At 40.2% G+C, this 72,089-nt stretch overlaps 1 protein-coding gene across 2 annotated transcripts; it reads left to right on the top strand.

Annotated features, from left to right (window-relative positions):
• The first annotated feature begins 14,873 nt into the window (after positions 1 to 14,873).
• Positions 14,874 to 51,970, top strand: FHIP2A (FHF complex subunit HOOK interacting protein 2A). 2 transcript variants are annotated; one of them, XM_043475349.1, is made up of 17 exons: positions 14,874 to 15,267; positions 21,482 to 21,560; positions 28,651 to 28,820; positions 30,492 to 30,596; positions 31,051 to 31,173; positions 35,235 to 35,528; positions 35,701 to 35,897; positions 37,088 to 37,202; positions 37,766 to 37,842; positions 38,148 to 38,340; positions 38,514 to 38,683; positions 39,076 to 39,219; positions 40,381 to 40,471; positions 42,669 to 42,812; positions 47,767 to 47,907; positions 48,488 to 48,591; positions 48,692 to 51,970. In XM_043475349.1, the coding sequence occupies exons 1-17, from the start codon at positions 15,223 to 15,225 to the stop codon at positions 48,795 to 48,797; spliced, it is 2,298 nt and encodes a 765-aa protein (XP_043331284.1). In that variant the 5' UTR covers positions 14,874 to 15,222; the 3' UTR covers positions 48,798 to 51,970. The 2 variants fall into 2 exon arrangements, with proteins under 2 accessions (XP_043331284.1, XP_043331285.1); XM_043475350.1 differs by lacking the exons at positions 14,874 to 15,267; positions 21,482 to 21,560 and adding an exon at positions 21,616 to 22,174.
• Positions 51,971 to 72,089: the final 20,119 nt, after the last annotated feature.

Genomic DNA, 72,089 nt, shown 5'->3' with positions numbered 1-72,089 from the left:
CTATTCTTTGGAACTCTGCATTCAAATGGGCACAGGCGGCACAGGAGTGGCGGGCGGTGGAGAGGAGAGACCCCACATCCAAGTTCAGGAACAGTGGCCGGGAGGAGCTGCTGGAGCAGCCATAAAGAGATAACCGCATGTCCAAGGAGCGGCTAGTGGCAGAGGAGACACCCCAAGGTCATGTCCAAGGTCAGTGGCCCTAAGGACACGCACCACGTCCAAGGTAAGGAGCAGCGGCTGCGCTTTGCCAGAGCAGCCGTGAAGAGATACCCCACGTCCAAGGTATGAGAAACCCAAGTAGGACAGTAGGCACTGAGAGAGGGCATCAGAGGGCAAATAGACTGAAATCACAATCACAGAAAACTAGCCAATCTCATCACATGGACCACAGCCTTGTTTAACTCAATGAAACTAGGCCATGCCGTGTGGGGCCACCCAAGACGGATGGGTCATGGTGGAGAGTTCTGACAAAACGTGGTCCACTGGAGAGGGGAATGGCAAACCACTTCAGTATTCTTGCCTTGAGAACCCCATTAACAGTATGAAAAGGCAAAAAGGTAGGATACTGAAAGATGAATTCCCCAGATTGGAAGGTGCCAATATGCTACTGGAGATCAGTGGAGAAATAACTCCAGAAAGAATGAAGGGATGGAGCCAAAGTAAAAACAACACCCAGTTGTGATAGAAGAAAGGTCCGATGCTGTAAGAGCAATATTGCAAAGGAACCTGGAATGTTAGGTCCATGAATCAAGGCAAATTGGAAGTGGTCAAACAGGAGATGGCAAGAGTGAACATCGATATTCTAGGAATCAGCAAACTAAAAAAGACTGGAATGGGTGAATTTAACTCAGATGACCATTACATCTACTGCTGTGGGCAGGAATCCCTTAGAAGAAATGGAGTAGCCATCATGGTCAACAAAAGAGTCCGAAATGCAGTACTTAGATGCAATCTCAAAAACGACAGAATGATCTCTGTTCATTTCCAAGGCAAACCATTCAATATCACGGTAATCCAAGTCTATGCCCTGACCAATAACGCTGAAGAAGCTGAAGCTGAACAGTTCTATGAAGACCTACAAGACCTTGTAGAACTAACACCCAAAAAAGATTTCCTTTTCATTATAGGGGTCTGGAATGCAAAAGTAGGAAGTCAAGAAACACCAGGAGTAACAGGTAGATTTGGCCTTGGAGTAAGGAATGAAGCAGGGCAAAGGCTAACAGAGTTTTTCCAAGAGAACACACTGGTCATAGCAAACACCTTCTTCCAACAACACAAGAGAAGACTCTACACATGGACATCGCCAGATAGCCAACACAGAAATCAAATTGATTATATTCTTTGCAGCCAAAGATGGAGAAGCTCTATACAGTCAGCAAAAACAAGACCGGAAGCTGACTGTGGCTCAGATCATGAACTCCTTATTGCCAAATTCAGACTTAAATTGAAGAAAGTGGGGTAAACCACTAAACCATTCAGGTATGACCTAAATCAAATCCCTTATGACTATACAGTGGAAGTGAGAAATAGATTTAAGGGACTAGATCTTATAGACAGAGTGCCTGATGAACTATGGACAGAGGTTCATGACATTACATAGGAGACAGGGTTCAAGACCATCCCCAAGAAAAAGAAATGCAAAAAAGCAAAATGGCTGTCTGAGGAGGCATTACAAATAGCTGTGAAAAGAAGAGAAGCGAAGAGCAAAGGAGAAAAGGAAAGATATGCCCATAGGAATGCAGAGTTCCAAAGAATAGCAAGGAGAGATAAGAAAGCCTTTTCTCAGCGATCAGTGCAAAGAAATAGAGGAAAACAATAGAATGGGAAAGACTAGAGATCTCTTCAAGAAAATTAGAGATACCAAGGGAAATTTTCATGCAAAGGGGAGTTCATAGTGATACAATTAAATAAATAAATAAATAAAGTTTGATGAAGAACAAGATTTTTACAAACAGGAGAAGACTAATTTAACAGTAAAGTTTGGTATCACCACCTTAACCAAAAGATCAAAGTGACATCATTTGGTAATGGAACAAATTGAAAATATGTGTCACCTAATGGGACATATGGGAACAAAATATCTCTCTGTGATATTCCTTCCAGAAAAGCATACCTGAATATAATCATGAACAAACATCAGAAACTCAAGTTAAGGGCCTGAATCTTCAAAACTGTCAGGTCAAAAAGACAATAAAAGACCAAGGAACTCTTCCAGACTGAAGGAGGATAAAGAGGCAATCCAACATACCACATGATTCTAAATAGGATTCTTTTACTATGAAGGACAGTCAGACAGAGGAAGACAAATATCATATGATGTCCCTTATATGTGGAATTAATTTGGTTCCAAATTGGGAAAGGAAACATCAAGGCTGTATATTGTCACCCTGCTTATTTAACTCATATGCAGAGTATATCATGAGAAACACTCGGCTGGATGAAGCACAAGCTGGAATCAAGATTGCCGGGAGAAATATCAATAACCTCAGATTCACAGTTGACACCACCGTTATGGCAGAGAGTGAAGAGGAACTAAAGAGCCTCTTGATGAAAGTGAAAGACGAAAGTGACAAAAGCTGGCTTAAAACTCAACATTCAAAAAACTAAGATCATGACATTCAATCCCATCACTCCATGGCAAGTAGATGGAGAAACAATGGAAACAGTGAGAGACTTTATTTTCTTGGGCTCCAAAATCACTGCAGATTGTGACTGCAGCCATGAAATTAAAAGACGCTTACTCCTTGGAAGAAAAACTATGACCAACCTAGACAGCATATTAAAAAGCAGAGACATTACTTTACCAACAAAGGTCCGTCTAGTCAAAGCTATGGTTTGTGCAGTACTCATGTGTGGATGTGAGAGCTGGACTATAAAGAAAGTAGAGCACCAAAGAATTGATGCTTTTAAACTGTGGTGTTGGAGAAGACTCTTGAGAGTCCCTTGGACAGCAAAGAGATCCAACCAGTCAATCCTAAAAGAAATTAGTCCTGAATATTCATTGGAAAGACTGATGTTTTGAAGCTGAAACTCCAATACTTTGGCCACCTGATGTGAAGAACTGACTCATTTGAAAGGACCCTGATGCTGGAAAGACTGAAGGCGGGAGGAGAAGAGGACAAGAGAGAATGAGATGGTTGGATGGCATCACTGACTCAATTGACATGAGTTTGAGCAAGCTCTGGAAGTTGGTGATGGGGAGAAGCCTGGCACGCTGCAGTCCATGGGGTCGCAAAGAGTCGGACAAGACTGAGTGACTGAACTGAACTGAACTGATATGTGGAATTAAAAAAAAAAAGATACAAATGAACTTAATTTACAAAACAGAAATAGTCTCACAGACTTAGAAAACAAACTCATGGAGGGGGAAAGGGATAGACTGTGGAACTGGTATGTACACACTGCTAGATTATCAAAAGGCTGACTTGTTGGTTAGTTGGCTTCCCAGGTGGTGTGGTGGTAAAGAATCTGCCTGTCAGTGCAGAAGATGCAAGAGACATGAGTTCGATCCTTGGGTTAGGAAGATACTCCTGGAATAGGAAATAGTAACCCACTCCAGTATTCTTGCCTGGAAAATTCCATGGACAGAGGAGCCTGGTGGGCTATAGTCCATGGGATTGCAAAGAGTCAGACATGACCTGGTGACTGAGCACATACACACACACCCAACAATGACCTAGTGTATAGCACAGAGAACTCTGCCCAATATTCTGTAATAACCTAAATGGGAAAAGAATTTGAAAAAGAATAGATACATGTATATTTAGAACTGAATCACTTGGCAGTACACCTGAAACTAAAAAGAAAAAAATTATTAATCAACTGCATTCCAATATAAAATTTTAAAAAATTTTTAATAGTTTTTTTTTTTTTTAAACAAGGACAAGATTGAGACAGCTGGTCAAGTTTGGAGTGGGGTCTGTGGATTAGATGACAGTAATGTGTTCATTTAAATATCTAGATTTCTGGTTATTATAGAGGGTTGAAAGGTTTTTTGGTTCCCCAAAAGGTATACCCAGGTCCTAATTCCTGAATCCTGTGAATGTGACTTATTTGAAAAAGAGTCTTTGCAAATGTAATTAAGTTAAGGATCTCGAGATAAGATCTTCTGGATTACCTGGATGGGTCCTAAATCATGTGTCCTCAGACAAGACACACAAGGAGAAGACACAAAGAGAAGAACTCCATGTGAAGATGGATGCGGGAATTGGAGTGATGTAGCCATAGCTCCAGGAGTTGGTGATGGACAAGGAGGCCTGGCGTGCTGCAGTCCATGGGGTCACAAAGAGTGGGACATGACTGAGCGACTGAACTGAGCCATAAAACCAAGGAATCCGTGGAGCCATGAAGAACTGTAAAAAGCCAAAGAGGATGATTATCTTGGAGCCTCCGGAGGAAGCACAGCTCTGCTGACACCTTGATTTCAGACTTCCGGCCTCCCGACCCTGAGAAAATAAATTTCTGTTGCTTTAAGCCTTACAGTTTATGGTAATCTGTTATGACAGCCCTCGGGAATGGATACATTGTATTGTGGTTCTGTTGAAGAATGCTCTGTGTGTAGGAAAGACACACTAAAGTATTTGTCAGTGATGGGCATCATAGCAGCAACCTAACCTCATACTTAAAAACCCTCATTTTTTCTGGAACTGTACTTGAACCTTTATTGTACTTTTGAGATTGTTTCAAAATTTTTTCATTGTTAAAATTAAAAAAAAAAAAAAAAACTTCTAGAGCACTTGACAGATCGTGGAGGCTAGCAGGCTGGCAACTCCTGAGGAAATCTCAAGGTGCCCTGGAGGTGACACAGATTCTGAAAGATACGGGAATTCAGAGTATGAATAATAAAGAGTCATAAGTCAAATGTTGGCGTCTGCCTTCCAGTGTGTGTCTCTAATTTTGGATGAAGCAAAATTTCATTCAAGCCCTCTTCAGAAAACTACTCTTGAGGCAGATGGTATGAGACCAGAAATCCAGTCTTGTGGAGACTGGTCTCTTCCCCAGGGTATTCTTCGCTGGGTATTTCTTATGGTAGGCGGTTCTCCATGGAGTTTCAACATTCCGAGGGCTATCTTTTCAAGGATGTTTGTGCATCACATGGTGTTTCTTTCTCTTGAGTCAGAGGGCAGATTTGTTTATTGACCAGGAGAGCCTAGATAGAAAAACCCCAGAGGCATTCCAAGATAGAGAAGTTCCCTCTCCTAGGAAAGATTTGCTTATATTCCAGGATAATAAAGATAGACTCTCTTTCCAGAAAGGAGGATGGGCAGGCTGGTTAGCAGTCCCTTCTAAGACTGAGGGATTCCTGCACTCAGCATTTCTCAGCTGACACACGAACTTGTGTGGGTGGTATCTCCCTGGGTCTGCGCTACATTGCCTCCCTGGGGACTCAGGAGGCAAGGGGAGCTGATGTAAAGCATGAATTTTATGTTTCTGATGGGAAGTGAGGAATAAGCTTTTTAAATCCAGCTGGGCTTACTTCCTTCTCAGCCAAACCTATGGAAGTTCAGAATGAGGTAAAACCGGTCCATGGTGTTAAAAGTCAGAATAGTGGTGGCTCATGCAAGGGTTAGTGACCAGATGGGCATTTAGAAGCTTCTGAAGAAGTGTTTTTTTTTAAAAAAAAAAGAAGAAGAAGATTTTTTAAAAATTTTTTAATTTATTTACTTTTTTATTTTTTGACTGCACAGGGTCTTCGCTGCTGCATGCAGGCTTTCTCTAGCTGCAGTGAGTGGCGGCTACTCTCCAGTTGCGGTGTGCAGGCTTCTCGTTATAGTGCCTTCTCTTGTTGCAGAGCACAGACTCAGCAGTTGTGGCTCCTGGACTCCAGGACACAGGCTCAATACTTGTGGCACACGGGCTTAGTTGCCCTGTGACAAGTGGGCTCCTACCAGACTGGGGATCAAACCAGCGTCTCCTGCATTACAAGGCGGATTCTTTACCCCTGGACCACCAGGGAAGCCCTGAGCTCTCCTTTCTTGGTCTGCCCAGTGGTTCACTAGATGAAAATTCATTAGGATGTACACATATGACTTCTCTGTGTTTATAATAGTTGCATTACCATTTTTACGTTAAGGAAAGGGGCCCTTTGAACTTGACAGCATTGAGAATTACTGCTGTAGGTTAGCTAACCTCTGGCTACTTCCCTAATTACACATTCAACTATTTTTTTTTCTCCTCAAATGCCTACCTAATGCAGCTACCCCAGCCTTCCTCAGATATGCCAAACTCTTTCTCATATAAGAAGATATTTGCACTTGATGTTATCCCTGCCAGAACCACTCTCCTATTTCCATAGCTAATTCCCTTGCTTCAACATTATGGCACCTCCACAGGGAAGACTTCCTGGGCCACTTTATTTAAAATAGTGTTAGTTGTTCAGTCGTGTCTGATTCTTTGCAACCCCATGGACTGTACGCTGCCAGGCTCCTCTGTCCATGAGATTTCCCAGGCAAGAATACTGGAGTGGGTTTGGGTTGCCATTTCCTTCTCCAGGGATTGAACTCATATCTCCTATTTCTCCTGCATTACAGGCAGATTCTTTACCTCTGAGTCACCTGGGAAGCCCCATGTAGTACTGTAATGCATATTTATTGAGAAAAATCCACATTTAATTGGATCCTCGAAGTTCAAAGCCACACTGAAGTTTAAACCTAAGCGGGAGTCAAATTGTAGATATGTTTAAAAATCCCACGTATGATTTTCTTCCTTTCAACTGATGGGTTTAGCCCACTGACATTAATTATAATTAATAGACCTATTTTATGTTTTCTATTTTTCATACTTTTTTTTACATATTTTGCTTCTTTCCTGCATTTCACTGGATTCAGAAAATTTTTGTGCTGAATTTGAAAGTTATATTCTGATTTTTGTTTCCCAACTTTCTTTCCCAACAACTAGGTGTGATTATGTAAGCCAATAGAATATAAGAAGTGTGGAACTTTCAGGGAAACAAATTGTCCAAAAGAAGGAGGTAACCCTTTTTCTCTTTGTTTCTTCCTGTAACTGCCCTAAAATGAGGGCAAAGAGTCAGACACAACTGAACAACTAACACTATTTTCAATAAAGTGGCCCAGGAATTCTTCCCTGTGGACTATGAGACCATGAAGTGATCTTGCATATGGCAGAACTAGATGGAGTGCAGAAAGTTAAGAGTCCCGACAGCCTACTTGAAAAAGAAAAAAATCTTCTTTAAAAGTCACTATTATTTAAAAAATTTTTTTTAATTTTTTTTTTTTTTTTTTTTGGTCACATGCAGCTGGACCTAATGGGCACTGCTCATTTCCAAAAATGGCTCCCTTGATTATAATTCTCCAGCCTACAGGGTGAAGGTATCTCTCTTACTCTAGACCCAATTCGTGGCACTTGGCCTCCCCTTCCAGATTTCCTCTACTTGAACTCCCAGGCACAGCTTTTGAGGTTTTCCTCAAAAGTAGACCCCAAGACAAAGACTTGACTGTAAGTAATTTATCAATAGTTCGGATCCCAGGAAAGTGAGAAGGTGGGGAAAATAAGAAAGAAGAAGGAAAAGTATGAGAGCTATTGAAGTCGCCACTGTGGTCCGTGGGTACTTGATCCCACCAGGACCTCCTGAGAATCGCTTCCTACCCGAGAGATAGGACACTGGAGTGTTAATCCACCAGATTCCCTCCCCCACTGGCTGACAGTCATCCCAATGGGTTCTAACTCTACTGCAGTCTCTCCCACACAGAGATTTCCACGGCAGCAGTTCTGAAGGGGGCTGCATGGGACTGAGGTGAGAGGCTGTCCCCGCGAGGTGAGTCTGAGCGTGCATAGATCTGCAGTGAGAAGAGGACCAGCGGATCGTGACACTGGACACCAGCAGCATCTGCTATACTTGCCACGGAGTTTTCCCAGTTTTTAGGTAAGGGTCTAAGATCTATCAGCTTCTCTCTTGTTTCTGTGGCAGCTGTAGGGCTGCGTTCAGGAGATGAAGTCAATATAGCCTATGCTACTTTAATCTTGAACCAGCCACCTAATTTTGAAACTCATTTCATCCTGAACTTCTTCACAATGTAATTTCCTATCCCTTTAATTGCTTTTTTCAATGAATTCCTCTTCTATCTCCCAATCCTTAAATCCAGGGAGTCCTCCAGTTTATATCCATTCTGGCTTTTCTGTTTGTTTGTTTGTTTAATATAGTCCCAGGTGGTGCTAGTGGTAAAGAACCCGCCTGCCAATGCAGGTAGATGTAAGAGACAGGGGTTTGATCCCTGGGTTAGGAAGATCCCCTGGAGGAGGGCATGGCAACCCACTCCAGTATTCTTGCCTATAGAATCCCACGGACAGAGGAGCCTGGCGGGCTATAGTCCATAGGGTGGCACAGAGTCAGACATGACTGAAGCTACTTAGCACACTTAATGTACTATCTCATGGGGTGAAGGGATAGTTAGGGACTTTGGGAAGGTCAGGTTCACACTGCTATACTTAAAGCGGATGACCAACAAAAACTTATGGTGTAGCACACGGAACTCTCCTCAATGTTATGTGGCAGCCTGGATAGGAGCAGGGCTTGGGGGAGAAGGGATGCATGTATGTGTATGGCTGAGTCCCTTTACTGCTCACCTGAAACCATCACAGCATTGTTAATTGGCTATACCCCAATACAAGATGTTTTTGTTGTTAAAAGCATACATAAAAATAAAATTTTAAAAATATATATACTATCTCACTAAACTACCTCATTAAGATAACTTATTGTAGTATCTTAATTACCATCTCTAAGAAATGACACTTAGATCTTTGTTTCCAGTCCAGATTTCTCTCTTGACCTCCTACTCCAAATTTATCATTATCAAATATATCTTCACACAGATATAATCAAATCTAACATGTTTTAAAAAAAAACAAAACTCATTATCTTTCTACATTTCAATATTCTGTATCTCAATGAATGGCATCTTCACCTAACTTCATCCAAGCTAGAAATGTCAACATCTTTGACTACTTTTTCTTCCTCATTCTTTGTAGTTAATCACTTGCAAAATGTGGTGGATCTTGCTTCATCTTTCAAGTCTACCATCTCCTTCCTATTTCCCACAGTTATTACCTCTTATAATTTCTTGTCTGAACTTTAAATACACACACACACACACACACACACACCCCAAAAAATGTGTTCTTGCTTTTAGTTTCTTCCTTTGCCAAACAAACTTTGGTCATATCAGTTACACCAGCATACAGTTTAGTCAAGACGTTTTACAAGGTTTGTTATGAAAGTCCCAGTCTTTCCTCCAAAACTCCCAATTTCCTGCTTCACAGAGGCAACCTCTTTCAACACTTTGGATGGCCTCTTGTTTTTTACTTCCTTTCTTTAAATAACATGCTTATAGTGTTACTTCTTGATATTTAAGTTTTAAACAATATCCAATGTTTCCTGATGACAGATGATAGAGATTAAGTTTTCCTTCTCACACACACACACACCACCCCCACTCTACATCCTTTCATCTTCCCTAAATACAGCAGTAATACTGTAATTTTTAATTAGATCAGTGTTTACATGATTATAGTTACATAAGCACTGTTTATAGTTGAGCCATGTGTGTACTATGATTACACATTTCTACACAATATTTTTCCTGGTGTTAATAATGATCTAGCTTCTCCCCCACCACCCCCTTTGCTTAGGTTTCTTTGTATTTATTACTAATTCATTATCACTCTCCTCCTAACTGATAAATCTGCTCAAACACATAGGTAGTCCATCCACCAGTTTCATCTTTTTGAGGATATCTCTTGTTTTTTTTTAATTGACGTATAGCTGATTTATAACATTTTATTAGTTTCTCATGTACAGCGTAGCAATTCAGTAGTTTTACAGATTACACTTTGTTAAACGTTATTATAAGATAATAGCTATAATTCCCAATGCTATACAATATATCTTTGTTGCTTATTTTAGACATAGTAGCTTGTACTTCTTAATCCCACACTCCTAATTTACCCCTTCCCCCTTCCACCCCCCGCCTTTGGTAAGCACTAGTTTGTCTTTTTTATCAGGTCTTTTTCTGTAGAAAATCGCTTCTGACTTGCTCCAGTTTGGAGAGGTTGGTTGCTAGCTTGTCTTGATGTATGGTCGTCATCCTGAGATTCTGTTTTACTATCACCCTGGCCATTTCCTTCACTGCTTCTGATGGTGGATTTTTGTTAGCTGATTCCTTTATCTTTTGCTCCTTTGGTTTACCCCCTGAGTTCTGATGGAATTCATCTTTTAAAGCTTCCTGAGAAAGAGAGCAAGGTAGGAAAATTTTCAACACCTTGTACATCTGAAATGACTTATTTTACCCTCACTCTTGATTGACAGTTTCTTGGTATAGAATTGTAGATTGAAATTGTTTTACCTGGGAATTTTGAAGGCATTGCTCCAAAGCCTTCTGACATCCCATGTTGTTGTTGAAAGTATCATGCCATTGAGATTTTTGATTATTTGCACAAACTTGTTTTCTTTTTTCTCTCATTGGAAGTTTCATAGGAGCTTTCTTTGAACCCACTGTTTTGAAATTTCACAATAATGTCCTCTACAGTGAATCTATTTCCATTCATTGTTCTGGTATTTAGTGGACCCTCTCAATCCAGAGACAAATGTCTTTCAAATATGTAAAATTATATCAAATTATTAATATAGTTGATTATTTCTTCCCTCTATGCTTTCCACTTATTCAGATGTTGGATCCATTGGACTGACCTTCTAATTTAAAAAACAAATTTCCCTGCTATTTTCCATTCTTTTTTTGCTCTAGTCTAAGCTTGCTAAGCTTTTTTCAAGCTTATTTTCTACCCTTTTTATGTTGTTTTTAAAAAATTTCTATCTTAGTCTTGATTTCTAAGAGTCTCTTTTTTGTTCCCTCAATGCTGTTTTTTAAAAATAGCATACCATTCTTATTTTATACACGCAATATTAAGGAGGATATTAAAATAGTTGTTTTATGGAAGTCTTCTCCCCATCTTTCCCTGTCTGTTCAATGTAAGCAACTCCGTTTCTTCCAAGTTTTCTTTTTGGTCCTCGTTTTCCTTTGGGCTCTAACTTGAATATTGCAAGCTCTCCTAGAATTGTTGATGATCCTAGACTGTGTGTTCCTATTTAAGAGAGGTGCACGAGGAATCTGACTGAAGCTCTGAGCATCTGGGCAGAGCTTGTCAACTGGGGGCTGGCGTGTAAAGTTGTCTGGGTTTCCTCTGCAGGATCGTTGGGTCTGTTCTCTTGGACGAAACAGATTCTCCAGAAAGGACCTTTCTACTTTCTACCTGGAGGAATCAGCCTGATGACTATATTCTGAGCCAAGAGGATGACGGTTGGGAACATGTGTCTCGACATTCACAAGGTTTATTTTCACTTTATCCTCCTTTTTCTTTTTTTCTTCTCTCAGTATGGAGCCCCTCCCTTTCAAGGAAGAAGTCTCTCATGTTATTTCAGGGTGGGAAAGGGGCAGTCAGGCAGGCTTGTGGAGTGGAGGTGCATCTGTCCAATTCTAAATCAGCTTTCAAGCCATCCTGTTATTTTCAGTCCCACTTTTACCTCTACTTCCAGAGGTACTTAATGTTACCATTTCATGAGCCATTGAGAGGTTCTGTGAATGTATTAACACATCACTTTGGTTCTTGTTTTTTACCTTGGGATCCAGCTTTCTTATGTCAGTCATATCAGTTATGGCCTTTACAGCTACTTTCCAGTTCTCAAATTTTTATTGCTGTTTCTTAATGTATTTGTACTATTTGGGCTTGTAAAAAAAAAAAAAAATCCCTCTACTATAATTTTAGTGACATTTGGGAAGGGAATGTCCAGAATTTTGGAAGAAGATGTCCTCCAACTCTGTTTCTTCAACTCCATTCCAATTGAGTTTCAATTTTATAGATTTTTGTGTGTGTGTCCTTGCTGATTAAACTTCATTCGTAAAAGAACTTAACAAATTTATTCACCCCGAGGAAGTGTAATGAATTAGAGTTTAATGTATTATCTCTTCCCAAAGTGTTTTAATTTAAGCAGGGACTAAATTTTTTATTTGTCTTAAGTCAAAGGAATAAAGAAATAAGAGTTTTAACTTTTTTTTTTTTTTGGCTGTTCTGGGTCTTTGTTGCAGTGTGCAGGCTTCTCTAGTTGGCATGCCGGCTTAGTTGCCCTGCAGCATGTGGGATCTTAGTTCCTTCACCAGGGATGGAACCCCTGTCTCCTGCATTGGAAGGCAGGATGCTTAACCGCTGGACCACCAGAGGAGTCCCTAAAGTTCTAATTGAGTGATTCCAGGCACCCATATCTAAGTGTTTTGGAGACCCAGAGAAGCCTTTGTTATGCTTTCTTAAATCATAAGCTACTCTGTTGAGGTAGGTCCAGTTCTGCCCATGAATAAAGGTTTGTGATAATGTTAGTGTCATTCTAGGATAAGAATAAGTAAGAGTAAATGCTCAGTTATAGTTCTATCCCACTTGCATGCTGTGGAACCTACATATCAAATAGATGAATCGTCATCGTAAATACTGATACTAATCTAGAGCAAAACATACACATTTTATTGTACTGACGATAAGTATACAAAGACAGGCATCTTCAAATACAAACAACTCTAAGTAGGCCTGCTTTAAATAGACCTCTTCATACAATTAGTGGTTGTGAGGTATTATGAAAATACAAAATACCATATAAATGTATGACAATCAGGTCAGGAAAATAATTATAGTTAATAATGTGACTAACCATCTTAACTGTTGAGTAATAATAATAATAATAAACAGCATGTACTCTTGGTTGAAGAAGACACAATTAGCTAGAATTTGATAAGGAGCATGTTGTGATTTTCAGCAAATGACAGAATTTGCCTCCAGCATTCTGGAGGCTACTGTACAGGGAATTAAGGTCAAATTTACCTGATATCCAAGGACAGAGGTAAAAAAACAGGGGAGAAAAGAAGACAAGACTAGTAAAAGTCTCCTTAAATCTTGATTTTGATTTCTGGCCCTATTATTTTATTAAATGCTACTATTACTAATAGTGAAAAAGAGTGAAAAAGTTGGCTTAAAACTCAACATTCAGAAAACTAAGATCACAACATCTGGTCCCATCACTTCATGGAAAATAGATAGGGAAACAGTGGAAACAGTGACAGACTTTATTTTTGGGGGGCTCCAAAATCACTGCAGATGGTGACTGCAGCCATGAAATTAAAAGACACTTACTCCCTGGAAGAAAAGCTATGACCAACCTAGACAGCATATTAAAAAGCAGAGACATTACGTTGTCAACAAAGGTTAGTCTATCAAAGCTATGGTTTTTTCCAGTAGTCGTGTATGGATGTGAGAATTGGACTACAAAGAAAATTGAGTACCAAAGAATTGATGCTTTTGAACTGTGGTGTTGGAGAAGACTCTTGAGAATCCCTTGGACTGCAAGGAGATCCAACCAGTCCATCCTAAAGGAAAAGTCTTGAATATGCATTGGAAGGACTGATGCTGAAGCTGAAACTCCAATACTTTAGCCACCTGATGTGAAGAACTGACTCATTTGAAAAGACCCTGATGCTGAAAAGATTGAAGGCCAGAGGAGAAGGGGACAACAGAGGATGAGATGGTTGGATAGCATGACCAACTCAATGGACATGAGTTTGAGTAAACTCCGGGAGTTGGTAATGGACAGGGAGGCCTTGCATGCTGCAGTCCATGGGGCTGCAAAGAGTCAGGCACGACTGACAACAACAACAATAACAAATGTCCATGCATTGCTTACTGTAGACTGGGCATGTTAAACTACTTGACGTATATTAAGAAATTTTCATACAATCTCATGAAGGTAGGTATTACCACACCACCTCACCCTTCAGCCTGAATTTTACAGATGAGTAAACCAAAGCACAAAGAGGTTAAACAAGGTGCCGCAGTGAGTGGCAGAACTGAGATTATAAATCTAGCCTACCCAGTTCCAGAGACTGGCCCTAAACACCATTCTGCACTGCTGCTATCTTTCTGCCTTTCCTGTGCTCAACTAATTCAATTATAAATACATATTTTCAGCATGGGCTGTCCAACACTGACTCCACCCTCATCAAGAATTTAATGGTCCTTTTGATAAAATGCCAATCCTAGCAAAAACAAAGTTCTCCAGGATATGAACATTTTCATAATTTGTATCAATGCAACCTAAACTTTAGCAGCCCGAGTCCTATTTCTTTAAGGTTTGCAGAATATACTGTTGCATACTATTTTAAAGAAGGCTCCATCCAAGTGCTTACATTGTAGCTCCACTTATCTGTCCTATGCACTTCCTGGAATCCCTTTCGAGTCTTTTCCCTCACTGATGTTTCCCAGAATCAAGTGAGAACTGAATAGAAAATGCTATACTGAATGCATTTTCTATCAAATGTTCCAAATAACTGAATCATCTTACCATTCGTCAATCTAGGGCTTCCTGTTTTAATGTTGAATAAATAAATAACAACAACAATAATAATAAAGTTTTACGGTTAGCAAAGCCATTTCATCTGCTTTCGCTGATTTGTTCTCAGCATCTAAACCCACCGTTCCTGTTTGCCTTAGTATTGTGCTTTTTCTTGCCGGTCTTGCAAATCTGCCCTTAAAAGACGAACCTCTGAATTTTATATACATAGATGGCTTCATTTTCGTACAAAATTGGCATTTACTTCCACTGGAGAAACAAGTCGCAGTGAGAACAGCTGTATTTTTAAAACGTAAGCATAACAGTGTGTCGGCGGGAGACGGTGGCGGCAGCGCCCAGGCCCGACTCCGGGCCCCAGGCGGGCCGCGGCCTCTGGGTGCTTCTCCCGCCCCCGCGGCGTCCGGTGGCCCAGCCGCAGGGTCGGCCTGGCCAGGCGGGGGCCTCCCCGGGCCGCGGCGGCGCCCCCTGCAGGCTGCGGCGGGCAGAGCGGGCGGAAGGAACCCGAGCCGAGCTGCCACCGTGTCCGAGCCGGAGCCGGAGCCGAAGCCGGAGCCACGGCCGCCGGAGCGTTGCGGGGCCCAGAGTCCGCGCGGAACGCCCTCCTCGTCGCCCGCCACGTCGCCGCGCCCGCCGGAGCCGCCCGCCGCCCGCGCACACCTGAAGCGGCCGGGCCGGGCCCGCCTCGGCCCTCTGCTCGTCCTCCCCGCCCCGCACCGGCCTTCACTCTGGAGCGGCCCCGGCAGCCGCAGCAGGGGCGGCGGCGGCGGATCGAGGAGCTCTCCAGGTCGTCCCGGGAGAAGCTGCTGCAGTCCCGGGACAGGATGTTCTCCAAGTTCACCTCCATCCTGCAGCACGCCGTGGAGGCGGTAAGGCCGCGGGGCTGCGGGCGCACGACAGGCCGGGGATGGCGGCGGCCTACGTTCCCCGCCGCCGGCCCCGGGCAGAGAGAGACCGGCGGCCTCGGCCCGGCGGCCCTCGGCGTCCCCGGCCCCGCGGAGGGGCGAGGCCCGGGGCGGGCGCAGCGCGGTCGTCGGGGCGCGGGGGGCCGCAGGCCTGGCTCTGAGCGGACCCCCTGCTCTCCTTCCTGCTCTGAGCCGGCGTGGAGCCCTTTCCCTCGCTCTAAGAGGGCAAGCGGGAGTCCCCGGGAGGACCGAGCCCTCTCGGCCCGGATTGGGGGTCGTCCGATTCCTCTGGTGGGGCCAGGGGAGTCGGGGAGCACCTGGCAGGGTCTTGGGGCGCTCCTCCGGGCTCCCTGACCGTTAACCTTCGCAAAAAAGTAGCCAGCGTTGCCCGAGACAAAAGAAACGGCCTAACGCTATTTGGGTTGGTTTTGTTTTGTTTGGGGTGGGGGTGGGGGGGCAGGACGGGGTGCTTTGGCCGGGGGGCGCGGCTCCGGCAGGGAGGCAGCCCACCCGACCCGGTTTCATAATCTAGCCAGCTTTTGCTCGGGCAGGCCCGGCGGCCGAACTCAGCTGCATCTTGATCGGTGTGAAATGCATTTCGAAGGTCTGATCGAGTGTGCTTTAGACAGTTTCCAAGCCCTCACTCAGCACCAGGACCATCTGTTTCCTTTCTTCTCTTCCTTTCCTGGACGCTGTTCGTCTTTCCTGCAACTGTACCCCGCTTTGAGGATTTCAGACACTAGCATAGGGAGACAGCACTCAAATCTCCTAACAGTACCAAAAGAGAAGTAACTCCTAAGAACATGTCTTCCTGCTGATTCAGTGATAAGGGGTCGCGTTGCTTTACTTCGGTTGTTTTACTTTAGCCTGGCAGAATTGCCCAAATCGAAAAAGGCACCCTGTCAAGTTCATAACAAGTGCAGTTTTGCTAGACGTGCTACTTGGCTAGTTTTAAAAATGTCATTCTTTTTCTGTGTTCAGTTTTTGGGTGACATAGCACATTCAGATCTACATAACTTTAAGGGCGGAAAACACACAATTGCAATAGAACAGTTTTTATGGCCAGATAAAAAGAAAATGGATTTTTAAAACTCAGTAGTGGAAAACTTTTGTACAGTTCTTAAGTGCTGTGTGGGAAATGTTTAAGAGTCGTTTTAGATCTGCTACAGGTTCTTGAGAAAAGGAATGTATCAAATCAGGCAAGACAGGGTTTTCCATGAATGAAGAGCAGTATTACACTTGAGGGAGATGACAGTCTTAGACTCTCAGGCCACTTCTAATTTTTCTTTCTTGCTTATACACCAGCTACAGCACCTTACTTTTAGAATTAAATTAAAATTTATAAGTGATATTTACATTTTATATTATTCCTTAACTTAAAATGTCAAGAGTCATTTACTTTTTTGACACTGAATACAGCTTCATACTGAGATAATTTGGAATAAGAATTTATTACATCATTTATATTCTATACTAATTCAGGCTGATATTTACAGAAATAAGTACTTAGAAAAGGAAAGATGGCTTTCAGTGCTCTCCCAGTAAAGACTCGTTTTTGTCCTAAGGCCTGTGTTTTCTGTCTGCATTATCTCCTTATAATTGTGTATGTTACCATCTCCCAAATTATCCATGTAAATTGTCTGACTCTGCCTCTGTAATATCCAGGTTGTCTGCTTTGCTGAGGTTAGTGAGAAAAAGAGTGGATTATATTCACCTGCCCCTGGGAGTTAATACACTGCATTTAGAAAAGTAATTTGTTTTTATTTACTTAGCATTAATGTTTTCAATTATGATACTTACCAGTTTACCTTGATAGGCAGTTAAATGTGATGAAAATTTTTTGGTGTACTTTTTTTTTCCTTTTCCCTTTTCCCATTCTCTTGGAAATGAACCCATATGTAATGCTGAATAAGCCATCTTTGTGTTATTTGAAGAATATCTTTTTTTTCCCTAGCCCAAGATTGGTTTCCATTTATTCAGTTCCGTTTCTTTATTTGCTTGACTTTTTTTCTATGGCCTAATCTTACCATTCCTCAGTTCATTTCATTAGCTTTTCTCTATCCTACTTTTAATTTGCATGCCCAATTAGTATTTTCTGATATAGTAATTGCAATTATGATTATCAGGGTTCTACAGAGAAGGGAGATAATCCTGTAGACAGATGCTGACATGACCTTTTTTCAGTTGTGTCATTGTATGAATCTCTATAATGTTTTCTCAACCATTTTGGTATTATTATTTCCTGGGTTTTTTGATTCAATTGGATCCACCTTCAAATGTGTTTTTTAGGGTCAACCAGATACATATTCATTTAAATACGGTTTAGGTGTAGAGTTTTCCTTATTGTTTAATTAATGGTTTCTTCTCACTTCCTGTTAACTACTTAAAAGGATGAAATAACTAAGATATTTTCAAAGATCAGTACTTGAAGATGTGTTATTAATCTGGTAGGCCGCATTTTGAGTTTAGGAGAGAAATTCACACCTTGAGCAAAAACAAAAACTGTAATGTAACTCTTGCCTCCTTTTTCAGAAATGACCATTTTCCTTCAGTGTAGAAATGACTGGCTAGTAAGAGTCAGGAAATTAGTTAGTTGCCACAAGTCTGAAATCAGGCCTCTCATGTAGTTAGTTCTGAGGTGGATCATTTTAGCCCAGCTTCTCCAAAGGATAAATAAAACACCTTCCATTAGTACAACTCATCAGTATTTGTTGAGGGCCTTAGTCTGTGTGAGGTAGTCTGCCAGGGACTGATATCTTGTAATTCCAGTCAGTTCCATCCTTGACGGCAGAATTATTCCAGGAGGATAAAAGGGCAGTGTCAGGAAAGAATGTTTTATCTGTCTTAACTAGTTAATTCAAGGTAAGTCATCTTTCAGAATTTGGATGCATTATTATTTTCTTGTAAAATTATAGTTAAGATTTAATGATGATTGTTGAGACTAGCAATTCCTTAAAAATCTACTCTGCAGTAGGAATTAAAATGTCAAATGAAACGTAGGTAGTGTTTTCTTAAGTGTATTCTTTTCCGACAGGTGCTCTTTAACTATCATCCTTTAGTCATGCGGCATACATTTTAGGAGCTCGTCAAGAAAGCATAGTGTAAGTTCACGATGAGGCTGCATTGATACGCAAAACAGATGCACAGGCTTCTGAAGTATAAGCCATGCACAAGCTTGTGACCTGGCCCCTAGAGCCAGACAGAGCTTGCCTAGGCTTGCCTCTGCCCCCTGCTTCTTCACCGGACAACTCACTTAGTCTTTGTATGTTTCAGTTCCTCATTTTTGTTGTTCAGTCAGCGAGTCCTGTCCTACTCTTTGTGATCCCCTGGGCTGCAGCACAGCTGGCTTCCCTCATAGTAAAATGGAAGTAATTAGACATATTTGATAGAATGGTGAAAATTAGAATGACAAGTACTTAATGCAGTGACTGGCACATAGTAAGTGCTTAATAAATGTTAAACATTATTGTTATTATTTGGATAATTGTTCTGTTAATGAGTTCTGTAGGAGGAGGGGAGCAAGCACTTAGGATTGGAAGGCTCCCTGGAGGAAGAGAGACTTGAGCCGGACTTACTGAGGCAGAGGAGATAGGAGATGGGGGCGTCAGAAAACTGCCTGGAGGAAGAAGCAGTTTAAAGAGTGGGGCATGGAATGTTGATGATACCTGTGAGGCTGCAGGCGTGCCTCTGAGAACCCTAGTTCTCATCTGAGTTATCAGTTAGGTGGGTCCTTTTGTGTGATAGGTATCTGGGGGAAAGACCTCCAAGTTTTTAATTACCAGTGTTGCAGGTCAGTGAATGGCTCAAAGTCTTGACAAGAGTTTGTTTGGGAAAAGTCGGAGCTTATTGTGAGAATTTAAGACCACACGTGAGTGTAAACTTTGGCACCGTGCCTGGCACATAAAAGTGAAAGAAAAGTGAAGTCGCTCAGTTGTGTCCGACTCTTTGCAACCCCGTGGGCTGTAGCCTACCAGGCTCCTCCGTCCATGGAATTTTCCAGGCAAGAGTACTGGAATGGGTTGCCATACTCCAGGGGATCTTCCCGACCCAGTGATCGAACCCAGGTCTCCCGCATTGCAGGCAGACACTTTACCCTCTGAGCCCCCAGGGAAGCCCTGGCACATAACTACTCATAAATGGCAGCAGCTGCCCTGTGTTCACTCAGTAAACGTTACTCAGCGCTTACTATGCGCCATCACTGACTTGGAAACTGGGGGTTCGGAGATGAACAAGATGATATAATCTTTGTAAACTCGCTGAGTTCACAATCTAGCGGAGGAGATGGCTAACTCAACAGTCACCAACACGGGCTCAGGGCTGGGAGAGGGAGCCGGCAGCCAGGGAGACGGTGCCGCAAGCCTGTGTGGAAAGGACTGTGCCCTCGGCAGGAAATCTGGCCAGATTTCTCCAGGAAAGTGATAGACCCTGGAAATTCCCTTGGAAAAACTAAACAAAGCATAATATTTACCCTTCAGAAACACAGTACATTTTTTTTGAAACACCAAATTTCATTTGTGTTTGTCCCAACTGTTAATACAGAATTAATTGATTAATAACACTTAATACTGCATAAAGCTAGTGTGTTAAAAGGTCTATAACACAAGAGAAATTCTATATGTTTTGAGGAAGATTCTACAAATAAGTAGCTGATTAAAACTGACTTTTTAATCTAAAAGTTTCAGGGAGATTATTTTCCCAAATTAATTCTTTCTTTCTTATGTCTCTAATTTTTTTCTCAGTCTCCCACGAGTTTTCTCTTTCCATGTTCCTGAAGTGTAGTAACCCCAAAGATTTTTAACTCCATTGTTAAGGATCTTAAAGTCTTTAAAATTTTTTCATAGCCTTCTATTTGGAAATGAGATGACTATTTACATTCTCTTAATGCAGTACTATTCAGAGTGGTGTGAATAGGCACGTATGAAAAAGCTGGCAGAAGATGTTGATGATTGCAGAAAATTTTTCAGGTCCATTTGTTTCCCGATTATGTTTCATCTTCTGGATTGAAATACTTAGGATATCTTGACCAATGTTTATAATTTACTCAGTAGTTTGGAAATTGTTTTGAAAGGTTTTGAACTTTGAGGTCTTGACGGGAGAACCAATCAAAATGGAACAAGTAGAAGTTCAGAAGTAACATGACCTCTTAGGTCATCTGTTTAGATGAATCTGTGAAAATGGAAGATTACACTGCCATGGTTGAGGTTCTCAAAATGGAAACCTGTTTGCTATTAATGAAAACTGGGTCAGCTGTACTTTCTGATGAAAATTTATTGACAGTGCTAGGACTGGGAGAGCATTCTCTCTCTGTCATTCATTTTAAAGAAAATAAAATATTGTAAAGGTGCATCCAAATCTTTTTCTATCCGTTTAATACCCATTTAAAATACTTGTAAGTTTGCAATGAGATGGTCGAAGGGATATAATTTTGGCCTTAAAACTTTTGAAGTAAATTTCAAAATCAAAATGTGAGACACTTTTGACTTTGTGGAATTTAAATTGGTAGTGTCTTGTTCACATGGTCATTTTGCTAAAAATATGCACTGCCTAATCTAGGCTTAAAAAGAAAAGATTTACTTCTGTATGTCACTGAAAATAGAGAACAATTTTAATCTGATTACAGGGTTGACTTTGGTATATGTTTTAGTAGTGGTGATGTGTAACTAGTTACATAGCAGCTTTTTACTGTTTTGCATTTCAAAGTCCTAGGTACAAAGATCCCTGGTTATCAATAATTTCATTTTACTGATACTTTAGTAATAGAATATTGTGTGTTTTTATTTAACTCTGTTACTTTTGAAGTCATATATAGTTACTACTTTCAGGGAAGGAGAAAAAAACCCAATATTATAATTACTAATAACACTGATAAATGTGTTTTTCCTCTTTCTTAATAAATCATTTTACTTTCTTGGATTTGACATTGTTTTTGTTTCTCCTTGATATTTGACATACAGAATCAGATTAAAGCTCATTCCTTATTAATATGCTGCTTTTGCATCGTTAGTAGAAAAATACAGTTATACTTAATAAGAAACTTTTTTTTTTTATTAGTTGGAGGCTAATTACTTCACAACATTTCAGTGGATTTTGTCATACATTGATATGAATCAGCCATAGAATAAGAAACTTTTAATGCCGTTTTCTTAATTGTTGTGGCTTTTTGTTTGTGTTTGTGTAGCTTGCACCTTCTCTTCCTTTACAAGAAGATTTTGTTTACCACTGGAAGGCAATTACCCATTACTATATAGAGACGTCAGGTAAGAAACCATGCTGATATTAATTAAACAGAAAATTGATGAAATATTAAAATACATACAAACTACTCTTCAAAGTTATTTTGCATGAAACTTATCAGCAATTAATTTTAATTCCTCTCATTCAAAAATACATCTGTTGAACACCTACTATGTGTAAGTGTTATTCTGGGCACTGGGCAGTATGCCATTCAAATAGACAAATATATCTGTCCTAACAGAGCTTGTATATTGATGGTTGTTGTTTAGTTGCTAAACTGTGCTTGACTTTTTGCAACTCCATGGACTATAGCCTGCCAGGCTCCACCGTCCATGAAATTTTCCAGGCAAGAATACTGGAGTGGGTTGCCATTTCCTTCTCCAGGGGATCTTCGTGACCCATGGATGGAACCCTGCGTCTCCTGCATTGACAGGCCGATTCTTTACGAGGGAGCCACTCGGGAAGCCCAGATATATTGATTGTATTAATCACTCTGTCATGTCTGACTCTTGCGACACCACGGACTGTAGCTTGCCAGGCTCCTCTGTCCATGGGATTCTCCAGACAAGAACACTGGAGTGGGTTGCCATTCCCTTCTCCAGGATATATTGATTAGGAGGAAGCAAACAATAGACAGGTACGCATACTGTGTCAGATGATAAGTGCTAAGGAGAAAATGAAGCAGGCTGAAAGGGATGGAAGTGTTTGGGGAGTGGGGACAGAGCCGTCAGAGAGAGCCGGCTCTTTAAGATTAGAGAAATCCTCATTACCCCAGGTGACTTCTGAGCCGAATCTGAAGGAAGGAGGGAGCAAGCCTGGAGGTATCCAAGGGAAAAGGTCCAGGAGAGCACGGAGTGCACAGACCCCGAGGCTGCAGGGTGTAGCGCTTGGCGGGCACCGGGAACCACAGGAAGTGTGGCTGGAGCAAAGTGAACAAGGAGAGAAACGGGAGGAGACGACGTCAACGGGGGAGGGTGCAGGTTCACCCAAGGCCTTCTAAGCTGTTGCGAGGGCTTTGGCTTTTACTCTAAGGTGGGGAGCCTTTAAAGGGTTTTGAGCAGAGGTGTAACGTAATCGGCTTTAAAGAGATCACTTTGGCTTCTGCAAGACACTTAGATTGCAAGTGTGCAGAGGTGGAGTTGGTAGAACAGTTGGGGGACTGTCGCAGCGGTCTGAGCTGTGTCGTGGCTCAGGACGTTGTGAGAAGTGATTGTATCCGGGTGTGTTTTGAAGAACGTTGTTGATGGATTGAATATTGGGTCTGAAAGAAGAAGAATCAAGGATAACGCCAAGTGTTGGGGCTTAGGCAGTTGGAATAATAGAAGGAGCACTCATTGAGAATGGGGAGACTACAGGAGGAGCAGGTTTGTGAGAGCATGTTGGACTTGTTTAGTTTGAGACACCCATTTTATGTGCAGCTGGATATTGTCAAGCAGACAGTAAGAAAGAGGGATCTGGGGTTTAGGGTGGAGCCATAAGCTAGACACGGAATTGAGAGTCATCAACGTGTAAGTAGGATTTAAAGCCATGAGCCTGGCTGAGATCTCCCGGGGATAGCTACAGACAGATGGAAGAAGAGAAGTATTCGGGAACTCAGCCCTCTTACTCAGGGTTCAGCGATTGGGACAATGAGAGTGATAGCAAGCAAAGGAGACTGTGCTTTTGCCAGTGATGCGCCAGACTGCCAAGAGAGAATGGTGGCCTCGAGCTGGAAGCGGAGAGAAGGATCGGAGTGGCTAATGATGTCAAGCTGAGGAAGACTAGGAATGGGTAATTGGATTCAGCCATGAGGAGCTCAGCAGTGGTCTTGATAAGAGCCCTTTTAATAGCAGGGAAGAGAGAGGAGACCTGACTGGAGGAAGTGTAAGAGACCATGGACAGAGAACAGATTTGGATAGTGTGTGAAGACCGCTGTCTGGAGGAGTGTTAGTGGAAAGGAGAGCTGAGAGACAGATCAGCAGCCACAGGGAGAGGTGGCCTTGTGGGGCGGGGGTTAATTTTCTTTTTTTTTAAGATAGAAGTTACTGCCATTTGTACCTGGGTAAGAATGAGCTAGTAGAGAAGGAAAGGTGGGCACGAGAGTCATAGGAGATAATTTCTGAGCCTTATCCCTAAGTTGGCAAGTGGGTTATGGGATCCTCGTGCATTAGTGAAGGCTTAGCCTTCGAAGGCTTGTGGACAGCTCATCCATACAATTAAGACAGAAAAAAACATGGGTGTCAACGCAGGAAAGGAGTGGACGTGGTGTGGACGTCTTTGGAAGTTATCTTCTTTGTGCTTCAGTCTCTCTTAGTGAATAGGCTGAAGAGTAAATATGGGGAAATGTGAATAAATTAGGTCAAAGTTTGGCAAAATTTTTCTATAAAGGGTCAGACGGTAAATATCTTAGGCTTTGTAGGCCATACAGTCTCTGTTGCAATATTCAATTCTGTTGTTATAGTGCAAAAGCAACCTTCCACAATACATTAAAAGAAGAGCATTCCTTTGTTCCAGTACAGCTTTGTTAAAGCAGATGGCAAGGCTGGGTTTGTTCCATGAGCTGAAGTCTGGCAGCCTCTGAAATAGGAAATAGAGTAGTAGCCTTGCTCCATAGCCCTGTGGGCTCCCTTAAGGAATATAGAGGTAAACGCTAGTGGATGTGCAGATTGAACACATATTTTTTTAACTGAAAGAATACATGAAGAAAAAAAAAGAATAGTTGATTTGGCAAGCTGGTGGGTCATAGATAATTCTTTAAAAGTAAGAAATTCCTCATTTTTATGTAATAAGTGATAATCAAACTATCTATATATGCACCTTTAAGTGTAAAGTGTAATTTTGACCTTAATTTGGATGTTTAGATGGCAGATCTATAGAAAAGTTTTTTGACAGGAGCAATCTTTTCAAAAAATGACTGTTCTTAGCCCTTGTGAGTTTTTCACTCCTCCATAGTCTTAAGGAAATGCTCTAAAGGAAGGCCTGTAGGTTCTTGCAGTAAATGATTTTTTTTGCAATCTTGTGGCAAAAGCAAGTGTATATGTTACAATAAAGTATGGGACAAAAAAGTGGATCAGGCACAGAGAGAGAAGGAAGAAGGGAGAAAACTAGGAGGCAGTGTCTGACCCTGGGCTTGAAAGGATGAGCAGTAAGTTTTGAGGTAGACAAGGAGGGCAAAGGCATTTCAGCAGAAGAAATAGCTTATGCAAAGGCACTGGGGTCTAAACATGGCTTGGGATGGTGAGAGTAGTCAGCAGAAACTAGATCTTCTGGGGAGCTCGGGTTTTAATCCTGTCAAGTTGAACTTATAGTTCATTTATTTCTCAAAAAAAAAAAAGGTCTTTTTGACTGTTTTTTCCATAAATATGTATAATCAAACCATGCTTAAATATTCATTCTTTCCTGGAATGTTTATATAAAATCTGCAGTTAAACAGGTGAAAAACACTTTTAAAAAGTAAATTTCAAAAAAAAAAAAAAAATTACACACCATCTTTTCGACATCATAAGTTAACATTCCTTGAATTCTTACTGTGTGCTAAAGCACTGGGCTTCATACACATTATTTCGTCGAAATCATACAGTAGCACTTACTGGTATTGATTAGCTCCATTTTACAGATGTTGGTACTGAGGCTTAAGTAGTTTGCCCAGGTCACCAGCTAAAAGCAACAGAGCCAAGACTTGAATCCAGGTTGTCCAAGTCCAGGTCTCATGCTCTTAATAACTATCCCATACTCAATCAAATTTGATATGTCCTCCTGGGAAACAAAAGTGACTCTTCTCTTTCCCTTGTTTTCTCCATAAGGCTTTAGTATTATGGTTTAGTCTGTGTGTGTATGTATATACACACATGTGTAAGTGTACAGACAAAGCTTTGTGTCATCAGATACGTAGCATACCAGGATTGTATTGTACAAACTATAGCAGTACTAAGTAAAGAACAGTAGAGACATAAAAAAACTTGTCATTCCCTAACACACCTTATATTTAAACATTTTATAACAGTAATTTATATGAGTAATTTAACCCTTATATAATAAGTTTAGGTTGGTAAAACCATGTGTTTTTACTATGTTAAAAGTATTCATGAATTTTTACTTTAAAAAAATCAGTATTTTGTAAGAATTTTCCTGAGAAGCAGCTTTTACTTTGGGAACAGATATCTGCTGATGAGATGTCAGAAATTTTCAGTAGAGGGTTTTTCTTTGGGCTTTTCATGTTTTCAGATCTGGAGATGAATTGGGGGCAATTCGAGTCTTGACTTCCCATTGTTAGAAAGCAATATTCATGCTAAGTCACTTCAGTCGTGTCTGACTCTTTGCAACTCTGTGGACTGTAGCCCACCAGGCTCCTCTGCCCATGGCAAGACTATTGGAGTGGATTGCCATGCCCTTCTCCAGGGGCTTTTCCTGACCCAGGGATCAAACCCATGTCTCTTAAGTCTCCTGCATTGGCAGGCAGGTTCTTTACCACTAGTGCCACCGGGGAAGCCCACAAAGCAATGTAGTAGTGATCAAAACCAAGCCTGTCCTCTCCGCATACGCTACCTTATTCAACTTAACATTGAAGGTCAACCTATTTTTATATAAAGAGACCTAAAGTTTAGAGATGGCAAGAATACACAGAACTATACAAAAAAGATCTTTACCACCCAGATGATCACAATGGTGTGATCACTCACCTAGAGCCAGACATCCTGGAATGTGAAGTCAAGTGGGCCTTAGGAAGCATCACTACAAACAAAGCTAGTGGAGGTGATGGAATTCCAGTTGACCTATTTCAAAACCTAAAAGATGATGCTGTGAAAGTGCTGCACTCAATATGCCAGCAAATTTGGAAAACTCAGCAGTGGCCACAGGACTGGAAAAGGTCAGTTTTCATTCCAATCCCAAAGAAAGGCAATGCCAAAGAATGCTCAAACTACTGCACAATTGCACTCATCTCACATGTTACTAAAGTAATGCTAAAAATTCTCCAAGCCAGGCTTCAGCAATACATGAACCGTGAACTTTCAGGTGTTCAAGCTGGTTTTAGAAAAGGCAGAGGAACCAGAGATCAAATTGCCAACATCCGCTGGATCATCGAAAAAGCAAGAGAGTTCCAAAAAAACATCTATTTCTGTTTTATTGACTATGCCAAAGCCTTTGACTATATGGATCACAACAAACTGGAGAATTCTTAGAGACGGGAATACCAGACCACCAGTCCTGCCTCTTGAGAAACCTGTATGCAGGTCAGGAAGCAACAGTTAGAACCAAACACGGAACAACAGACTGGTTCCAAATAGGAAAAGGAGTACGTCAAGGCTGTATATTGTCACCCTGCTTATTTAACTTGCTTGCAGAGTACATCATGAGAAACGTTGGGCTAGATGAAGCACAAGCTGGAATCAAGATTTCTGGGAGAAATATCAATAACCTCAGATATGCAGATGACAACAACCCTTATGGCAGAAAGCAAAGAAGGACTAAAGAGCTTCTTGATGAAAGTGAAAGAGGAAAAGTGAAAAAGTTGGTGTAAAGCTCAAGATTCAGAAAACTAAGATCATGGCATCCGGTCCCATCACTTCATGGCAAATAGATGGAGAAACAGTGGAAACAGTGGCAGACTTTATTTTGGGGGGCTCCAAAATCACTGCAGATGGTGACTGCAGTCATGAAATTACAAGACACTTACTCCTTGGAAGGAAAGTTATGACCCACCTAGACAGCATATTAAAAAACAGAGACATTACTTTGCCAACAAAGGTCATTCTAGTCAAGGCTATGGTTTTTCCAATACTCATGTATGGATGTGAGAGTTGGACTATAAAGAAAACTGATATTCTACTCTTGGTTCCCTCCAGAGTGTTTTTGATCTCATTCATTGCATTATTCATTTTTAATTGACTCTTTTTTATTTCTTCTAGGTCTTTATTAAACATTTCTTGCATCTTTTCAATCTTTGTCTCCAGGCTATTTATCTGTAACTCCATTTTGTTTTCAAGATTTTGGATCATTTTTATTATCATTATTCTAAATTCTTTTTCAGGTAGATTCCCTATCTCCTCCTCTTTTGTTTGACTTGGTGGGCATTTTTCATGTTCCTTTACCTGTTGGGTATTTCTCTGCCTTTTCATCTTGTTTAGATTGCTGTGTCTGGACTGGGCTTTTTGTATTCTGGAGGTCAGTGGTTCCTTTTTATTGTGGAGGTGCGAAAGAACAGCATGTATATTATCTATGGTGAAACAGGTCACCAGCCCAGGTGGGATGCATGAGACAAGTGCTCGAGCCTGGTGCACTGGGAAGACCCAGAGGAATCGGGTGGAGAGGGAGGTGGGAGGGGGGATCGGGATGGGGAATACGTGTAAATCTATTGCTGATTCATGTCAATGTATGACAAAACCCACTGAAAAAATAAATAAATTAAAAAAAAAAGAAAACTGAGTGCTGAAGGTTTGATGCTTTTGAACTGTGGTGTTAGAGAAGACTTTTGAGAGTCCCTCGGACTGCAAAGAGATCCAACCAGTCCATCCTAAAGGAGATGAGTCCTGAGTGTTCATTGGAAGGACTGATGTTGAAGCTGAAACTCCAATACTTTGACCACCTGATGCAAAGAGCTGACTCATTGGAAAAGACCCTGATACTGGGAAAGATTGAAGGCGGGAGGAGAAGGGGACACAGAGGATGAGATGGTTGGATGGCATCACTGACTCAATGGACATGAGTTTGAGTAAAGTCTGGGAATTGGTGATGGAAATGGAGGCCTGACGTGCTGCAGTCCATGGGGTGCAGAGTTGGACAGAACTGAGTGACTGAACTGAACTGAAGGTTTAGATCTTCTGAACTGGCTAATTGAAATAACATTTTTAAAATTATAAATACATAAAAGTTCTGATGTTATTTGTATTATTTTCTGATCATGTTTCCATTTCCATACCCCATAAATGGTTCCTTTTCTGAATTATTATGCATGAGTATTAACTTTAGAATATCTTTCAGAATATAGATTGTGTTTGAATAAGATATAAACCTCACCCAAGTGTGAACAATTCAAACTTTTCTCTGAATAAAAACAGGGAAATACAAAGAGTATTTTAGATGCAAATGTACGGTTTAAAAATGTTTGAATATTTGATGAATATCTTTATTGTTTAGATGATAAAGCCCCGGTGACAGATACAAATATTCCATCTCATCTGGAACAGATGTTAGTTATCTTAGTACAAGAAGAAAATGAACGGGAATTTGGAGAGACGGGACCATGTATGGAATATTTACTTCATCACAAGATCTTGGAAACATTATATACCTTAGGGAAAGCTGATGTAAGTTCCTAATCCACATGATGTTCTTAGGCAAGTACATGTAATATATGTTTTCATGTCTTAGAGATAAAGAAGCTGCCAAGCACTAAATTTAACTGTAGAGGTGTATATTAAGCATGGAAGGATTCAAGTCAGTACATGAAAAAAACAGAAAATTGTTTGTCCTGTATGAGTATGACTTTCCATAGAGATAGCAAAGCTCCCAAATCCTCTAGACAACTGGTACTTAGGCTGCTTAGAATTACAATGTAAACATTTACAAAAATCTACTCAAGTGCAAATGCTCAGAAGCAAAGGAAATGAGAAGGATCCCATTGAATAATGGGTTACAAAAATTATTTTTCATAATCCTGAAAGAAAGAAAATGTCACTGATCATTCTGACATTAACACTTCTGATGAGTGGAACCAATTGAAGTAAGTCTCTTTGGTGAATCTTCCTCCTCTTTAAAAACAAAGAGGTGATCACCACGGGGCCTCCCCCAGCTCTAAAAATTGGTGCGTCTGTTCTGTGAGTTTCTGTAGTCTATGTGAAAATCAAGTAAAAAAGCCTCAAACAGATGTTTAAACACCAAATAGAATTATGAAGTCATTTTGAAGACGATTTCCTTTTAATTAAGTCTGTAATTCTCCAATTCATTTTTAGGTTAGATTCATTCAGTTTATATTTTCTAGCTAAATATCTACTCACTAGTATCTTCCAATTCATTCCCTTCTTCCCTCCTTTTTCCTGTCCTTTGTAGAGAGAGATTATGCAACATTATATTGAGCAAATATTAATCAATTTCTGAGCAAATGTTAGTAATTATACTACTGGGAAATTTATTTTGATATTGGTGATTATAAATATTGTGTTTTATGTGAATAATTTAAGGTATTTACTATCTTCACATACTATTGTGCTTAAGATTATAGCTTATGCTATTATGCTACTTCCATATAATGTGTCTATGGTGATGTTTTGGAAATATTTTGTGACTATTTTAAATCTGAGTCAACATAAGCAGGTTAATTTTAGAACATATAACCTTGCTAACTCATACTCTTAATTTACAGCACGCATGATAGTCAGGTTTATCTGCCTTTCAGCAAATATTTAAAACAATTGGCATGTTATCAAAACTTATTTATTAAATATTTGTTGCCTATAATAATCATAATGTAAATAATTTTGCAACTAATTTAAAATCACATTGTTAGAATAAATCACAGCCATTTATACATAGGATTCCTTTATTTACACACATGTGTTAGACTTTAGTTACCCCTCCATATATATGATGAAAGGTTATTGATTACCTGTCATAAATGTAAGTGATAAGATGGTGCCTTTGCCTGGGCCAGGGCCTTTCTTTTACCCTAGCATTTAGAATATTAACAGCTTGGCGTTACCTGAACCAAACTCCAGTTACCATGGCATATTGTCACCACGCTGTTTGTGATTACATGAGCCTGTGGTCTCACACACTCTTATAAATTTTATTTATAGAATACCAGTCAGTAATAATTTGATTGAGAATTTTATTTAGACAAAGTCACTAACTGTCTAATTGCATTGATTTTTGAAGGTGTAATATATTCACATACATTGTGTCTGATTTTTTTCAAGTTTTCGAGTAAAAAAGTTTGCATTGTCTGTTTTTTTTCTTGTTTGCTTTTTTCCTGTACCCAGTGTCCTCCAGGAATGAAGCAACAAGTCTTGGTGTTCTATACCAAACTTTTGGGGAAAATCCGGCAGCCGCTGCTTCCACACATTAACGTGCACAGGCCAGTGCAGGTAGTTTGTTCCCTTTACATAAAACTATTTGGTTCACTGCTTTTCGCATAGAAATAATTTTATATGATTTTTTCTAAGGGTAAAAATAACGTGCAAAGTAGCAAACGTTGATACTTGAGCTTTCTTGATGCATGACATTGTATTAAATGCACTTCTTGTCTCTATATTTCTCTCTTAAAATTTTATACATTAATTTTACCATTGACTTACTTCCATGACATCTCAAGAAGTTTATTAAAACCTCACTAATTTTTTAGAGTAACATATTTGAAAAACTTATTACTAGCAGATTTATTTTGATATAGGTGATTGCAAATAGTGTTCTTTCTGAAAAATGCAGTGTATTTGCATTATTTGAAAATTTAAAATATCCTGAAGGTGAATGAATGGCTGTTTAGATGTTTATTAAAAAAAATAGCCTAAGTTTAAAATTTTGTTTTAAATTTTTTGACAGAAGTTAATTCGATTGTGTGGTGAAGTCCTTGCAACGCCAACAGAAAATGAAGAAATTCAGTTTCTCTGCATTGTGTGTGCAAAGCTGAAACAAGATCCCTATTTGGTTAATTTTTTCCTGGAGGTATAGTTTACTTCTTGTCAACCTTCAAAGTATGTGTATATTAAAATTATCATAAGAATTGAATTCTCTAAATATTATTAGAAGGAATTACATTTTGTGAGTAACAGATAGCCTATTTTACTTCCCCAGAATTATTTTCATTTAAGAGCACTGTTTTATTTTAACCCAAAATCTCCTGAGAAAAACTACTCTCAAAGAATGTGACTGAACGGCATGTAGGGAGCAGAAGAGGGGCTGGACAAACACAAAGCTACAGCTTAGGAGCACAGGTTGAAGGGCAAATCTGGAAGAGGGAAGTCACGGGAAGTTTTAAGCTATCATATTTTCAGCCAGGCTTGCTCAAGCGTGGTGTGTGGGTAACCTGACCTAGGGTAAGAGTGGCGTGTGCAGATTTGGGCAAGATGCGAAACATCACGAGTCACCTCCCCACCCTGGTGTAGCATTGGGATTGCTCTGCTAATTGGTACTGTCTTTTCCTAGCCATAGTCACCAAATTGTGGTTTACTTAAATCAGTTAATATTTGGATTTTATTTCCAGTTTTAAATTAGAAAATAACTCTTCTGTTTTTCCTGCTTTCATTTATTCTTTTTTAGCAGTAGTCATTTAGAAATATATTAGGGAAAATGTCAGGGTTTTTTAGTTTTTTAAAAAAAGGGTTTTTTTTATCTTTTTTTTTTTTTTAAGATTGAAGTGTGTTATACACTGGACAACTCAGTCTCTCTGATTCTGTGAGTTTGACAGACACATACAGTTTTATAACCATCACTACAATCAGGATAGACAGCAACTCCATCGCCTTACCTCATGTCCCTTCCTGGTCATCCTGTTTCTACCTCTGCCCCTAGCAATCACTGATCTGTTTTCATCCCAAGTTTTCTCTTTTTCAAAAAGTCATAAAAATATAGTCAGCCTTTGAGTCCGGTTTTTCTTTATTTCACTTCCATGCATTTGAGAGTCTTCTGTGAGTTTGGAAACAAACAGATACTATTTTATACTACTGAGTGGTATTCTGTTGTATAGATTGTACTGCAGTTGTTTAGCCATTTGCCAGTTGAGGGATTTATGGGCCAGTTTGAGACAATTACGAATGAGGCCATCGTAAACATTCACAGATTTTTGTGTGGACTTAGGTTTCCATTTCACTTGGGGAAATACCTAAGGGTAGGATTTCTGGATCATGTAGTAGTAAGTGAATATTTGCAAAACTCTTTCCAAGTGGGTTTATCATTTTGCAGCCCAGGGGCAACGTATGAGAGCTATTGTTCCATGTCCTTGTCAGACTGGGTATTGTCAAGTTTTTTCCTATTGTTTTGTTTTTAAAATTTTTAGCTGTTCTAATAGATGGGTTCATTTTTTATTTCATTTTATTGAGTAAGTAAGTTAGGATATTATTCTGCACTGTTACTGGAGGTAGGTAAGCACCTACCTTACCAAGCTGCAAAATTGCATGGATTTAAATTTCTAGGTTAGTGTTAAGGACTATGAATACCTGCTTTTCATGACATATATTTTGAAAATTTGCTTCAAAATGGCTATAATAGCCTTGTGATATAAATATATCAAATATCTTGATTTGGCTCAATGTGAGATTTTTCTTCTTAAAGTTCGTTTTTACTTAAGTTTTCTTAGGTAACCTAAATTACTTTAGATGCGTAGATTTTTTTCCATGCTTAAGCTTTAAGGAGATTTTCTCAGAATCTCTGATACTTGTTTCAGAAGTACACAGCCATAGATCAGAAACTGAAAATTTGCAGGCATATGTATGCCTGCCTGTCTTCAGAGACACGTTTACATGTAGACCTCAGTATAACACCACCCTTCTGAATTAGTGTCATGTCTGCTGTAATCCCGCATTTTTATAACACCTACTTCTCCAAAGCCTGAGGTGGTAGGGGACTCTATTTTCTGAACTGACTAGACTATTCGTATGCTTTTAATATTAATTTTAATGCTTTTAATGTCAGTTATTACAGTCTCCCTGGCATTAGAGTCATTTATGTGCATTTTATTTTCTCTTCCTGGTCAGTAAGCTCCTTGAGGACAAGGATTCTATTTTATTAATCTTTGGGTCCTCATAGCTTCTCTGGTATCTAGCACAATGCATAATAACTGTTTAATTAACACTTATTGAATGAATGAATCTTTTGAGATGTGCAGCTTTATTACTAGTGTGATAGTAATAGAGCTTCCCTTGTGGCTCAGCTGGTAAAGAATCCGCCTGCATTGTGGGAGACCTGGGTTCGATCCCTGGGTTGGGAAGATTTCCTGGAGAAGAGAAAGGCTACACACTCCAGTATTCTGGCATAGAGAATTCCATGGACTGTGTAGTCACAGGGTTGCAAAGAGTCAGGCACAACTGAGTGACTTTCACTTTCACTAGTAGAAGTACTTTGCATTTCTCAAGCATATATCCCTTGAAATCTAATCTCTCACTTCATTTACATCAGCCAGTAGATGCGTTTGCTATGAGTTAAATGCAGATGGTAGATAAGTTAGTAACATTCTTTTCTGTAAAGGAGTTGGTAGTCTGGTGATGAGGGAAGACTTATGTTCAAATACTGTAATCTAAGGTAGAGTGAGGCGAGTATCGTAGGAAAGATACAGAGTAAATGCCCCTAAAACTTAGAGGATGAAGAGATTACATCTGCCTTCGTCATTAGGAGGGAACATGGAAGAGGTTGTCCTTGAAATGAGCCTTGACATGTTTAGATAAGAATGGGCGAGCACAAGCAAAGGAGTGAAGATAGGACAGTCTGTGGTGTGGTTCACGTAGTTTAATTAGGCTATGTGGCAAGAAAAGGGACCCAGACAGATAGATTAGAATTGTCAAAGGCTTTGAATTCGTGCTTGCTTGCAGAGCTTTTTTAAAATGCAATCCCTTGGTTTCACTTCCAGATACTTTCATTCTGCATTTCTGTCAAGCCCCACAGAAAACCGTGAGCCAGCAGTCCTGAGTTGAGAAACACTAGTTTAGGGAGTGAGTGCTGAAAGTGAAAGTGTTAGTTGCTTAGTCACGTCCGACTCTTCGTGACCCCAGGATTGTTCTTCCTCTTGCCATTCTTATCCGAGATGCTACTCCCAACAACAGTATTAACATTTTAGATGGAATAAAATATTTGACATTCATAAAAACTATGATATGCAGTTGACTTCATAGGACATTGGGAAGTTGTTTGGATTATTCATTTAGTTCCATAGGATTGTTTTCTTCTAATATATGTGCTGTGAGCTCAATTTCTCAATAAGATTGGTCTAAACTATACTTTTAATAGCAATAAAAGTGATTTATAGTATCTGTCATGTAATTTTGGAAGTGGAACTTTGACTTTATCCAGCATTTAATGCACTTCTCTGATGAAGCACTCTGATAGGTCCTGCAGAGAAGCTGATTTATGATGAATTCTAAATTGTGTGTGTGATTTGATTTTTTTGCTCTTACGTTTAAATGGAAATCAAGAAACCTTTGCCTGGAAACTAATGATTTGCTTCAATTTAGGTTCTTTTTGTGTTTGGCTGTGTACCATGTAGGGAGGGGTTCACAATATTTCAAGCAAATCTTCGTTTTTATCCTCAAAAATACTAACAAGAATGTCCTCAGGGTATTATATTTACAGAGCGAGGTATAAGGAAAAGTCTTAGAAAAATCATCTTAGAAACTAATTTTAGAAGAAACAGCATTAGGGCTATTTATTTTTAGTAGGCCAGTGATGAGAAAACAATTAACAGCAACTGAAACTTCCTGAATCTTATGTTTTCCTCACTAGCATCAGTTGTTTTCAGTAGCAGTCAAATAGTTATTACTAATGTTGTTCATTGTTTACTGTCAGTGTAAGACATTTTGTAGATCCTATTCTGAAGATTATGATAAACGCCTATGCAATTTTAAGACATCTAAAGCACAGTTTGTTTAAGTTTGGGTATTTTCATTCATCATAACACTTTTATCTGTTGTGACAGTGGCCAGATATTGAGTGTTAATTACAGAAAAACACATTAAAATATGATTTCTTTTCTATAAGGCTTTTGACGTGAATCTTACAAAGCATGTATTCCTTTTCAGAACAAGTTTAAATCACTGGCTTCCCAAGGAGGCCCAAATGCAATTTCAGAAGATGTATTAAAAAGTCAAGATTCCTTGTCAACAGATACAGGCCAGTCCTGTCAGCCAGAGGAACCGTCGGGTGCTTCTGGAACGGAGCACACAGACTCAGAAGATGAGCCTTCTCACCAGATGGGTGACCTGTCCACGAGCTTGGAAAATCTCAGTGTCACTGCGCTGCCAGAGGCCACCGTTGTTCGTCCAAACCAGGATTACAACCTAGTGAATTCTTTGTTAAATCTTACTAGAAGTCCTGTGAGTCATCTTTTCTTTTTCTCCCCCTAACATAATCACCGTTAAATGCCTAGAGAAAAAAAATCTATTTTTATTTTGGCATAAAACGTTAATCCGTTTAAGGTGAATTTTGCCAAACAACCTGAAGTATGTCTGATGCAGGCACTGTAAGGATGCGTGTTTTTTCCCTCAGGATGGCCGAATAGCCGTGAAAGCCTGCGAGGGCTTGATGCTGTTAGTGAGCTTGCCGGAGCCCGCGGCCGCCAAGTGCCTCACGCAGAGCACGTGCTTGTGCGAACTGCTCACCGACAGGCTGGCCTCCCTGTACAAGGCCCTACCTCAGTCAGTGGACCCCTTGGATATTGAAACAGTGGAAGCGATTAACTGGGGGTAAGAGCCGCCACTGTTTGTGTTTTCCTATGAAAGTGACCTCTTAAACATACACTTTTAAATCCATTTGCATTTTGCAGTGATAGACCTTTTCAGGTTTGAAAAATATAACATTGCTAGTCATGATTAAACCAGATGTTGTTTTGAGGCTTGCTTTATGTTATCAAGAACGAATTGGCGTGGTAACAGTCTAGGTGTCACATAGTTAAGCTATTCTTTCCCTTTGTCTCTTGTAGTGATCAGTTAATACCTTAAGATTGGTAACTTTATCTGACTGTATTTAAAAAAAAAAAAAAACTTGTGTGGAACCTCACCTCCCACCTCTCTCACCTATTTCCCCCAGTGTTAGGGCTACCCTCTTGATTCTCATATGAACGTAGGATTACTGCAGAACATTTATAAGTTATTAAAAGTGTGAAAGTAGCTCAGTTGTGTCCCAATTCTTTGTGACCCCATGGATTATACAGTCCATGGAATTCTCCAGGCCAGAATACTGGAGTGGGTAACCTATCCCTTCCCCAGTGGATCTTCCCAACCCAGGAATCTAACCAGGGTCTCCTTGATTGCAGGTGATTCTTTACCCGCTGAGCCACAAGGGAAGCCCATTAAAAGTGTAAAGCAGCATAAATAAAATTACTTGTAACCCCACCACCTCTAAGAAGCCTAACATTTTTGATATCAGAACCTGTTACTCTTTGTGCATTTTTAACCCTTCTTTGGTTTTTACTTGTTTTTTCCCACTCTGTATTCTGTCAACATCTGTAGGCCAGACCCACTTCTGAACTTCACTACTGGGTAGTGTTTTAAGGAAGGAAGAGAAGCAGATCAGTCGTTTCCTTTTGCTGTCCCTCCTTTATGTTCCTTTCCTTTCATCCTAGAGGCTGAGAACTTCCAACTTTCCGTTCTTGTTACTCAGTCACATTTAAGGTAGAAACATGAGGAGGTATCTCAGTGCTTTCTCTGCTGTAGCTCCATTCTCCACTTACTGAGCGAAAATTATTCACAAGTTTTATCTAAAAGGTTTTCTCTTATCTTTGGCTTTCATGTATAAAACCCTCTTCTGATTGTCATCCAGTCTCACCTGCCTAAATGTGTCATCCCGTGTGCTCATTCACGGGCCTTCATCTCCCCGTATGCACTGAATTGGACTAATGCTTTTGAATAACTCTGTGTTCTTCTGTGTCCTATAGCTTGGACTCATATAGTCATAAAGAAGATGCTTCAGCATTTCCTGGAAAAAGAGCCTTAATTTCATTTCTCTCCTGGTTTGACTATTGTGATCAACTCATAAAGGAAGCACAAAAGGTTTGAATACTTTTGTTGTTTAATTAATAACTTAAAAATGTAGATAACTACTGAGTGAAATTTGAATACTCAGTCTATATCCCTAAATATGTCTTAATTATCTTAGGATAGATAGCATAGTTAGTAAAATAAATAAAATGAAATAGCAAACTCTCCAAAACTATATATATGTGTGTTTGTGCGTGTGTATGTGTATATGTGTATTACAGCTCTGGAATAAATCACAGTTAAAATTCTGTCCTTAGGTTTCTTTAAGTATTATAGCACAACCCCTTACAAGGTAACATTGGCTTCCCTGCATGTCTCCTCTTTGGGGAGATGTTAATACAATAAGTGGTTGGGATAATATTTTATTTATGTTTGTCTTTGTTCTTGGAAATTTAGATAACATGTAAAGGAACCAGTAGCTATCATCTTATCTAGGTTTATATGCCATCGACAAGATAGGCAATAGGCAAGTTTGTTTTTCTACATTAAATTAGATGGAGAGTGCAAATTGATTTAGTGGTGTTATAAATTAATCTCTCTCATTTAAAAATATGATACTTAATACTATGTTCTAGACTGCTGCTGTTGCTCTTGCCAAAGCTGTTCATGAAAGATTTTTTATTGGTGTTATGGAACCTCAGCTAATGCAAACGTGAGTGGCCTCTTTGCTGCTGTTTAGTTGCTAAGTCATGTCCTACTCTTTGTGACCCCCATGGGCAGTAGCCCGCCAGGCTCCTCTGTCCATGGAATTGCCCAGGCAAGAATACTACAGTGGGTTGCTATTTCCTTCTCCAGGGGATCTTCCCAACCCAGGGATCAAACCCATGTCTCCTGCATTTCAGGCAGATCCTTTACCTCTGAGCTACTAGGGACACCCATGAGTGGCCTGTTTACTTTTTTAAAAAAATCACTGTGTTCTTGTTATTCTTGCCCCCTAATTACCTGTTTGTTATGCAGTTCTGAGATGGGTATTCTGACATCAACTGCTCTGCTCCATCGCATTGTTCGGCAAGTAACCTCCGACATTTTGCTTCAAGAAATGGTGTTTTTCATCCTTGGAGAACAGAGGGAACCAGAAACTCTGGCAGAAATTAGCAGACATCCTTTAAGACATAGGTTAATTGAACACTGTGATCACATATCTGATGAGGTGAGCTGTACAAGGATTTAGAATTGGACTTAGGTTCTTTGACATACTGACTTTGATGTACTTGTCATGTTTTGAATACAGCCTTATTTTATGTGGCTTTTTATTTTGAAAGTTGAAATCATGAAAAACAGTTTAAGTATTTTTCAGTTACCTTTTATCATTTTGGGTTTCAGATCAGCATAATGACATTAAGAATGTTTGAACATCTTTTACAAAAACCCAATGAGCACATTCTTTACAATTTGGTCCTAAGAAATCTTGAAGAAAGAAACTATACAGAATATAAACCTGTGTGCCCAGAAGATAAAGATGTAGTGGAGAATGGATTAATAGCAGGAGCAGTGTAAGTTTCTGTCCAGCTCTGAATTTAGTGTTTCATATTAAGTCATAATTTTCTCCCCTCTTAATTTCTCTTCTCTTCCTTCTTCTCTTAAAGTATTTTTAAAAATACTTTAACAGTTTAAAAGTTTTTTTAAAAATAAAATTTAGATGTCCTGATATTGTCCCTCCAAATCACAAGCAGCAGTATCTATTCTCTAAACTAACAAAGTCAATATAACCTTGAGTTTGATGTTAGTAAAAAATATTAATTTCTCTGTACAATAGACGTACATTCATTATTCCTTAATTCTTTTATGAGCAAAATTATGTAGAGGTTTCTGAGAACATAGCATAGAATCTTTTGGTTTAGAAAATATAATAAAATTTTTTTATGCATCATTAAATTAAACTTAGAGATCTGGAAGAAGATCCCTTATTTACTGACATTTCACCAGATAACACTTTGTCAAATCAAGAGTGGCTTAGCTCCTCACCTCCCGCTACTCCAGACCACCCCAAAAACGATGGGAAAACTGAAGTCCACAAAATTGTAAATAGGTGAGTTGCTGTATGTATTTGACTTACATCTCTTTCACTTCTTTTTACAACGTATAACAGCTCTGCTCTTTGATCATTGTAGAGATATGTCATGAACTCAGTCTTCCCTTTTTTAAAGATTATGTCAACTTTTTGAAATGCTTATGCAGCTAGTGAACAGCCTAGAGGCAACAATCGATACAAAAGAGGAAAGGAAAAAAACTCTAGCGTAGTAGTGACTAAACAATCTTCAGGGTACTCGCCTTTCGTGTTTTTTTTTTAATGTGAACAATTTTAAGTAATTCCCAGTTGGAACAACACTGAAAATTTCCAGTTCGATGGATTGAACTCACTAGCCATGTACTCACACGTGCTAAGCGGAGGGCTGTTTCTTTTCATTAGTTTGTGTTTTTATATATATTTTTAAACTAAATTAATTCATTTTATTTATTTTTGGCTGTGCCGGGTCACTGTTGCCTCGCTCAGGCTCAGGCTTTCCCTAGTTGCGGAGAGCAGGGTCCGTTCTTTGCGGTGTGTGGGTTTCCCGTGTTGCGGAGCACAGGCTGTAGGTGTGCGAACTTCAGTGGTTGCAGCACATGGGCTCACTAGTTGTAGCGCAGGAACTAACTCCGTGGCGTGTGGACTCTTCAGGATCAGGGATCAAACCCCTGTCCCCTGCACTGGCAGGTGGATTCTTATCCACTGCACCTCCAGAGAAGTCCTCTATAAAGGGTTTTTTTTTTAAGTGTCTTTTCCCCAGTAATTTTCTTCCTTTGCAATCCTATCAGGTGCTGCGAGGTGGCTTTAGAGAAAACCACACATAGTGCAAGATGCATAGTTAGGGTGCCTGAGAATCTAAGGTTCTGTTACTTAAAAGCCAGTTTCCTGAGACTAACAAACATCAGGGCTCTCTGTCATTGCCCTGTAATGTAGAAAGAGTCAAGTCATCTTCTGCTTGATTTCTACTTTAAGTGAAATGAGTAATTTTTAAAGAAAACCTTTAAAATAATGACAGTATTTAACCAGTAAATTGTAGGACTGATTCAAGATAAATACTTTTCAAGTTTCCATCTGCATTAATACTTGGCTAAATTGAAGATACTGCTAGATATTTTAATATACATAGAGATATTGAGTTGTGAGAGTATTTGTGTTACTGATTATGGCTGTTTTTCCTTTAAGTTTTCTCTGTCTGGTCCCAGATGAAGCAAAATCGTCCTACCACGTGGAGGGCACTGGATACGACACCTACCTCCGAGACGCTCACAGGCAGGTAGGTGAAGTGATCTGATGTGAGATCTAATAAGATGCACAGACACAGCCCTCGTCACATGGGCCACAGTTATTTCTCCAGAGGTTCCCCTGAATTCCACTCTTCACTGCTTGCGCTTTCTGTCAGTGACCTGACTGCCTTTCACTGAGTATGTGTCTCTGTCCCAAAATTTCTCTGTGCTTCCTCCCCACCCCCCCACCCCTTTTCTTTCTTTTCTTTCTGTCCTTGAAGTTATTTCTCCCCTAGATCCTTCTCCCTGCTGATCTAAACCGTGACTTTTAAATGATTCTAGCATTACTCCCAACCCACAGCTGTTTCCTTCCCTCTTCCCCACTGTTCTCACGCCTCTGTAATTCCCAAGGCCTGCCTCTTCATCCTCTGCATCCCAGCTTTCCCCCTCCCTGAAACCACTTTCTCAAACGTCTCCTCTTAGTTATTAAATGGGCTTTTCCCAATCATCTTTTCCCTTTGCAGCATTGTGTGTGTGTGTGTGCTCAGTCTCTCTAGCCCATGGACTGTAGTCCACCAGGCTTCTCTGTCCATGGAGTTTCCCAGGCAAGAATACTGGAGTGGGTAGCCATTTCCTTCTGCAAAGAATCTTCCTGACCCAGTGATTTGAACCCATATCTCCTGCTCTGCAGGCAGATTCTTTACTGCTGAGTCACCAGGGAAGCCCCCTGTAGCATTTTACATTTTACCAAATTCCAAAGTTTTGAAATGCCTCACATGAGAAAAATATGCATTTAATTTTCATTTAAATCTTTTGGGTGGAAGTGTGCTTTTATTGATAATTAACTTGCATGCCCTTACAGTTAATTCATGATACTTTAAGCCTAAATTCAAGTCCCCACTACTATGTGAATAAATAGAGTACCAGGGTACCAAATACATTCATGTAACAAAATAGAGACAATGAAAGCAACCCCAACCTCAGTAGTACTGATTGGATTTTTAAACTACTGTGATTCTCTCTGAAAAGTTGTATTTCCATATTCTGACAACAGAATTGTTTTAGGAATATTTGAAATGAGACAAAAAGAATAGAAAAAATTTAGATTTATTTTCTAGCTCAGAAATTCAAAAATTTTAATATAAAAATGCTTTATTAAATATTGGGATGTGATTTTATAAAGAAAATTGTCTATTGAAAGAAATAGTTTAAAACTCACAAGATATTGAAGAAGTTGGGTTTTTAATCATTTTAAATATGTTTTTCTTTTAAAAGTTGAAGCTAGTGCTTTGTAGTAAGAATATATTTTAATCTCAGCTAATTTGTAAACTACAGATATCAAAAGTAATTTTGCTTTATTTAATAAGGAGGATGTGAAAAGGGAAAGAATATGGAAGAAAACTATGCTCCAAATTTCTTTTTTTAAATTCAAGTAAATTACCTGCCAGGGAAGACTTTTAAATTTTCTTTTTATTATAAGAGATATTCTTGTGCTTACAAAAATCCATATTGTGGTAATCCTTACTGATAAAATGCATAGTAAGGGCCAGTTTCCACTTACTTTTAACCTGTCATGGACCAATGCTTTTGTAAAATATAAAAACAAAATGCCAGAAAAATGGAAAAAACACTAAATACAAGCCCCAGTTATTTTATTAGATTGAACAGACATAAAATTTACTCAGTGAAATTGAAAAGTTTCTAAACTGGCTCTCCGTTTTTGCACTCATCTCATTGCGATGGAGGTGAGCAGTTTTCAGACCACACTTGCAGCAGCCTGTTTCTTCTTAACGGTCCCAGCAATGTGCCTGGGTAAACACGTGGTAGCAAAGTCAAGTCTGCCTTCTCAGATGACATGCGTCTGTTCACCTATTATATTTCATCTGTTTTGTACATTACATGTGACATTTGAGAATAGATTGGGAAATGTGGCTAAGACTGACTTTGCTTTCTAAATATTCTAAATCTGTGATGAGAATAAGGAAAGGGTTGAAGTCCTCCAAAGGGAAGAGCATATGCTTATGCTTGCCCCAGCAGTGCGAGGGGCACTTTGGTTAAGTGAGAATCTGCCTGCTTTCTCACCAGGGTGTCATCTATGCCATCTTCTCCGTCTCCTGTGGTACCTGACACTTAGCAGACACTCTGCATTCGAGCGGATTGCTACGCCTATTCAGGGAAATTGTTCTATTTAATCTCAATCTGTTTTTGCTCAGTTCTTCTTTAATGATCCAATTGCTATCTCCGCAGTTCCGGGACTACTGTGCTATCTGCTTAAGATGGGAGTGGCCTGGCTCTCCAAAAGCACTGGAAAGGTGCAATTTAGAAGCAGCTTTCTTTGAAGGTCATTTTTTGAAAGTCTTATTTGACAGGATGGGAAGAATTCTTGATCAGGTAATAAGTTTTAAAGTATTAGTTTCGTATTATTTTCTTACCGTTCACTGTGGGTTCTGTTTACATCTTCAGTAGTTTTATTGTTTTCTTTTTTCCACCAGATGACTTTTGCCAACAGTTGGTGGGTTTCTGATGCATTCATTATGTTAAAACTTTTATCTGGCCTGACAAGTGTTACAGATTTGTGTGTTTACTTCTCATTGTGGACCATTGTCTTATTAACAGTAATTTTAACATCTTTTGGCAGTGACTAGAGTGCTTTCCTAGAAAGCCTTTTAGTTAGTACAGGTACAGTGAAACTTGTTAGGTTTAATACAGAAGACCTTAAACGTCATTTCAAACCAAATCTTGAGTGCTCTGGTCTCACTAAAATTACAGAACAGTATTAGATGAACCTGCTTCTTCAGAGAAAGAACTTGTGAATGATATTCATTTTCATAAGGGGAAATGAATATAAAAAGTTAACTTACTTATTTCAAGGGAAGTAAAAATGCAGCTGGTATGTTGCTGTGTCTTTCTGACTGTCAGAACTGAACTTGAGGTTAGAGAATCCCTCCCTCCCTCTCTCCCTGACATATAGAGTGATGATAGAGCTTTGAAATGTTTTATATGTTGATATGGACACTTGAAATGAAACTACGTGGCACTAAACGTACCTCAGCATGAAAACTGAGTTAACCAATTTAGAATTAATTTGAAAACCTATATTAAAGAACTTGGGTTTTTTTTTAGCATTTTAGTTAAATATTTATATGAGCATAGGGAGTTACAAAAGGAATGTATTGTACAATCAGGCTGTCTTCAATAACCAGAAAGCCAAATAAAGAAATGATAATTAAGAAGTATTTCACTGGGTTGACTTCAGCCAGCACTGTTTCTGATAATAATCAATAAAGACAGAGTGTCAAGTCCTTTTTTTCTTTTAAAAACAATACTAAACATACTATAGTTTTCAAAAATTAAGGCTGTGACAACACACCAGTGTCATGAATACCTGATGTCATAACTTCTCAATTATACGTGCAGAAATTAGCTACTTTATTATTAATTATCCATAATAATGTTTAATCCCAGCCTGGTTAGCCTGATACTATTAGGGGTATCTATGTGCTATGAACATACACGCAAACATCATCTTTAGCAAAAGCAGTTAGAAAAGAGAAAATGAAATTAAACCAAGCACGTTAGACCCACCAGAACTTATGATTATTTCTGCGATCTGATTATAATGTTCTTATCTGAAAAGGCTTGGGAAGTCAAGGTTTTTACCCAAGACTTTTAAAGAAGGCTTGAGGCTAGGCTGCAGAGTTCACTCACTTAAGTCACATCAACTGAAACTAAGGATTTCTTTTAATGTGCTAACAACATGTACTGAATTTCTGCTGTTTCATTTTTTGTTTATTGATATTTAATACTTAACAACCAAAGTATTCGGGTTCAGTCCCTGATTTGGGAAGATCCCCTAGAGATCCCACTCCAGTGTTCTTGCCTGGAAAATCCCATGGACAGAGGAGCCTGGTAGGCCCATGGGGTCACAGAGTCAGACAGGACTGAAGGGACTTTCACTTTCACTGTAGGTGTTATGCTGTATACATCATGGCTATTTAACACCCCCCCCCAACCCCCAGCTAGTGGGGAGGTTTACAATAAATCTCCCAGGGTATTGTGTCTTTGTGCTGGTTCTATAGGCTTAGTTTGAATCTGATTAAACAGAACACCCAGGAGACATCAACAATCAGTATCAAGTCAGTAATCTTTAGAAATTTTGACCAAAAGCACTCAAAAGGAATCTAAATATTAAAAAGTAGTTTCTGAATTGAGTGGAAAGATCCCCTTGGAATCTCCATCACACTTGAGCATTTTTCCCTTCCGTTTGTAGAGCACTGGCACAAAGGATACACTGGAGACAATATCCTGAAATGTTTGCAGTTCTTTTTCTTTCACCAGATAGCTCTTCACAGTGCAACAACAGTTCAGACACAGTGTCCCACTCATTCTTCCTGGAACCCTGAGATAGGCGGGACAGCTCCCTGTACTATTGTATAAATGACGAATCCTTAGTTTTATTTAATGTGACTTAGTGAGTGAACTGTGGAGCCTAGCCTCAAGCCTTCCATCTTTAAAAACCTTGACTTCCCAAGCCTTTTCAGATAAGAACATTATAATCAGATCGCAGAGATAATCATAAATTCTGGTGGGTCTAATGTGCTTGGTTTAATTTCATTTTCTCTTTTCTAACTGCTTTTGCTAAAGATGATGTTTGCGTGTGTGTTCATAGTACATAGAAACCCCTAATAGTATCAGGCTAACCAGGCTGGGATTAAACATTATTATGAATAATTAATAATAAAGTAGCTAATTTCTGCATGTATAATTGAGAAGTTATGACATCAGGTATTCATGACACTGGTGTGTTGTCACAGCCTTAATTTTTGAAAAATATAGTGTGTTTAGTATTGTTTTTAACTGTAGTGATTTTTAAAAGATAGTAAAATGCTAAGGTTCACAGCAGAATGTAAAGAATACCAGGAAAAATGTGGGAAAACCTAAGTTCAAAGGGAAAAATTTGAATTTGGGCAACTCAAGTAGCTGTTTCTCACATTTACTTATTGTTTAAGTGAAGCTGACATTACTTGATTTGCTTAAAAGGACAATGGGGGGAAAAAGTAATTTAAATTGCTTTTAAAAATATAAAATCTTGTTAAATGAAAGTGTTATAAGAAATTTCAGAGACTACCAAGTCGTTGAGATTTATAAATTCTTATAATTTTGGCCATCTACATATTTGGCCTTTAGTAAAAGAGTTGAGATTGAGTTAGCAGGTGACATCTAAGTCAAAGTTCATTGTCCTAAAATTCAGACCTTGTATTTAGGGTGAGCTCATTAAAAAATGGGTCAAGTCCATTTAACATGTCAGAAAAATCTGGTTAACTTTTATTTCAGGTGAACACTCTATAAAAGTACAACATAATCAAAATAATAGATGCAAACAGCTAGTATTAAGAATCCCCAAAAAAGCCAGCTTGTTTTAAAGTTATTACCAATATGAAGTAGAGACCATTTCAGAGTATGATGAAACAGTTACTATCTAGCTGAATTTCATTTTCATTTTCACAACATTAAAATATAATCTGAGTCAGCCTTAAGTTTCTTAAACAACCAAAGATATAGCTTCTTGTTTCAAAAAGCTTAAAACCAAAGTAACACCGTATAGAGAAAATTAAGTAGTAATATATCATTGTTAAAAGCCAAATTTTGTCAGTTTATTTACGTAAAGCACCTATAAATGGCGGAATTTAGTGACCTGAAAATCTGAACTACCTGAAATGAAGTCACATACAATACTGTACTTAAGTTGTATTTTAAATGATTTTGTCCACATTTTTTACCAAATGTATTCTTCTTAAAGATTTTTTAAAGTGTTTCCTTTGTGCCCAAAATGCAGTTTAATGTGAATTCATTGTTTTGAATTGAATCTTGGAGAAGGCTATTCTGTCGCCAATATTATCAAGTAGGAAAAGATGCCCTTCGGTCTATCCTATAATGGGAGTGGTATCTCCTTTCATTTATCTTGTGTAAGACTATATTTTAAATAAGAGTGACTTAGGGGAAGTTTTACTTCTTTCAGAAAATCTGTGTTCATGAATCTAGTAGTAAGCAAAAAAGACTGAAATTGGACTTTAGCATAGGACTTGAATTTTTATTCGTATAACAGTATCTTTGATATCTTCTGGCACATGCTCAAGCGTTGGTCATCGTTTGAATGCCAAATATTTGCTTCTTAGTTGGTATTCATTATGATCAAGGGCTTAAGAGCTACTCAATGAATGAGGGTAAGTAAACCATTCTGATTAACCATTTCTGGTGAATATTACCTTGGTCCTGAATCACTTCTCCCTTCCTCCTGCTGCATCATCTCTTTCTCATTCGTCCAGTCACTGAGGTTCTTTCCAACCTTCTCACTGAAGTCAGTTTTGTTTCAGCCACTCACTTGCCTCTGACTGCTTAGAAGAAGAAAACTGGAAGGGATGAGAGACTGCTTAGAAGAAGAAAACTGGAAGGGATGAGAGATTTCTGTTGAAAGTTCTAGGCACAATAATAGCAACTCTTTTTGCATATCATGTTTTGATTGCAAAACATGCAAAACATTGCATCTTGTTTTGATTTTGACACATACAATGTAAAGCACCTCCAAGCTGCTTTCTATGAGGAATAAACAGATTAAGTATAAAAAACTAGTAAAATTGTAACACTGTAATACAAAGCGTGTCTGAGGAGCCTTACACAGGTATATATATAGTCATTGTTTTGGAAGAGTTAATGCTCTTGCCCAGTAAAGGCGGTGATCCTTCTGCAATCGTGATTTTTTATCTTCTAGTTCACTGTTACGGCTTGTGGGTAGTTATCTCTACACCTCAAGTACTTTTACTCTGTTGACAATGTTCTGTGACGTATATGACTTTATTGTATATATGCTTTTGATAATTGGCAGCAGTTGAATAATTTAAAACAAGGATTATCATTTCTAAAATCAGATTACTTAAAAGATTTTAATACCTTCCCTTTTATCTTTTGTCTAATGTTTAACATCTCTTCTATTGTTTGTAGTGTATAAGTCTTTTTGGGTTTTGATGACCTCTTGAACTATCTTACTAACTTAAAAAACCTGCAAAAAGCAGAGACATTCTGACAGTGTTATATGTTTATTTTTCCTATATGTTTATGTGCCCGCTTTTCTGGTTTTAGTTTTAGGACTGTGATGTATGCACTTTGAGACAGTAAGAGCTAGAGTTAATTTAGTTACAGATACTATCATTGTAGAAGAGCATATTGAGAAGGATTAAGATGGTAGATTGTCCCTTCTTGAAAAGACAAATTGAAATGGTAAATTCAGTGCTCAGGTATATACATAAAGATAATGTCAAATATCTTTCTGCTTTCTCCCTCTCTGTAGCCATATGATGTCAACTTACAAGTGACGTCGGTGCTATCTAGACTTTCTCTCTTCCCTCATCCACACATACATGAGTACCTCTTGGACCCTTATGTGAACCTTGCTTCTGGCTGTAGATCTCTATTCTCTGTGATCGTCAGGGTGAGTTGTCAGTTTTGTTCTATTCTCCAGGATTGATCAACCTGACCAATTAACATCTTAATAACATTCTGTGTAATTAGTGTCATGTAATGAAAAATTAAAAGAGCCAACTCATTAGAAAAGACTCTGAAGCTGGGAAAGATTGAAGGCAAGAGGAGAAGGGGACAACAGAGGATGAGATGGGTGGATAGCATCACCGACTCAATGGACACGAGCTTGAGCAAGTTCCGGGAGATGGTGAAGGACAGGGAAGCCTGGTGTGCTGCAGTCCATGGGGTCGCAAAGAGTCAGACATGACTGAGCCACTAAACAACAACAATGAAAAATATCATGTATTTTCAGTTTAGAATTATTTTACTGCAGAATGTGGAGAAAAAAGGAAGAATCATTCTCTTAAATGATACATGTAACTTTTGTATTTTAAGGGATAGCTGTGGGTCCTTTGTCAAAGATTGTTACATGAATAGTGAAAAGTGGCAGTCTTCATTTAGTAATAGGAAATGGAATTTTTTTTTTTTTATCCTGAAAATCCCCCATGGAGTTGTTCAGGAACTGAGCCCCTTTTGTTCCTGTGATGCAGGTTGTTGGAGACCTCATGGTTCGAATCCAGCGTATTCAAGACTTTACTCCCAAGCTTCTATTAGTCAGAAAGCGATTACTTGGTCTGGAACCTGAAGGCCCTGTGTAAGTCAGTGTTTCTCACGTTGTTTGTCTAAAGCTTTTGCCATTGTTTGATGATCTGCTGATATCCTGAATTGATTGATTGCCTGCTTTCCCTTCCCAGGATTGACCACATCACCTTGCTGGAGGGTGTGATTGTGCTGGAAGAGTTCTGTAAGGAGCTGGCGGCCATTGCCTTTGTGAAATACCACGCAGCCTCCACGCCCTAAACAGCATCTTTCAAGTAACCAAGGGAACAGAACTATCATGTACATTTCATCAAAAAAGCCTCCGTTCCACCCAGCCACGTGACAATAAAAAGCCTTTTTAAATGAAGCATTGCTCTAAACTGGACAGAACCGCTCAGAACCCACTGAGTGGACACTCAGTACAGTGTTGTGTGATGTTTTCACTGGCTTTATCATAATGGTTCTGTATATAAAGTTGCACGTCCTTGAATCCAGGATACAATCAAAGGAACTTCAGGAAATAAGCATTTCTAATGCCTGTGTGAAAAGCTGCAAAATTTCTGATGTTATGACTTTGATGATATTTCTGTTAATCTAATATCCTTTTAGGTAGCAAGGCCTTTTGACATTCTTTGGGACTCAAGTGCTTACATTCTTTTGAATTAATAAGTAGCAAAAAAAAAAAAAACCAAAACCCTAATTTTGTAACTTTTTAAGGTCAGAATTCTTATCAAACAAAATATTTAAAAAAAACTGTAAATGAGAAAAAAATACAATTTAGGAACTATCAAATGAATTAATAATAGAAGATAAAAATGTGTAGAGCACCATTAACTTTCTTCAGCTTTTCTAAGAATAACAGTTTAATATGATAAATTCTTGATTAATATATATATATTTTTTAAAGAAACGTTCTTTTACTCTTTTGTGCACATAGCCAGGTTAGTGATTGATTTTCATGTAGGGGTCCCAGTTAATTTAAACTTTGTCATTTTTGCAACAACATTGAATTTGTGATCACCATTGGTATTGTTTACTAAAATAGTATTTTCTAAGCTGACTAACATGTATTGGGTTGAGACCCTTTTCTTTTTTTCTATCTCTCCGTCCCTCTCTGAAACTTGCTTTATAATTTGATTTTCGTATTGAAACGCATTGTAGTGTAGGTGGCAGCAATCAAAATGCCAATGGCCTCCTGAATGTTTACAGTTTTTTTTCTCAGTCTTTTGTTTTAAATCATTCTAAAGAGATTTAAAAGCAAACCAGCCAATCTGTCCTGTTTACATATGAAAGAATTGGGTAAGGTGATATCTGTGTGGGCACGTGTGTAGGAAGGAGTGGTGTGGGTATTTGGCTGAGCTGTGCATGGCCCGCTTGTCCTTGGTTTACACAGGGGTGTTTGCTGATCCACTTTCTGTGCTTCCTTTAAGTGATGCTTATCACTCAGATATACTTTTGAGCTTTCTTGGGTTTTTGTTTTGTTTTTTCAGTTGATGTGTTAAGCAGCAGCACTTTGCTCCTTTCCTTCCCATTTACTGACGTTTGTGGGAGCAGCAGTCTAGCGAGCCTTCCAGCAGGAAAGGAACCGAACTGCCCCTTGAGAGAACTTGTTTTGTTTGGCGTATTTGCATCTCTACATCCTACAGCATGTGTGTAGAAGCATATTTTACACCTACTGCTAATTTTGTTGTATTTGTTTTTCTGATTTATTTTGTAGTTTGTTTTTGCTATTTATTAAGAACAGAATGTCCAAAAAAATATGACTGTTCTTGGCTCTAGAATGCTTACACTGTTAAAACGACAAAAAAGCTAAATTTCTAAATTCAATGCAAATCTTTGTTAGCTCACTCTAGGAGATTTATTAAGTGAAACAATGAAGAAATAAGTGGGAGATAGTTACTTTGTGCATGTTTTTCTTTAAATGATTTTTAACCGTGGGAAGGCATATTATTCTTTTTGCTGTATTTATTGATTCAAGGAACACTGCAACATCTTTATTTTTAGATGTAGTTGTAGTCTACTTTGATGTAGGTGTATTTAAAATAGAACATTAAGAGGTATTAGATATTTCTTAATGTTTTCATAGAGTTCAATAAGTGTAATGGCAATGTTACCTCGAAAGCCAAATACTATTTTATCTTTGATTTCACAATGGGACCTTTCGGCTAATCCATGAAACCAAGCTCAGAAAAGCTTTAACTCCTATTTGTGTGTGTGTGTGTCTGTATGCTGCTGCTTAAAAGATAATTATTTTCCTAAATTATTATAATGACTTTGATTTGTAATCAGCTAAAACTTAAGGTATAGTTTGTTTATCTTTTAAAAGTTGGTTTCTGTCTTTCTTTTCTTTTTCTTATTTAGTTCAGACCTAAAGCCAGCAGAAGTTCTCACAGTGAGTTTGATTTCTTAGTGAAACATTGTCCTACATAACTAGCCATATTCAGAAGTTGACTTTTCTATTCCTTAGCATGTGCAAAACAGTGACTGTTGCACACAGTTGGGTGGGCAGAACCACCCTAGGGATCGCTTGCCATAGCAAGTTCCAAACTGAATTTTAGTCTTGCTTCACATTGGTGTATGGGTATAACATTCTTTTTTAAACTTTATCTCTTAACAGTATAGTCTTTGGCTTTTTTTTTCCTTTAGTAATGAGCCACATTCTTTACTTGATAGAACTCAAGATTTGTCCTTAGCCAGCCAATTATCATTGTAGTACTCACATTCTAACTCTGTAATGTTCTCATAATGTATCTGTCTGTGCAATATATAAGCTGTGAGTGAATTCATAGCTTTTTGGTTTAATTGTACATTATTGTATGTGTATATCTGTATATATATCTGTGTATATATCTATGAGGACCAAAATCCTTAGCTTGCTTACACTGTTGCTAGTGTAAAGATTATTACACTTAATTTTACGGGGCACAAATTATGGAATTACTTCATAATTCTTGGTAACATATTTCCATAAATTATTGCATTAATATACAATTACCATTTAATTATGAAGTTTATAAGTATTGACAGAAGTTACAGTGAATTGCTAAAACCACAATTTATATGGTAATTATATTTTGGATTGTACAATTAATCAAAATATGCATGTCATTGTGACACTTGATGTGTTAAAACATGGTAGGTAATCATATTTCTGGGCCCTGTAAAATAGTGTTACTATAATATCTGTTTTGCCTCCTGCCTTGTTTACATTAAACAAAGGATATTTGGTAAATTTTTCTATTGAACATTGTATAGGTTACTGACAGTGTTATGATGGCCTGGAATTCTAGGTCAGTCATCTCTGAAGAAACTCTTCAGATGGTGATTGTGTACCTACTATCTCTTCAGTGGAGGTTGTAATCAAATTTTTGTGCTAACAATGCATGCAGGACTAAGAGGGATAATTAAAAATAAATAATGTAATTTAAACAAAATATTGTCTTATATTTTTGTAGAATTCTAATTGGTAACATTTCATTCACTGATAAATATAAAACAATAATTCATAATATACAAAAGGGTATGACATGTAACAGTCAGTGGTTCACTATAGCATTGATTCCACAGAGAGAACAAAAAGGAATATATCAGAATATTTGTGGAGGGAGAATGTATAGCTTAAAAAAAAAAATCCCCCTGGGTGAGATTTATATTTTCCACCCCCATCCTTCATAATCACTTCCCTAAAGAAAGGATTATTTGTGCAATCTAAGAAATGTAATTCATTGTAAGCATTATTTCTTAGTAGATTTATAACATATAAGAACTCTTCTCTTTAACTGACATTTAAAACAATTTGACTCTAAGCTTATTCCATTCACTTAAGTATTTGCCAAGACCCTTAATTGGAAACTGAAAGAAACATGTAATACATAGCCCAATGGGAAAAAAGAGAAAAATCTAATTATTAATCCCACCTACCCATGGTTCTTTTTAGCCAGTGTTTCTCAAAATAGTTTTAAAAGGAAATAAGGTAACAGGCTTAAGGATGCAGGTGAGGTAAGGTTTAGGCATTGAAGAATCAGAGTTACCTCCTGATTATGAGCTTCTTCAAAAGACACCTGCATTTTAGGAATGCATCAGCAGATTCCTAGTTCAAAATCCTGGTTCTGAATTTTGCAATGTTCCATCTAAAATACTAGTTATCTCAAGGGAATTTAAAGAAATAAACATAAAATTGTTAGGATTGAAATTTTTGTTAGAGTAAAACCTTTCAATAAAAGCTGTTATCTGTTCATCTCAAAAAAAAAAAAGAAAAATTGCAAAAACACTGCATGACAGTTCGATGCTGAAGTTTCCATGGAAGAAATAGAACAGATTTTGGTTGGTCTAAAGCCAATTAGGAAAGTTGTTGCCTGTAAACCTCGCCTCATAGGAGACTGCTTTTTAAATTCACTGGAACTAGACCCCACTACCCACGTTAGAGAAATTAAGCCTGTTTCATACACTCTTCCAGTTTGACTGTTGTGTGCATTAGATGTTTTTATTTAGTAGCATTTCTAAAAATGTATCAGAAATAGGATGCTGCTGCTGCTGCTGCTAAGTCGCTTCAGTCGTGTCCAACTCTGGGTGACCCCATAGATGGCAGCCCACCAGGCTCCCCCGTCCCTGGGATTCTCCAGGCAAGAACACTGGAGTGGGTTGCCATTTCCTCCTCCAATGCAAGAAAGTGAAAAGTGAAAATGAAGTTGCTCAGTCATGTCCGACTCTCAGCGACCCCATGGACTGCAGCCTACCAGGCTCCCCCGTCCATGGGATTTTCCAGGCAAGAGTACTGGAGTGGGGTGCCATTGCCTTATAGGATACCTACATGTAATTTAAAACCAAACCAAAACAATAATTTGGTTTATTCAACAAATACTGGCAGCTTCCTATGAACCAAGTTTTAAGATAGTAGGAAAACAAATACAAAGAAGCTTTTCTGCCCTCAAAAAGTCACAGTCCTGGTTCAGTGTTTTTACAAAAATAAAGTACACACAGGAACACGGATAGAGAAATGGCACCCAAGCATTGTGAGAGCAGGGGGAGAAGGAAGTGATGCTGCAGATCATCAAAAGCGAAAAACCTCAACCTCGAGTCTTGACTGAGTTATATTCATACCTGTAAGTACAGATAGGCCAGATATTCTCAGAAGTTATAATGATAAAGTCAACTCAGTAATTAACAGACAGCTCTTGTGTATCCTGTGTTTACATGACTGTTTCCTTTCACCGTCTTCATTCTGAGATTGCTATAAGGCACCAGCCCAAGTAATTGTTTCTTGTGCTTTAGTCACTAAGCCGTGTCCAATTCTTTCGACCCCATGGACTGTAGTGCGCCCGGCTCCTCCTCTGTTCATGGGATTTTCCAGGCAAGAATACTGGAATGGGTTGCCATTTTCTTCTCCAGGGTATCCTCTGGACCCAGGAATTGAACCTGGATCTCCTGCACTGCAGGTGGATTTTTTAACCAACTGAGTTATGAGGAAAGCCCCCATTGTACCAGGGGGCCCATATTTTCTCAATTGTTGAATAGTAATTAGCAGTTCTGATTTGACTTCTCTCTTTATAGAACTATTATTTATATAGAGAGAAGGCAAAAAAGTCAACTGAAATACTAAAACCAAAAGATTTAAGCCTAAAAGATAATCTGAACATTCAGGGTGAGATTTGGTTGAATAAATTTGTAGTACAAAACCTTTCTCCTGGCTTGAATTCAGAGCTCCCTTGGCCACATATCTTTATTCTCTGCTGGGCTGGGACACAGGTCAAAGCATATCCAATTGAGAGAGAACCAAATGGGCTGATGTAAACAGAACAGGTGAATTCAGAAACCACATGCTGGATGTGTGTGGAGACAGACTCTGTAAACCTTCACTAGGTTCTCATAACACCATCTGTTCCTGAAATTGAAGGCCAGGTCAGTCTGGCAGGCAGGTGGACAGGCAAGGGGTCACACCTGCCAAGACAAGATGAGGAGACCTGACTTGTACTTCCCTTCCCGTTCTCAGTCTTCTTAAGGTGCGTGTGTATACTCAGTCGTGTCCGACTCATTGCGACCCCACAGACTGTGGCCCGCTAGGCTCCTCTACCCAAGGGATTTTCCAGGCAAGGATACTGGAGTGGGTTGCCATTTCCTTCTCCAGGGGATCTTCCCGAACCAGGGATCAAACTCATGTCTCTTGCATCTCCTGCATAGGCAGGTGGATTGTTAACCATTGAGCACCAGGGAAACCCAATATTCAGGTTAGAGGATCTAAATAAGTCAAGGATACATCCTGGGTCTAACAGGACTTTTTTCAAAGCACAGTTTTCGGTTGACAACTATAATAAGAATTGCTAACTTGAAGAGCTATCTGCAGCTCAGGAAAAAAGAAAAAGGAAAAAGAGCAAGTGACACACGCAACCTGTGAGATTAGAGGAGACAAAGAAAAACCATCTTCAAGTCTGTTACTGCCTCAGGCCTGTCATTTATGAGAATCATAAAATCAACTTCATCATAATGCAGAAAGATGAGGTGGCATGCACATTCGCTATAGTCTGGATAATGTTATATTTCAAAGCCCTGAAGATGAGATTCATTTATGTAATAACATGAGCAATGTATGCTTCATTCCACTCACAAATAGAATAGCATGTAGGGTTTTAATTGATTAGACTTCCCAAGAGACCCATGTACAGGTGATTCCTAGAGGGAAACAAACTAGTCATTCTTCAAATATTATTCTTCTGTGTTTAAAACACACTGTCCTTCTTAAATCTCTTTATCCTATTGCTCTTATCAACAGAGTAGCAAGTTGCAGAGCATTTCATTATTTTGTGATTTTGTTGGCTTCTTCAATTATTAGAGTGTCCTGCAATCATCATATCAATTCCACTTTAGAGATGATTAGCAAATAGAATATCTTCTTTTTGAGTCAAATTGGTGTTGAGTTCCAACAGAAATGGAAGTTGAGAAGAAAACATCTCCTTTTAGGATATAAACATTACCCCCAATAGTCCATGTACCTTGGACTCTTTGACAGTAAACAGGTTCTGTTTTACGAAGAACTGCATTTTCCTTAAAAAGACCCAACGTGATGCAGTTTCAAGGAAGCCTTTCCCTGAAAATACTCTCAGCAAGAGCACACGACTCATTGGAATTTGGGTTCCAAACCACATCCCCAAAAGAATAAAAGCTGTAAATGTGAATGTGCATAGCAATTTCTGGGTGTTTTTCTTTGGAATTTGACATTGAAATAAAATTTGCACCATTCTTAGTGGTTGGAGTCTTTTCATGCACAGCTTCTAATATAATTGATATTCATTAAGTTCTGAGTATTTCAAAGAAAAGGCTGATATATATCTTGCCAAGTAGTGTTTTGCTCATTTATTATCATTTTTATTTCAGTAGGAAGAAAAAGACCAGGGAAGTGTAATTACTTTGACACAGATAATTCTGGGCTGAGCATTTTAATATCAACCCTGTTTTAAGGCCGTTATGAAAAGTTCTTCGTCCTTATGATACAACATGCCATTTTCATACTTTCTGATACAAGACTATTGTATTCTGGCCCTTCCTCCAGGGAGCTGTGTGACCAGTCACTCAACTGATGCCATGAGGCCTTAAAACTGAAATCCTCACTATCAGCCTTTTTTTGGATAAGAAAGACATTCAGTTCAGTTCAGTCAGTCAGTTATGTCTGACTCTCAGCGACCCCATGGACTGCATCACACCAGGCATTGGGTAGATATAAATGCTAAGTTTTCTGCTGTTTCTGAGGTTATTTTTAGAAAGACCTTGCAAATTTCTCATACCCTGCATTACATTTTTTAAAAAAAATCTGCGAACTCTTCAGAAATCCCCACATCACCATGAAAGCTGAGCTGATCCCTGTCTCTTAAAATGATTTTTTTTTTTTTAAAGAAAAAGGTATTTTACAGAAGCAGTTAAGCTACCTTCAGCATTTCTATTCATCAAGACCACTGACATCAAGAGTCTATACCCCTTATATCAAAGGCAGGGCTCTGCTCTCCTGATGTGACTTTCCAAAATGATCCTGCTTAGAGTGGAAAGAATCTTCTAGCTAAATACGTAAAACACTATAACTGAGCTCTGTGTTTGTAAATATGAGGATCTGAGGTCTAAAATGGATTGTGGTGTGTCTCAGGATTATAGTAACATCAGTGGTGATGCTCAGCCAGTAGTTACTGATACCCTATCTAGCTTTCCCTGGAGAAGGAAATGGCAGCCCACTAGAGTGGGTTCTTGACTGGAAAATCCCATGGACGGAGGAGCCTGGCAGGCTACAGTCCACGGTAGCCTGAGTCAGACATGACTGAGTGACTTCACTTTTGCTTTCACTTATATCTGGCTTTGGCAAAGGGAGGGGAGTCCAGGAAAGTGTGTGTCTTTGAGAGATTTGCTTTTTAAAGTAGAGCGGATGAGGCGAGCTCTGTGCAGATGATGAAGACTTGTTCCTTCATTTTCAAATCCACTCTTCTCTATTCTTTAGGATCCTAAACTGGGATTCCACAGATTATATTTTACCTTTACTAGCTGACTTTCTACTAGATTTTGTCAATCAAGGGTTCAAGAAGGAGACAGGGAAACCAGAGGGGAGAAGGAACTTCTTTGAGTTTATTTGCTGTTCCAGACATACTTGTTCAGAATTGGGTTCTCAGCAGTTGGTTTTGGCCTCTGTATTATATCAGCCCTGGAGGAGGGCATGGCAACCTACTCCGGTATTGTTGCCTAGAGAGTCCCATGGACATAGGAGCCCGGGGGGCTACAGTCCATGGGGTTGTGAAGTTGGACAGACTGAAGCGACTTAGTATGCATGCATTACTTACGCTCTCCCAGAAGCAGGTTCTTCACGCTTTCCAGAGGCAGCAACAGCAGCATAGCAATGCCCTCTCTCAGAGGGCTGAGCCCTGGCTTCCCAGGGCCCACCCTGGGTTATTACTTCCGGAGGACCACAGAGAATTACCCTTCTTCCTCACCCAGCCCTCCACCATTAGTGTAATGAATTCCCATATTAAATTCCTTCTGCTGACATCTCTATAGTATGGTTTCTATTAGGGCTTCCCTGGTGGTTCAGATGGTAAAGAATCCACCTGCAATGCAGGAGACCCCAGTTCAATCTCTGAGTCGGTAAGTGGGAAGATCCCTTGGAGAAGGGAATGGCTATCCATTCCAGTATTATTGCCTGGAGAATTCCATGGTTTCTGTTGTCCTGACAGAACCCATCTCGATGGCAGTATCTTCCTGTCTGAGCCTCAGCCTCAAGAGGACAGCCCCACAGACGTTTCCGATGACACGGATGCTCTGCTCATATTTCTCCATACCTTAGTGAGAAGATGGCCATCTAGACCCCATCTGGAGATATGATTGGGTACTCATGGCCCATGTAAATCTACATTCCTGTCTCCCTAAGCTTTTGCATGCCTTTTCTACATTATACTAGGAAATTCTGGCATCTCAACTCATTGGATATAGGCCACCATTGAGCCACCAAGTAAGTCCAAGGATACTGAGGTGCGTTGCCATTCCCTTCTCCAGGGGATCTTCTTAACCCAGGGAATGAACCAGGGTCTTCTGCATTGAAGGCAGATTCTATACCATCTGAGCTACCAGAGAAGCCCCACCAATGAGTACACACATCATTAAATCAACCAAGAACACAGCTACAACCACGTCCAGCTGGGTGAGCTGACATTAAATCTAGACTCCAATAAATACACCCATACATTTGGCCTGATTTAATGATATATTTTTATCTTCCCTTGACTCTGTTCCCACAATAAATTACTCCTGACCTCTTTCCACACTGCTGTCTTTGGAGGTGAGTTGCAATGCAGAGTCTACACGTAAGAACTGGGGAGTTACATGCTATCTTGTCGAGTGTCTATATAAATTATTTGCAGTTCTCTAAGGAAAATCTATGTCCCCTCCCCCATTGATTTACTTATTCAATCCCGTATATTGATTTCTACTCATGAATATTTATTTTCTACTTCAGGTTATAAGCCGATACTGCTTCTTTGACTTGTCTGCTCAAATTACCCCAGTTGCCCCACTGACACCGCCATCAATGTAGGGGCTTCTTTTGGTTGGTTTTTGAGCATTTCCTTACTTTTTGGCATTGCAAGGTGCTCCAGGCTCATCGCCTGTGTTTTCTGACCTAATCCTAGAATTAGTTTGTTCAAGCAGCACCAGGGACATTTAAAAAAAAAGAGCGAATTCTGCAGCAGTGCATTGACTTGACATGCAACTTTGGGTCCAAATAGCCTAAGAAAGGCTATTGGACTAAACGTGTGGTATTCATAAAGCCCTTCCAACCTGAGCATTCTTGAAACAGACCAGAGGACACTGATATACTATCTGATTCAGAACGGATGACAGAGTGAGAAGAACAGTAGGACTTATAGACAAGAGGGTCCGTGTTAACAGAAGGGAAACCTCCACAGTCACCAATATTGTTAGCTCGAACATGGCCCCACAGAAGTTTTCAATTTTAGACTTTCATGTTATTTCCAAAGGAATCATATACTGACAGGATTGAAAGAAGTTTTTCAAAACACAGATTTACACTGTGTCCATGGATTATTACTTTATGCAGATCTGATAATTAGCTGGTAACTTATTAGATATTTTGTTAGAAATATTAACTTGCTAATGACAAGCACTAACAACCCACAAGAATTTTTAAAGCCCAATTTTGGCATTTCTTCATTCTAAAGAAGGCTGAGCACTGAAGAACTGATGCTTTTGAACTGTGGTGCTGGAGAAGACTCTTGAGAGTCCCTTGGACTGCAAGGAGATCAAACACTCATTGGAAGGACTGATGCTGAAGCTGAAGCTCCAATACTTTGGTCACCTGATGGGAAGAGCCGACTCAGTAGAGAAGACACTGATGCTGGGGAAGACTGAGGGCAGGAAGAGAAGGGGACGACAGAGGATGAGATGGTTGGATGGCATCACCGAGTCGATGGACTTGAGTTTGAGCAAGCTCCAGGAGATGGTGAAGGACCAGGGAAGCCTGGCGTGCTGCAGTCACAAAGAGTCAGACACAACTTAAAGACTGAACAACAACACATTCTAAAAATACTTGGAAGACTCAAAGAGTGGAGAGAACCTAGACCTCTCTGGGCCACAGAGGCTCTTGGGTAGATACATTTTCCTCTGACAGAACTGGTTTGCTTAAATCTGTACAGATGAGAACACAATTATTCTAACCAACCCACATGGGTTGCGTATACTTCTAAGTGCTCTGGAAAGGGCAGCATTTGTGTATCTTAACCTGTATCTTGAAAGCCTTCCTGTCTCTGAAGCTTTCTTGCATTAAACATGAGACACTGCTAAGTGCTGTTGCCACAAGGAATTGCAGGCAGCTCTTCCCAGCCCGGGGTGATCTCACCTCAGTGGGAAGATGCTGGGGAGGAGGGCTCAGGGCCAGCGAGGACGTGCATGCTGTCGGAAGAAGGCTGGTGTGGGTTTTGATTACAGAGGGATTGGATTTTGATGTTTTTCTTTACTCAAGTGATTGATTGTTCCCCTTGATATCCTGTGGGGAGTGTGTGACATGCTGGGAGGACACGCCGGGGATTTCTGAGGGAAGATAAAAACCTTCCTTTAATGTGGAAAAGAAACAGGAAGACAGAAGAGAGGAACATGAGAAGATCCAGAAGGAAGGAAGAAGCTCAAGGAGAAAGGACTCCAGGAGGGCGAGGGGAGACCCCAGCCCCATCTTACGGCTGATCAGTGCTTGGCTCTTCACGTCCACTGCCCCCGTGACTTCTGTAGTCCTCTGGTCTGCCTGGTCTCTGGGTCCTGCCTCCTCTTCCTCCTCCTACCTTTTCTTCCTCCCTCCCTGCATCCCTACCTCACCCCCAAGCTTCCCTTCACCACCTGGCGTAGATGTGGCACCATCCAAGCTCTGGGACCACAGCTGTCCTCAAGGAGACCAGAAGGTCCCCACGGAGCTTGCAGGCCTGGCATATCTCTCTGTGCTTGGCCGTGTCGACTCTGTTCGGCCGCATGGACTGTAGCCTGCCAGGCCCCGCTTTTGGTCCTTGGCATTCTCCAGGCAAGGATACTGGAGGGGATTGCCAGGCCCTCCTCCAGGGAATCTTCCCAACCCAGGGATCGAACCCATGTATCTTATGTAACCGGCATTGGCAGGTGGCTTCTTTACCGCTAGTGCCACCTGCCTCTGAAGCCCTAGCATATCTCAGGTCCGGCTCTGACATTTGGCGTTGCACCTAGGAATGCAGAATTTGACTTATTCTCACAACTTGTTCCTGTGAGCAGCTCCCTGCCAACTCCCTCCTACCTGGCATCACCATCCATGCTCCATCATTGCCTGGCTATGAGGCTTCAAGCACCCAACACTACCACCCTGAGCCTCAGTTTCCTCATCTGTAAAATGGGAACAGCACCATTACCTCGGAGGGCTGATGTAAGGACCGGAGGAGGGAATGACGTCATAGCACTGGGCCTGGGGCCAGATGGGCACCAGGCGAACAGTAGGCCCTTCTCTGCTTCTCAGACCGCTCAGATTCCTGGACTGATCGAATCAGACTGGTGGAAGCTTTCACAGGAACTTTCTGGACAAGTTTCCCAGGTGGCTTTGATGTGCAATGAAGCTTTCTGCATCGGGGTTAGTCTTTCCCCAGCTGCCAGCTCCAGGACCCAGGTCTGAGGAGCCGCCCGTTGTGTCCCTCACCACCCTCGTGACACTTCCTCTCCTCAGTCGTCCTCTCCCCGTCCCCCCTCAGACTTCTGCCCCTACACAAGGGGAATATTAAACCGAATATTCTGAAGAGTTTGTTTTGCCCAATATTTACACTTTCCCTCTTCCCCTGACTATGTTGATGGCATTTTCCACCCCTGTAAATTTACTCCAACATTCTGAGTGGGTTCAGCATTCCCAGGGTCAATAAAGCAACTCTGTAGCTTTTGTCGGCAACTGTTGTCACTCCTGATAGCAAAGAATCAGATTGGAAACCTTGTCCCAGGTTTACTGTTCCAAGTCCAGCTGCTGACACGTCAGGAAGGGGCACACACTGTTACTAATTCAAGGGAGCTTTCAGAGGGCAGCCCCATGCCCAGCCCGGCAGTGGCTGAAAGGGAGGCCAACTCCATGGGAGGCTCTGCCAGGCAAGGTTCAGAGCCGACTTTGGAACTGTTATTAAAGAAACAATGGGAATGAAGAGAGAGAGAGACAAACAATGGGAAGGAAGCGTGAACCCAGGCCCGGCTAAACACTTACCAAGTGTTGCCACAGGAGGGCGATGTCGCCAAACAGTCTCTCTGGCCACCAGCAATGGCAGGGCCCAGGGGATGGAATCTGGCTGGAGTTTCCAGTTCCTTCAGTCAGTAGGGCATTTGAAAACTGTGATGCTCCTCCTGGAATACTAATAAATATGTATATATTAAACTCAGACAACAAAATAAATGAAAGTAGAATTTTGCATTCAACCAGATATACTAGGTCAGTGGTCCTCAATCCTGCTTGAAGATCAGAATCACTTAAAGAGATTTAAAAACTGTAACTGTCTGGGCTCCAGAAGAAACTGATTAAGTCAGAGTTTCTGAAAAATGGAGCCGTGGTATTTGCATATATTTAAAACTCCCCAGTGAGTCTAATGTTCATTCTGAGAGATTCTAATTGGGACATTGGTGGCAGGCATCAAGGGAATATTTTAGAGAGAAAATTTTAATTTTGGAAAATTCTATCATGTTTTCTCCAACAAACTGGAAAAATCATGAAATCAAAATTGATATTTGATTTCAGAGGTAGAACTCCTTACCTCTCGCAGAAGGACTCCTCTGGAAGGGATCAATGGTTGAGAACTTCTGCATAAAATCACCTTGCCTGCCTATGGAAGCCTATCTTCAATAACGCCCTTCCAGAGTGCAAATTATTTTCTCCAAGATCAAAATATCTAGGATTCTGACAAAACTGACGTTAAAGGAGCTTTAATTTTTTAAAGAAAAGGGAAAAGAAAACTTACATTGACTTTTCTTACCCCTGTATATAGACTTTTCTTGAAAAGCCAGAAAGTTATAAAAATCATCTACAAGCCCTCTTTTGCTATTGACACTTTAATGTATTTCCAGTATTTTATGATTCCATGTATATTTTTAATCTGTGAGATCTACATAATTTTGTTTCATCCTTTTTACCCTAATATTATGGTATGTACATTTTTCATGCTTTAAGAAAATTCTTTGGAAGTCTTATGAATAGCTAAAATCACACCATATGAATACCCTTCAAATTACGAAGGGACAGAGAAACATGAGGATATGTGCTTTATGCCCACACCCCAAAGCTGTTGTTGTTGTTTAGTTGCTAAGTCAGGTCCGACTCTTTGTGACCCTATGGACAGTAGCCCTCCAGACTCCTCTGTCCATGGGATTTCCCAGGCAAGGATAGTGGAGCAAGTTATCATTTCCTTCTCCAGAGGATCTTCCTGACCCAGGGACTGAATCTACATCTCCTGCTAGACAGGCAGATTCTTTACTGCAGAGCCACCTGGGAAGCTCTATCCCCCACTGCAGGCCTTGGTATGCTTCTAGTAGAAAGTAGCTGCATGTTGTTAGAGGTTTACATAGTCTCTTTCTAAGAGGCCTGGGGACACCAGCTGGAATCTCGGGCCCAATAACATTCACTGGAAAGGGACTCATTAACCAAGCTTGGGTTGGGAGTCCTTAGCTAATTCAATCAACGGTGGCATAGGATGATTGAGGTGAGTTCACACTGTGAGAGACGCGGCTGGGAGTTCCCAGCTGTAACCCTGCAGGTGGTGGAATCAGGATCAGCCTAGGAGAGCAGAGACTGGGCTGGTGGCCCATGGGTGTTTTCCACAATCTGTCCTTCCTTAACTTTCTCTCTGAGAGGAGCTGTGTGAGAGTCCAAGGACTGTACTCAAAGGAGCTTAGAATCCAAATGAGGAAACGGTATGCATGAAACAAGAAGTAAAACAACAGTAATACCTGCTTATTGTTCCTGAGCAGACACTTTGTGCCATCTTGTATACATCAATTATTACATCATATACGCTTCAGAATCATTCAGCTCTATTGGCTAGAAGAGATAAGGCTTCCTCGGTGGCTCAGTACTAAAGAATCCACACACAGGAGATGCAGAGATGAGGGTTTGATCCCTGGGTCAGGAAGATCCCCTGGAGAAGGAAATGGTGATCCAGTCCAGTATTCTTGCCCATCCCATGGACAGAGGAGGCTGGCAGGCTATAATCCATGGGATAGCAAGAGTCGACACAAGACTGAGTGACAAAACAAAACAAAACAAAACAAAAAAAAATACAAAAAACCAGGATGGAAGGGATAAGGTAATGGTTATTAAAGGTAGACCAGAATTTGAACTCAGGCAGCCAAAGCCCTCACTATTGCCACAATGCCAAGCAATCTTGGGTAGCCCATAATTATGTAGTGACCTGACCTTAATGTAGGATCAAACTACTGAAAGACTCTTATAAAGTTGGATATTGTCTTAAGAAGTCTCAAAAAGCTCTCCAGCAAACCCCTTAGTCCCCATTTTACCTCCTTCCCTTGGGACTTGGCTTAGGCAAGCCCCAAAATTGGAATAGAGAAAGGAACTGATCTCATATATAAAATGTAGAGTTATACCAGAGCCAGACTAAACCATATATGAATAAATCCATCTAGAATGCTAACATACATACATACATACACACACAGGGGCACTTTTTTTTTTTCCAAGAAAGGCAGTGATACAAGAGAAATGGTCTCTGTAACAGAGCATTCTGTAGCAGTTCCCAAAGACCTGTGTGTATTCTCACTATATCAGAATCACCAGAAGTACTTGTTTAAAATACAAGTATTTAGGCCCTGCACAAGATTTACTGAATCTCTGAAAAGAGACCTTTCCCCTCCCCCCAATAGCAACAGATGGCTACTCAGCTACCTTACAAGGAGAAGTGGGCATGGTTCACTGCAAGATTTTGGTTTTTCCTAGTAAACGTTTGTCTGTTTACTGAAAACAATTTTCTTAAGATGCAATTCACATACCATACAATTTACCCATTTAAAGTGTACAGTTCAGTGACTTCCATATGAGCTGTGCTTTCATCTCCCTAATCAATGTAAGAACATTTTTGTTAACTCTCAAAGAGACCCTCCTTCCCATAGCCATCACCCCAACTGCCCCACCCCTACTCCCAGCCTTAGACAACCACAAATCTGCTTTCTGGCTCTATGGATTTGTCTACTCTGGACGTTTTGTGTAAGTGGAATTGGACAGCATGTGTAACTGAGGAACCTTGGCAAGTTTGGGGCCAGAGCAGGTTTGCTGCAGGCAGCAGAGGAGTCTTCCCCACCTAATACGTGAGTGTCTCCTCTAAATAGGTGTTGTGCTTTTGTTCAGTCGTTCAATTATGTCTGACTCTTTGCAACCCATTTGGACTGAAGTCTGCTAGGCTCCTCTGTCCATGGAGTTATCCAAGCAAGAATACTGGAGTGGGCTGCCATTTCCTACTCCAAGGGATCTTCCTGGCTCAGTGATGGAACACGCGTCTCCTGCATTGCAGGCGGATCCTTTACTGCTGAGCCATCAGGGAAGCCCAGATAGGTGGTGAGTATGTATTTAAAGAACATTTGCTTGAAGAAGGTCAAACGGTCAGTCTTCCCAGGACCCCTGCAGGTGCAGCCCTGGATCACAAGTAGTCACCAGGGCCCTCTATGCACCAAACATGGAGGGAAAGCTCCCGCCCACTTTCCCAGGCCCAGCTGGGCAACTGAATACCTGAAGGGTTTTAAACACAGAATCCGGGGTCCTTTCTCTGGGATTCAGGTATCTGTAGGGGCTTTCCAGGTGGCACTAGTGGTAAAGAACCTGTCTGCCGATGCAGGAGACATAAGAGACACAGGTTTGATCCCTGGGTTGGGAAGATTCCCTGGAGGAGGGCATGGCAACCCACTCCGGTTTTTCTTGCCTGGAGAATCCCATGGGCCAAGGAGCCTGGCAGGCTATGGTCCATAGAGCTGCAAAAAGTTGGACATGACTGAAACGACTTAGCACGCATGCACACCAGGTATCTGTAATTGAAGAAAGCACTCTGGTGACTCTGAGTGAAGAGCGTGCGACAAGCATTCAGGAAGCACTAGAAAAGGCTCTGCTTCAGAGACAAGATAAAAGCCTCCTCTTCTTCCTTTTTTGCCAAAGCTGCAATAGGGGCTTGGCTTCTGCACAAGGCCAGCTCCATTACTATAGGGAAATTCCATTCTTCCAGAGACGGGGAGAAACTTTCAAGTGTAAAAATAACAGAAATGCCCGGAAACAATTTTAAACTCCTGAGAGGCCGGACATCGCTGATCTGAAGGAGAACGACTCAGGGACTTCAGACAATCACGGTGCCCTAACCGATGTGGGCGTTTAGTGAAGCAAACACGCCTGCAAGCTCTCCTCAGCCTCCCAGCTCGCCCTCCTGGGCCTGAAAGCTCATTTTCTCAGTGAGCAGAAATACTTTCGTAGCCCAGTCCCTTTTTAAAACCTTGATTTACAGAAGCCTTCCTGCAAATAGACACAGGTTGATTACAGGGTCACAGCCTCTGGAGAACTTTCCAAAAGCCTTCCAGGGTAAGGCAGAGAAACTGGAACAACGCTTGGGAAAGAAATTTCTGTTGGGACTTCCTTGGTGGTCCAGTGGTTAAGATCTCGCCTTCCAATGCAGGGGGTGCAGGTTCGATCCCTGGTCAGGGAACTAAGATTCCATGTTCCCTGACTAAGAAGCCAAAAACAAACAAACAAAAAAAAACAAACCCATAAAACAGAAGAAATATTATAACAACTTCAATAAAGAGTAAAAACAGTCCACATTAAAAATAAATTGGAAAACAGAATCTTTGTTGCTTGCCTATCATTTGCCCACGAGCTGAGATGCTGTTTAGTATGTGTCTCCTCACCATCACCCCATAAGGTACACAGGGATTTTTAAGCTTCTTTTTGCAGATAGAGAGAGGAGATTCAGAGAAGTTGAGAGATTTGCCCGAGATTACCCTGAAGGCTTTGTTCTGGGTCTTTGCCCTAGATCTCCAAGCTCCTGGGCTTACCACGTTGCCTCCCCCAATAAATATTTTAGAGAAGCCTGCCAGGATGTAAGAGACTTCAGAGACTTTTGTCCCTACTGTTTAGCCACAGAAGCTGGGTTTACAGAGCCACTAATTCAGCCTGACAGGTAGGTCCTTGTTGTCTGCCGAGCCTCAGAAATGAGGAAGAACTGCACGTTTCAAGGATGGCTAGTCTGGTGGTTCTCCCTGAATGCCCATTCTAGGGCATCTCAGAGCTCTGCTAGACACACACACACACACACACACACACACACACACACACACACACACACATGCAGAGTTCTCGCTTCCTCTCCCTCCCTCCTGGGAAAACCAAACATGACCTGGTTTATTTGTAGGTTTACTTAGCCCAGGTGGCCAATCTATTTCAAAGACAGTCAAGACCTAGTTATTAAATCATACTTGTGAGCATGTGCATGGGCAAGTGTGTGTGTGTCTGTGTATGTAATTTGCTTGCTTGTCATCTCTTTGCTTTAATGAGGCCGCATGCAGTCCTTCCTGTTTGGCCTGACACGAGCAGTGAGCTTGGGCTTGCTGACCCGAATCAGCACTGTGTGTGGCCGTGTGCACATGTCAGCTCACCAGGGAGCCGAGCAGATGCTCAGAGCCCGAAAGCCTTCAGCAGGAACCTCAGGGAGGCACCTCTAAGTGAAGGAGGAGGCATTTCACTTCCTTTCACAGGACAAGAGCAGGTCTCCTGGTTGAAGAATCTAGTCTGTGCCGCAGGCTTTGCTGGCATTATCTCCTCCTCCTATAACCCCACGTGGTGCGTACTCCATCATGCAGATGGGGACTCAGGCTCAGAGGAGACAGATATTAAATAAACTCTTGCAAACACAGTTGTGGCTGTTCAGTCACTAAGTTATATCTGACTCTCTGAGACCCATGAACTGCAGCACACCAGGCTTCCCTGTCCTTCACCATCTCCTGGAGCTTGCTCAAATAATTCATGTCCGTTGAGTCAGTCCAACCATCTCATCCTCTATTGCCCCCTTCTCCTCTTGCCCTCACTCTTTCCCAGCATCTGGATCTTTTCCAGTGAGTCAGCTCTTTGCATCAGGTAGCCAAAATATTGAAGCTTCAGCTTCCATCCAGTCCTTGCAATGAATATTCAGCATTGATTTTCTTTAGGACTGACTGGTTTGATCTCCTTGCAGTCTGAGGGACTCTCAAGAGTCTTCTTCAGCACCACAGTGTGAAAGCATCAATTCTTCGGTGCTCAGAACTAATGGTCCAACTCTCACATCTGAACACGACTGCCAGAAAAACCATAGCTTTAACTAAATGGACCTCGTCAGCAAAGGGCTGTATCTGGTTTTTAATATGCTGTTTCGGTTTGTCATAGCTTTTCTTCTAAGGAGCAAGTAAGGATCACAAAAGACATGCCAGGAGGAGCTGTGGTGGTGTTAGTGTTTAGAAGGAAGATTTGGTCTGCAGGTCAGGAGACGCCTCCTGAGGAAGTCATGCTAAAGTCTGAGCCAGAAGGATACAGGGACACAGGGGTAGTGTGGGATGGGGAGGAAAGTGCAGTCCAGGAGAAGGACCAGGTGGTGTGAAAGGCTTACAACAGAGTGGAGCATTGGAGTCACTTAAAAAGGTCAGGGTCATATGACTGGGGACAAAGTAAGGAGGAGAGATGAGAGATTGGGAAGGAAAGCAGGAGCCAGACTGGGGAAGGTTTTGGAGGCTAAGGATGTTGGGTCATTTTATGATATGACAGGGTTCAATTATTCCTATAGATGACACCTACAACTGCAGGACATTCTATCACATTCTTCCTATGGGGAAATATTCCAAGTTGCACAAATGAATTTTCTAAGGGACTTCTGGAGCACAACCAACTAACTGATAAGACATGTGGGGCTCTACCAATTGTTTCAATCCTTATTTTTCATATCTTTGTATCTTCCCATCTACATCATAAATTCCTTGAATTCAAAGATATCATGCATTTTAGAGCACTCCTCCCCCAACACACACCTTTATGGCCCTAATTATTTGCTATCAGAAGAAACAATTTTTGCTTATGCCTTTATTTGAGAGTAAAAAAGATAGGGCATTCAATTGGTTTGTACTGAAGGAATATAAATGCAATGTTCCATTCCAGTTTAAAATGATACACAATAGATTTTCTTATATCACAGATTAAATCATGCTTCCCTCAGAACAGGTGTGATGAGACAGCAGTTTCCATCCTTCACACAGAAAGATCCATTTGATTTTGGTTCCATTATGTCCCGTGTAATACATCCATCTCACAATGTGATCTTCCAAAAATGAGTTAATGTCCTGCCACATCCGTGAGGTGGCAGTGGGGACTGAATTGGATACATCAGGTTGCAAGTGTCAGAAACTCAACTTGAATTAGTTTAAGAAAATGGCTGACTGATGGGAAGGTTCACGATGCGATGAGGAGGGCCAAGGAGTAGAACCTTAGTAAAGATGGTGCCTCCCACTTGGTTAGGATCGTTCCGTCTCAAGAGAAATGAGCTATTCCCTGGGCAAAATGTTAATGGTAGGCACCTACTGTTTAAACTTTGAAACTTGTTCAATAATGTCATAAGATACAGTTATTGTGATTAAAAAAAAAAGAAGAAGAAGATTATGGCTTTTGAGGGTCAGGAAAAACTAATTTGAACCACTAATCTGCAACTGATTAGTGCTGAGACCTTAGCAAAGAGCATAACTCTCTGAACCTGTTTTTCTTCAGCTGAAAAAAGAAGACCATTTAAGCATTTAATGAGAATGTGTCTAAAAGAACACAGTACAGTGCCAGACACTTACTAAGCCCTTAGATGTTAGCCCGTTCTCTCTTCATTCATTAAGGAAAAAGGATTAAACACCTGCATTAAATGACTCAGCATCTGTAAAGTACAAGAACAGTACCTGATGCATAGCAAGAACTCGGGAAGTGTAGCTGCAATTATCATCATTTGGCTGATGGTTTCCATTTCACTGTAAGAATATCCTTAAATGAATGCTTTCCCATCCTGCCTACCTTCCTAGGGAAACAAACATGAAAAGATGGTGACTTTTTTCTCTATGCTCTTTTTATCTTAATGCTAGGAATTGTTCTTGCTCTGCCGTACCCAATAGACTTTGGACACTTAGTCAATATTAATTCATGATGTTGGTGTTTGGTGTGCCAGCTCTTTGACACGAAGAATTTTTGTGCCAACAAAGCAAGGTAGAATTAAGCAGCTGTGCTGTAAGCTTGTCTCAGATGTAATCACCATTTGCTTTGTTCATATTCCTCATGCTGTTTACGCCACTCAGTTAGGCCAGTTTCGTTGCCTTTACCGTTTGTATTGATGTAGCCTCAAGTCCCTCCAGGGATAAACCTTCCCCTGCCTTTTTTTTCCTTCTGTATCTGTGTCTTGTAGTAACAAGACCAGCTTGCGTGCATATTAAATTGCTTCAGTCATGTCTGACTCTTCACAATTCCCGGGACTGTAGCCCACCAGGCTCCTCTGTCCATAGGATTCTAGAGGCAAGAATACTGGAGTGGGTTGCCACGCCCTCCTTCAGGGGATCATCCTGACCCAGGGATCGAACCACATCTCATGTCTCCTGCATTGGCAGGTGGGTTCTTTACCACTCGCGCCACCTGGGAAGCCCCAGCAAGACCAGTGTCTCCCTCAGCTGGGGGCCGAATACAACCTGCAGCAAAGAATATAGCGGAAGTACCAGGTCTTACTATCATGCTGCATTAAGCCTCCTGGGGCTTCATCTGCCCTTATGGGTTTTGAAGAAAACCTTCCTAGCAACATAAAAGGATGGCATGGATGTGGTTCCATAAAGGAGGCTTCTTGAATTGAAGACCACAGTCTTCTTGATGGCAGTGGCATTGTATAAAGCATCTTAGCGCCTCTTCCAATGATCAAATATTAATAACAACCATAATAGGAGGGACAGCCAACACTTAGTAAGTGCTTGCAGGTACGAGACGTTATTCTAAGCAGATGTGTAGAATAATGTCTCAATTATTTAATTTTTATTATTGTTAATTAATTAGTTAATTAATTAATTTTGTTCTCAGTTATTTAATTCTCAAAACTACTCCGAGGGATGGTTACTATTATTAGTCTCATTTTATGGATGAGGAAACTGAACACCAAGAGTTTAAGTAACTCACTGACGGTCAGCCAGCTATTACTGGGGTGGTCCTGACTTGCCAACATCAGCCAGATGCTTCAGAGTTGGTGTTAGTAAGTGCTCAGTAAACACTTACTAGCTGCTTTTTAATTTTGTTTTTGTTTGTAAAGTGTCCTTTTAAGTGTTCTCTTTAAAAATAAAAAAAAGAAAAGAAATATTTATTGAATGTCTACAGTAGTCCAAACAAAGCATTAGGTGTTAGCATATGCATTCCCTCATTTACTTTTTGAATAACCCTACGAAGTAGATGCTGTTTTCTGTTTTTACACCTGGGGTCTCCAAGGATGGGAGAAGTAAAGAATTGTCTTAAGACTGTACAGTTAGTAAGTGGAAAGATGGGATTTGCATCTTCATAAATCTGTTTGACCTGAAGGCCATAATTCCATGCATTTCCTATAGCTGCCAGCTTTCTACCACAGATGGAAACCACAGAGTCGTTTTCTGTTCTTTTGAGGTATATTTACCAGATGAAGTAGATACTTTTATATATGTGCACATTTGCCATGATTGTTATATGGTACGAATATTGACCAAACACCCACGGGCACCACAATACTCAAAAAGCAGCTCCTTTCCAAGATGGAGCACAACTGCAACCATAAATAATAAGACCAATAATTGCAATATTTTTCATTTTTACATTATAATTTCATTAATAATAGGCACCTTACAATTTTATGGTGCTTACTATGTGCCTGATATTGTTCCAAGCATTTCACATGCATTAAATCATTGACTCCTCACTCAAAACCTATGAAGTAGGTCTGTTATTACTTCTGTTCTATAATGGGAAACTGAGGCACAGAGAGTCAAGCACCCGGCCCAGAGTCACCCTGTTAGGAAGTGATGGAACCAGACCTAAGCCTAGGTAGTGGGGCTCCAAAGTCTGGGCTTTCAGCTATACCAGTGCCCTGAGTTGCCTCTCAGTAATTATTGCAGAAATGGTATCAATAGTTCCATTCATCTCCTCATACCTGAAGCAATGGGGTTAATAAGAGAATTGATCATGTGTATTACATGACCTAATATGTGTATTGAATTTGCTAAATATATATTTATCAAACATTTACATATATGTGACACAGTATGGAGGATGTAGCACCTGACCCCGAAGAGCTGAAATAAACAAGTCAGCAAATATATCAATATAACAAGTGATAAAGGACTGCAATAGAGCTGTGGCAGCCGTTGCCACTTTCCATCTCTTTGCCACCCGACTCTAAGTCAAACCTGATGCCCAGGAGACTGACCCAGGCTTTCTTGCCCTCTGATTTCTGCTTAGGTACAACACCTGGAGTCCTGGAGTGAGGGAGGAAATAGAGA

The sequence above is a fragment of the Cervus canadensis genome, chromosome 8 (genome assembly GCF_019320065.1).
Source record: "Cervus canadensis isolate Bull #8, Minnesota chromosome 8, ASM1932006v1, whole genome shotgun sequence".
Taxonomy (NCBI): Eukaryota; Metazoa; Chordata; class Mammalia; order Artiodactyla; family Cervidae; genus Cervus; species Cervus canadensis.
The sequence above is the reverse complement of the archived record's forward strand: the minus strand, read 5'-3'. Positions and strand labels throughout refer to the sequence as shown.

What these genes read in the sequence shown, in the direction of transcription:
- FHIP2A (XM_043475349.1), top strand. Translation starts at nt 15,223, where the DNA reads ATGTTCTCCAAGTTCACCTCCATCCTGCAGCACGCCGTGGAGGCG. An exon ending in GTGGAAGCGATTAACTGGGG is followed by an intron (nt 35,898 to 37,087) that starts GTAAGAGCCGCC and finishes TGTGTCCTATAG; the next exon opens with CTTGGACTCATATAGTCATA. An exon ending in TGGGAAGAATTCTTGATCAG is followed by an intron (nt 42,813 to 47,766) that starts GTAATAAGTTTT and finishes CCCTCTCTGTAG; the next exon opens with CCATATGATGTCAACTTACA.